Source organism: Metopolophium dirhodum, chromosome 1 (genome assembly GCF_019925205.1).
Source record: "Metopolophium dirhodum isolate CAU chromosome 1, ASM1992520v1, whole genome shotgun sequence".
NCBI lineage: Eukaryota > Metazoa > Arthropoda > Insecta > Hemiptera > Aphididae > Metopolophium > Metopolophium dirhodum.
The window spans coordinates 33,804,834-33,876,922 of record NC_083560.1 but is presented as its reverse complement, the minus strand read 5'-3'; the positions used below and the strand labels follow the sequence as shown (position 1 = coordinate 33,876,922).

General features: G+C 30.9%; 4 protein-coding genes and 1 pseudogene across 4 annotated transcripts in view; 3 read left to right on the top strand and 2 right to left on the bottom strand.

Moving 5' to 3' along the window:
- Positions 1-2,544, top strand: part of LOC132937296 (uncharacterized) — a 3,071-nt gene extending 527 nt beyond the window's left edge. Inside the window, exons 1-3 of the mRNA XM_061004128.1 lie at positions 1-386; positions 1,490-1,974; positions 2,056-2,544. The exon at positions 1-386 is cut by the window's left edge and continues 527 nt beyond it. Of these exons, the coding sequence (XP_060860111.1) occupies positions 1-386; positions 1,490-1,974; positions 2,056-2,457 (1,273 nt within the window). The 3' untranslated portion in view covers positions 2,458-2,544. The remainder of the gene's footprint in view (positions 387-1,489; positions 1,975-2,055) is intronic.
- A 4,820-nt stretch (positions 2,545-7,364) lies between these two features.
- On the bottom strand, positions 7,365-9,026 carry LOC132936939 (uncharacterized). The gene is made up of 2 exons (XM_061003758.1): positions 8,437-9,026; positions 7,365-8,373 (listed from the first exon to the last, which is right to left on the bottom strand). The coding sequence occupies exons 1-2, from the start codon at positions 9,024-9,026 to the stop codon at positions 7,365-7,367; spliced, it is 1,599 nt and encodes a 532-aa protein (XP_060859741.1).
- Positions 9,027-41,316: 32,290 nt separating this feature from the next.
- Positions 41,317-42,027, top strand: LOC132933548 (zinc finger MYM-type protein 1-like; annotated as a pseudogene).
- Positions 42,028-59,186: 17,159 nt separating this feature from the next.
- On the bottom strand, positions 59,187-61,203 carry LOC132936932 (uncharacterized). Its single transcript, XM_061003748.1, has 3 exons — positions 61,161-61,203; positions 60,661-60,865; positions 59,187-60,568 (listed from the first exon to the last, which is right to left on the bottom strand). Exons 1-3 carry the CDS (start codon positions 61,201-61,203, stop codon positions 60,016-60,018), a joined length of 801 nt encoding a protein of 266 aa, XP_060859731.1. The 3' UTR covers positions 59,187-60,015.
- Positions 61,204-61,553: 350 nt separating this feature from the next.
- Positions 61,554-63,097, top strand: LOC132935826 (uncharacterized). Its single transcript, XM_061002454.1, has 2 exons — positions 61,554-61,578; positions 61,995-63,097. Coding segments are annotated over exons 1-2 (933 nt in total). The 5' UTR covers positions 61,554-61,576; the 3' UTR covers positions 62,926-63,097.
- The last annotated feature ends 8,992 nt before the right edge of the window (positions 63,098-72,089 follow it).

The window sequence follows — 72,089 nt, the reverse complement described above, 5'->3', positions numbered from 1 at the left end:
CGTGGTCCCTTCGCTGTACCTATGTTGGATTGATCAATTGGCCCTCAAGGAGAACGTTTTGCATATCAACGAGCAGACTAGCTTAAATATATTCATTGTAGACGACTTGCCAATAGAAGAAGCATTTTTCATCTTCGTAGTAAACCTAATCATTGTCTTGGCAGGGACTTGCTTCGATAAAGCTAGCGGTGTAATTGAAACGTACACGCCAGAGTACCCACTACGATTTAGCATAAGTTGGAAGTATATTTGTCAACTGTTCTCGGCATTCACGACCTCAGAATATAATATGCCACAAATCGTCACGGGAGACATAAAAAAATGTATTGACATTATTACAGTCGCTTCAAAATCATTCACCACTGCCAGTTTTCTTTTTCCAGCCGGTAAGAACATCGTATGCGCCAATAAGTAGAACCAAATGTTTGTATAGGAGGGATGGCTACAGAACCAGAGACTGAAACCTTCAGGATTTTTTCAGTTCTGGTTCCGTTTTAGTTCTTAAAAATAAAAATAATATTCGGTTACAGTTCCGATTCCGGTTTTTAAAATTACAAAATAAGGGTTACGGTTAACTCCGGTACTTACTGGTTCTTAAAAATTCATTTTTTCAAACATTATCTATATTTTATTAGGGAAGAGTTATAAAAAAAATAAATATTGTTATTCGTAGGTATTTTGTAAACATAGGTAAAAAAACACATCATTGTTATTCGATCATTTGAATTATATTGTAAATGAAAAATGTGACTCGCATGCTTGCAAATTAATCATTTTCGGTCGTATAATACGATTAATTAGAGTTAATAATAACAGTTATTAAAAAAAAAAAATGTCGAAATCATTCTAATAAAATCAACTAAATTTTGTTCTAAATTATTATAAATATGTTGAAAATTGTATGCAATATAAATATATCATAAACATAATATATTTAGTAATCTATATAGACTGACTGCCCGTATTCGCACAGAATTGTTTTTCGTAGATTATGCATTGTTTTATCTTTGAATAATTTAAATTTAACACTACATTACTGCAATGTAGTATGTACACAATGTCAAGGTACACTCAATATTACCAATTAGATTACCAATTCTCAGAAAATATGTCAAAATCAAAAATGTAAGAAAGTTTTCAACTATAAAAATTAAAAGTGTCTGATGAAAACAATTTTTTAAAAAAGCAAATACAAAAATTCACGTCATAATTGTAAAATCAATAATTATTATTTCGCCCAGAATCTAAAACTAAATAGACCAACATAATACCTGACTTACAGTAAATAAAGATAAAAATAAATTTATTTTACTTCATAGTGTATTAAAAATATATTTTTTTTAAAATTCATATAACTATATAAGTATAAGTTCAGTTATGTGTATGGCTTGTAAATTGTACCAAATATATTCATATAATTGAGTTTTAAATTATATAAATAGGTATATAAATATAATATTGTTTCTAATGAAAAAAATTTATTATTTAGGGATTCGATTGGATTTAATAATTTTATACTCATTTTGTCGTGTAACGGATGACATGATTGATGACGAGTTGGATGTCGAAAAAAAAAAACGAAAGTTTGAGTTAACTGAACGATTCATCAACGAATTATTTTATGACAGAAAATCAGATTACGATGTACAAACAAAACCACAAGAATTGAAAATTGATTGGACAAAATACGAATCCGAATTGACTGACGGGGAAATTTCATGTTTCCGGGCATTATCTAGAATAGCATTCTATTTGCCTCGTAAACCATTCGATGAGTTACTCACAGGTTACAAATGGGATATTGAGGGTAGGCTAGTCAGAAATGAAGACGATTTATTATTGTATTCCACCTATGTGGCTGGAAGCGTCGGTGCATTATGTGTGTATGTGATGATGTACAGGTGTGATAACGAAAAGTATGACCTCGTCGAGAACTACGATTATGTCATAGAAAAAGCATATCAAATGGGACAAGTGAGTAAATCGTTTTTTTTACTTTATTTTTTTCTGTTACCTTACAATTATTGTATAAATCATCACTTATTTTTTTTTTAGTCTTTACAACTTGTGAACATTGCCCGTGATATCGTCACCGACAGCGAAACATTGGGTCGATGCTATTTACCAACCGAATATATGGACGACGAAGAGGAAGAAGTAAAAATCTTGTGCCACGAAAAGAAACCAAGGTCTCTAGGTGATAAGAAGTTAAAAAAATACTCCACGCGGTTGATCGATCTGGCAAACAAACAACAATCAGAATCTGTGGGTTCCATCAGGTGTTTGCCACACATCGCAAGAGGTTCGGTTTTAGCAACCACTGACATTTATCGAGGGGTTGTTTCTGCTATCCTGTCTAGTCCCACCTATCCGACTAGAGCTTCACTGTCAAAAAGGAAAAAAATGTTGATAGGACTTAATTCCTTATATATTAAAAGTATTCAATACGTTTTATAATTGGATTTATATAAATCTATAGGCCATGTTTTAATCATAAATGCATAAATTATCACGTTGAACAGTGGGGGAACTTTGTTTGTACATTATATAATATGTATAACTATCTTGGCCGGGCAAGTTAGCAAATATGTTTTTACCCATTAATAGTTAAGTTCATATACATAAAAATGTAAGTTAAGTTTAAACTTTAAAGTTACAAGTTACAAATTAATTAGAAACTAAAAGTAACTTAACTTAGTTAATAAAATATATAAACAGGGCCGTGTTAAGGGGGGGGGGGGGGACAAAGGGGTCATTTGCCTCCGGGCGCCACAGCTTGGTAAAATCAAGGGGCGCCTCAAGCTTGATTTATATTTAATAAACATTTTAATGAAAAAATTACGATGATTAATTCCTTAGTTATATATTTAGAAATATATTTTTGTCGTACCGATAATAAAATAAAAATTAATCGAATTCAATTTTATGTAGGTACTAAGGTACTAAAAATAATGATATAATAAACTGGTGAACTGGTCACAAACTTATCGCGAGTTATTTATATTCGCACAGGTTTTCCGATGGGTAACTGCTGCTAACCAACCATAATAGTTAATACATTTGCTAAAGGGAAAGCAGGAAAAAATTGTTATAATTTGTTGATGTAATGCATTTACATAATGTATTAATTGAATAAAACTAAATTAAATTTAGATAAAGTTTTCAACATTATAACTATATGATAGCTTAATAAACTTATTACCCATTAAATCTATGTTAAGGTATTGTAATGCACATTTAAAATTGACCAAATTAGCCATTTCAGTTATATTTGTTTTATGTCGACACAACATCAGGGATCAGGATCATCAGACAATTAAAAATATAGATGATAATCTTTTGGAGTCTCCAAAAAAAATCATCCTATACTTCTTCACATACCTGAAATACTAAATAACTTGCGAGGTAGTCAATAAGTTAATAACAATAAACGATTGAAACATACAATTATTGTTTGAAAAAAAAAAATATTTATAAAATTATAACCATCAGTAAAATATATAATATTATGGTTATTATGGTAATATTTTTTTTTTCATTCACTCTGTTTTGTGTGCAGGAAACAAGCTATATCCATCAGATAATGCTAAATGCTTCATAACGTTTACCTTTTTAAAATGTTTAAACGCTTAAGTTGAATAACATTTAAACGCATAAATTGAATAATGTTTAAATTATATATTACGTTAAACAGTCATTCGACCATAACGTTTAATATACATATTATAACGTTAAACAGTTATTCGATCATAACGTTTAATATGCATATAACGGTAAGCGGTATTATTATTTTTGATTTAAGCCCTGGACTTATATGTAATATTATATGGTTGTTTAAATACAAAATATACAACGCCTATATTTCTAATTTTTGTTAAATATTAGGTACCTATATCTATTTAAGAGACGCTACCCATCACTGAACTAAATACATGGGATGCGTATTATGTATATTTCTCATATATGTAAAATGAGAACATACGAGAGCCGTCATATGGGTTCCTATTTGATTTTTAACATTAATATTATGATAATGATAACAATTTTTATAGATAACATAATATTTTACCATGTTTTCCCTTGACTCGGAATGCATATGGCGACTTCCTATGAGGTTCATATTTTGAACAATGCAAGCGTTCTATGTATTTAGTTCAGTGCCACCCATGTGTTTGTTGTTTCCGACTAACAATAACCGTATGTAGGTCAATTCACTCTTAATATCAAAACTAACAACTCACTATTGAAACTAGTAAACGAAAATTTGGTATGTTGTACAAATATAAAAGTATAGCGTCCTCTTAATTTTTTGGATTCTGAGTGGAGCCATGAAGGCATTGATTTAACAACAAAGTGTGTTTTATTTGTTTAATTTGTGTTTGTCACCACATTTTGGGGCAGTAAAAATGTTTCAATATTATACTTCAGCAGCATATTTTCTGGTAAGGGACTGAATATAGATGATACTTAGGGGAGTCAAAAGTAAAAAATTTCCAGTAGTTTTCAAGTGTCGGGAAAAACCAAAAAAATAATAGCGGATAAGTGAGTATCGCTCTAGGTGAAAATGTCATGAATATACGGTCATTTGTTTTAGAGTTCCACCAAAAACAAAATCGATTTTTTAAAAAATTATATAAAAAATAAACACACATTGTAAAATCAATATATTCTTCGGCTCCGTTCTGAATCTAAAACTAAAAAAATTTAAGATTTATCATGACCGTAAACCCCTCAAAACGAGTTAAAATATTTTGAAAATGTTATCAAGTATAAAATAAAGCGGGTAAGTGGATGTTGCTCTGCTGTACAGTAGGTTACAAGTGGGTCAATGAATAATGGATGGTATTAAATTTGAATTCAATGATATAATATTATTGTATAAGAAAAACGATTCTGAGCGGAGACGGTTTGTCAGTCTGGATTTTTATATTGTTATTATTTATTATAGCCCGTAAGTTGAATTTAATATTATAATATTATAATTTTTTATTCGTTGCTATGGTGATAAACAAAGCGTTAGAAATTAAAATCCTATTTTTAGCGGTTTTTCGCGATTTGTTGGTAGTTTTTCCCGTGGCATTAAATAACAATTGAGAAAATCGAAAAATGACCTCTGTATAAAGTACCATCTTGATCCAATTTGCAAAAAGATAAGGTACTAAATGTTGAAATCAAAGCATTCCTTCTGGTAGACATTTTGTATACAGGATAAAAAAAAAATAAACACCATTGTAAAACCACTAGGTTCTTCGCTCCGCTCATAATCCAAAAATGATAAAATAAACGTATGGTGTAAATATTTTCAAGTATTTAGGGTTTTGAATCACAACAAAATAAGAAAATCACTCCATGAGCAATCGAGTCAAAACGCCGTTGCGATGATAGTACTCCGTTTGCGGGGGCGCTCGGCTATTTCGTTTGCACACAACTATGGCACATTATAATATAGTCACTAGGTACTTTTAAATAACAAAATTGATTATGTTTGCCACTTCAAGGGGCCACATTTAACTGGGAAAAAAAACTGTGGGTCAGCTGACATCCCAAACCCCCTCCCCTTGCATCCGCCCCTGTTCCAACTTACAATAGTAACATTATTTTTATACATTGAAAAACGCAAGTTACCGCAAACAATGTTTATATTTGTTAGTACTTGAGAACTTCCTTTACAATATTTTTGTATTGGGAATTGTGTAATGTTGAGTAATTTTTATTCACAGTCTTTTAATTAGTTTCAAATGAAAATAATATAGCAAATTATAATAAATATAGTAGTTTGAGTATACTAAGTATTTGATCTTCAAAAAAAGGAAAATATATATATATATAAATATTTTACGTATTGGTTTACGTTACAACACCAATTGCCCAAATTAAAAAATCAAATATAAAAGAAAAAAGAATATTATTAGACCAGAAAAATAAAATAAACATCTTTCCTACAAATTCAGAAAAATTACGAATATAATAAAAATTTATCGCATTTCAACGGTTATAAATTTGGTTAAAAACATTTTTATAGATCTCAGAACCTTATGTATCAATTCAGTAAGAATGCAGGATATAGTATAAAAATGTGTGAGAAAAAATGTGAGTTTTCCAAATTTTAAAATAGTAAACTAAGACCGCCTAATGTTCACTTTCAGATCACTGCGTGCCGTCATCGCAGTATGTGAACACAACTCTGTGTTTATTTTTGAATATTTCCACTGTGTTTTTGTGATAATACTGCCAACTGCCGAACGCTCAGTAAATTTGTACTGATTCGTGTTATTGACATAAAATATTTTAATCACATATCTTAAATTGAACATAATATTAATATGTTCTATGGTGCTACCTATTAAGTTCCACTAGTAATAAGCCTGTAGGCATAATTAAATTGATTTTAATATTTATAGTTTTTTTTTACATAACCGTAGCCCGCGGCCCACTGTGCTGTAGAACAGTAGCACAGTGGCCCAGTCTGGCCCTGGACTTATGACTCATGTAATATAGTTATATTAATGTTGGTATCAAAATGTGATGTAAATACCTAATAAGGTAAATTGTGAGCGCATTGGGCTAACCTAGTTGGTTGAAGTTTCTACACAGTGACCTCTCGTAAGTAAAGCAGACCCACAGTTGTAAAATCCTGGGTACGCCACTGCTACTTAGGTACTACAGTTTTAATTACTTGGTTTGCAATCTATTAATGATAAAAATATCTGTGTTGTATTAATATATTATACATTTTGTTTGTAACAATCTTAACAAAATTAAAATTAAATAAAAATTACCATACATGTTTTGTTTTTTTTCTTGCATATTTTGACTTTTTTTAATGCATATTTTATAATTTAAAAAGCATATAAATGCAGTATATATATGAATAGTTAAATATTTGAATATATTATATATAATCTTTAATTTAGTTTTAAGACTTTATTTTTCTATTTGAATATAAAAAAATTTACAACATAATATGTTCATATTTCAAATTCAACTGTTACCTACATATACATTTAGTTTTTAACTCTATACTCACCATATATTAAAACTAAATGTCGGGCGTCAATTACTAAAAAAAATAGTTTTATTTATTCTAAACTATTACATTACTTATGTACTTATGTCTTAAACTATGAGTCATTTTGCACTAGAAAATTTTGTTAGGACAGGCCAAATGATACAAAACAATTCTAATTACAAATTAAGTTTTTTATTTTAATTTTAAATAAATTCTATTAAGATTGAGGTAGTATGTTATCCAGACAGTATAAGGGCAAGCATTACCTGTAACGCCCATACAATGAGTTTAAAGTATTTAAAAATGTATATAAATATGAAAATGTAATTATAATAATTTAATGTTTATTTGTTAATTAAAACGGTTTATACAGCATAAAAGAAATCCAAACAAACAGAAGTGCTAGGAGGCTGATTAAAAATGAAACACTCTTCGACCACAAGCTTAATTTAACTTTACTCTCCAAGAACCTATCACACAACTGATTCTCTAGCAATTTTGCACCACATAAAACTACTGGTACACCAGTACCTGGGTGCGCCGAAGCACCAACAAAGTACAAGTTTTTAAATATGTTACATTTTAAACTAGGTCTGAACCATACAACCTGCAAAAATGTATGAGATAATCCTAGTATAGACCCTTTCCATAAATTGAATTCGTTTTTCCATGTTCTCGGATCATTCACTTTCTCATGATCGATCATACTTCTGAAGTTTGATATCTTCAATCTTTTCTCGATTGTATCGATTACTTGTTCCCTAGCTTTCTTCACAAGTTCATCGAAATCAATATTAGGTACATTCGACATATGTCCAACTGGTACTAAAACTACGATTGAGTCTTTTCCTTCAGGGGCTGCTGTCGGATCGATGCGACTGGGAACGTTAACATAAAACGATGGATCATCGGGCAATGTGTGATCCTTGAATATTTGGTCAAAGCTTTCTTTATATTTTTCAGCCAAAAAAATATTGTGTACATTCAACTGTGACACGATTGTATTCATGGACCAATAAAATGATATCGAAGATGAAGTATGTTCTTTTTTGTCAAGTTTTTCAGCGTATGATGTTTTTGGCAAAAGTTTGTTGTACGCATATGTGAGATCTGCATTACAAATTACAATGTCACTATTTACAACATCACCATTTACCAATTTGATCCCTTTCGCCACTCCTTTGTCATCAATTATTATTTTTTGCACATCGGCATTATAGTTGAACTTTGCCCCATGTTTTACAGCAATGTTTTCAAGAATTTCCAAAACTTTATGGAAGCCTCCTTTCGGATACCAAATCCCTTCTGCTATTTCAGTGTACTGCAGTAAACTATAGAGAGCCAAACCGTCATATGGTGACATTCTATAACATAAAAACAATATTAGTTGTATTTAAAATATAAATAATTAACATTTTTATAACTACCCCAAGTACATAGTCTGGAATGAAAATGCCTTTCTCATGTAGTCGCTCTTGAAATACTTGCACACTTTGTTGTAAACAGTGTCCAATAGATGCAATTGGATTACGTCTGGTATATGTCTTGGATTGAAAAAATCATACCAATGTTGGAAATCGGTCTGGAGTGCCTTTTTAACGCTCTTTTGATAGTACAAATGAGTTTGCTTTAAATAATTTAAAAAATTAATTAATGTTGATTCACCACTGCCTTCGTATTTTTCCAAAGAACGAGATAATTTTGCTATATCTGTGGTAAGTTCGAATGTTTCCCCGTCGTGAAAATGTACATAGTAATTAGAAGGACACTTCAATAACTCTATGTGATTTTTAATGTCCTCCCCCAAATCTTCGAATGTCTCCTCAAATATTTTAGGCATTAGATACAATGATGGACCTTGATCAAATCGATGTCCGTTTTGATAAATGAGTGAACATCTTCCACCATTATATGAATTTTTTTCATAAATTTCTACTTGAAATCCTTTTTTGCTAAGTCTAGCAGCTGCTGCTGTACCACCAACTCCAGCCCCGATGATGATAATTTTAACCACCATTTTGTCAATTATCTATACCACAATAATCATCAATATTAATACTATTTAATTATATATAATATACACAAAGTTACTTTTTAAGCATGGTCAGTGCTCACCCCCATTTTTTCCTTTGAGAACACATTTATTCAAACTCTTATTTTTAGAATTTTTAATTATACATAAACACTATATTTTAAAATTCCTGATACTTTTTGTACTACTTAAGGAATGTCTTGTGATGATACAAACTTATAATTTGTAAACGAAAACTCCCTTTATATCACTAATAGTTTAGCGGACAATTTTATTGAACATTTTTATGTATCTTAATCAAAATTCTAATAAGTAGTTTCTGAGTTGCTTAAAATATTTATACTAAGGATAATAATCCTTGAAACAGTTTTAGAAAAATATAAAATATATATAATATTAGATGTTGGTAGTATTTATTATTTTTGAACCGTTTTTACAAACTATTTATATTATTATTGATAGATCAATAGTAATTAGGAACTTGCATTTTCAAATCATCTAAGCTCCTACATCAACTTTATCTATTACTATAAACAAATCATTCTTAGTAGATACCAACACCATTCACAAAATTATATAACTAAAAAGCAACTCATATTATTTTTGATTTAGATAGGTATATCAAGGTTTTTTAAAAAAAAAATATCTGCTGAATAATTAAAAATAAAAAAGGGTGTTTCCTTTTTGAAAAATAAAATTTTTATTGTCACAGGATCATCCTTAAGTGGAACTGAAAATCTCAAGTATTTGAAAATATGGTCTTCAAGTGTATTTAAAAATTTCAAAATCCTAATATGAATATATGCACAATTTAAGCATGAAAATAAGGGCGAGCAGGAATAAAAAATCTCCCTGTTTATACATATACACTGATTGCTTGATTAAATTATTATACAAATTAAATAATATATTTTATAAATAGTTAGGTGCATAATAGAGATAAGGTAAAATAGAATTTTCAAATTGTAGTTTCAGTATAACGGTATAACCTATAGGTATGTTTAGTTTCAGACTTGTTGTTAGGTACGTATAGTTTGGCGTCGTTAGTATTATTATCTTATATTACTTGGTAACTTTAATATTGGTGGACATTAAGGGGCAGGGGGTTCGAGGGGACTAAGTCTTCAAAAAAGTTAATGGAACAAGTTTTAGCCTCACGGGGGCCTTACAATAAAATTATAAAGTTGTTAATCCACTCACACCGCCCCGGTTTGATGAAAATACGTAATAAATAATAATATACTATTTTTAACTAATCGATAATAATTAACGAAATAACTGTTAAGTATTTGGGTTCTAATATGTATAATATTGTATGTATAGTTTTAGTTATTATTATTATTTATTATACAGCCCTCACTAGTTTAGTTGAACACTACACAATACTGTTTGTAACATTTTCCTTAACTTTTTATTATTTTATAATTTATTTAATACTTATAATTTTATAGTTTTTCAACACAAGTTGAATTGTAGTAATGATATATAGAAATATTTTTACTTTATGATTTTAGAAATTTTAATGAACTTTTAGAGATTGTTATTTTTACGTGAGAATATCCAATTTTGAAATAAAAAAGAAATATAATTTAACGCTTAATTTTGTTTTTGATTTCGAGTCAACAAAACGTGTGAGAAATCTTTTTTTAAATTTTAAAATCTTGAGTATAAAAATGTAAAATTGGAAAGTAGGTAAATTATTTGCTGTACAGTAGGAATCGAATGTATCACGTCATTGAGTAAGTTACCGTTATAAATTGGTTAAATTTGAATTCAATGATAAATCAGAACTAAAAGGCTCTATGTCACAATACTCCAAATTGTTCAAGAAAGCAATTTTTAACTCTGATAGCAAAATAATTTTTTTTCAGGTTATCTTATGAATATAACTAATATAATATTGAGGCATGCATACATATAATTATTATCAGATACGTTATATTTATTAAGCATTAGGCACCCACAAACTTAATAAAAAAGAAAAAACTAAAAAAAATGTGCATAAGGAGGAAAAAGTACATTATATATAGCCATTTAGGTAACGTTTTAACTCGGGTGAAAATTAAACAAATTTATGAAAAAAAAAATGATGTGTAAAAAAGTAGACATAGAACCTTTTCATTCTCAGCCCGCGAAATTACGTAGGTATACTAATTTCTACACGATGGAATAATAATATTGTCAAAATTCTGTTGTTTCTGAATTTTAAAACAAAATGTATATGAGTTCCTATAATGTGTAATAACTTTTTACACTGTTAAAAATATAAAATGTAACATGAAATATTGAAATTTTAAAATAATTTTTATACATATTTTGTTTAAGTTTGGCAACATTTTGAATTTTAATAAGTGCATATGCAATATGATATGTTTTTTTTTTACAATTATTTTAATTTAAGATTTATAAGTATATAAACTTTTTTATAGTTTAGAATAAATATTAATTTCTAGTTTTTTAAGACAATTATTGCACGAGTTTATATCATAAATATTCTAACATCTCAGTATATCACTCAACTAAAAAAAAAATTTAGAAATTTATGGAACTTTAAAATGTAGCCGATTTATTCACAAGTATAGTTTAAGCTTACTAACTAAAGAACCAACACAAATCATTAACTTCACATCCAATATTAAATAATATAAACGTAACATTAAAACATGGCTAGTCAATATAACAAACAAGTATAATAATAATAATATAATAACTAACTGGCCCACGGCCAACGTTTCGCCGTTAAAAAAATCCGTGAATTAGGTGCTCTATAGCTGTAGTGGTCCGTGGGCTAAGACATGTACTTATAACTTTTGGGGGATTTAGTCCCCTCAAGCTCCATGATTTGGGCTTATTGTAGGTCCCCCATGTGAGTAGTGCTATATTTAAGGTGTGTTTTAATCCATGTGACCGAAATTTACCCAATATATGACAAAATAAATTAGTTTAAAACCGACAGACAGACATCTCTGGATCTCCTGCAGGATTACTTGGTAAAAACAACTCTTTTCAGGGCTATCCCGAAGAACGAGTCACCCGCGCGAGCCACAATAAAAATTGAACATATTTGCTTAGCAATGATTTTTGAAATACTTTTATATAATCAAGGCTGGGTATTAAGGAGTAAACAAGTCAACTTAATTTTAACTTTTTAACTTAACTACCTAGTTACTTTCGGTTTTTCATTAAATTATTTATCAATTTAGTAAATTTATTTTTTAATTAACGTGAAATTAACTAATTATTTTTTAATTCAAGAAGTATGTTAAGTAAATTTATTTTGTCTATATTTTTTTTAAATTCCACTGTTTCAACTATTTCGTTTTCATGTCAAAAAATATTTACCGTTGTTTTAAGTTAAAAATGTTATACACCTAAGCTTGTATGTTTGGTTAAAATAAAAAAAAATTTTCACTAAAAATACAATTGTAGGAATAGAAGTTCAATTAGGTAGGTAAAATTATAATTTAAAGGATGTCAAAATGTGTCTAGTTTTAAAGTTTTACCTTTTATACAGCTTGAGTACCTCCGTAGTATTATTAAAAATGATATTGAATTTCCCGAGTGAATGAGACTATAGTTCCACACTTGCCAAAACTTTGAATTGATAGAACCGCCGATCAGCAATTCATTTTATAATACAGGTACACTTATAAATACGTATTTTTCACCACAACTATGGAAATGGTGGGGACGCGCATAAAAAGATAAAGAAAAATATGTCATAAAAAGTGGGAAAGCGGGTACTGGGTAATGCTCTGCCGTATATTAGGTGTTTACAGGGTCACTGTAATGAAATGTGTTGAATTTGAATTCAATGATATAAAATCATTGTATCTGTCAGCCTATAATATTACTAAGTATGTTTTATAATATTATCGTGATTAAAGTAATTTATTTTACTATTAGGCATTAGTATTACAGTAGGTTGAATTTATTTTTGCCGAAATAATGCATTTGAAAATTCCATTGTGTGTATAAAATATACTAATATATTCTCAAAACGTTTCACGTACCTACTCGCAACACGACGCATGACTGCCGCCGCCAACCCCGCCCAGCAATTTGCTCAAGTACCGTCATCCCGAGTTCCATTGCGCCCGCAACTAGGAAAATTTTTCTAAGGGGGAGAGGGGGGAAAGGGGGCTAAAATTGTATCAGCACTCAGAAACAGTGGTGGATTCAGGGGAGGGGCACAGGGGCACGCACCCCCTGTCAATTTTCTATCGACAATCATTAATGTTTAAAAACGTTAGTATATATATGTATTATTAATAAAATTATACAATTCATATCCCCCCCCCTATCAACTTATTGAAGATCCGCCCCTAGTCAGCAGCACAAACTCTAACAATTAATATTTTAAACTAAAATATGATTAAAATCTTGGGGGGGCTTGACCTCCATAGACCCCCCTAATTGTGCCTATGGTGTAGTGTAAATAGTGTAATTTTATCTTAATTATGGTTTTACGATGTACCTGCATAGATCCAGGGCTCGTAGTTCATGCACTAAAAATTTCAAAAATATGCATTTATATGCACTAACAATTTTAATGTATGCACCCAAAATATACATAATGTAATAAGTATTTACAGATCAACACTTGGTTGAAAAAAAAACAGCACAAAATTCCGATACATAATGTTTAAACGTCATGCAACCGTTTGTTTTTCTTTCGGCAATTTTTAAGGCTAAATATGAATAATTTTGTTTATCGTATGATATGGTAAACTATACCTAACACCTACCTAATACAAAAACACGAAATCCAACGGACAAACTTATACGAGTTAAGAGGATTGTACTCCGCATGTGTTGTCTCCGTTTTAGCAATTTAAAACGGGGGGCTATACAAAGTTAGAAAATATATGTAAAGAAAGTATAAATCTTTAATTAAAATAAATTGAAAAGAAAATTTTGGGAAATGGTTTTGTCAAAAACATGTTTCAAGAGAAAAATTTTAGTTTAGAAAATATAAAGTAATACAATTATTGCCATTGGAATTATTGAGTGAAATAATATTAAATATTAAACGTAAATTATCACACAAGTATTACATTCGAAAATATATTAAAATCAAAGTATTCAACCGGAAAAGTTCTTTGTATAATTACTGAAACAAATTTTAGAATAAATATTGTTCATTAGAAAATGTAAAGGTAATTGCCAAAAAATAGATAAGCTTAAAATATAATTTGTTGTTAAAAAATAAAATTTCCGAAAAATATTTAAGCTTATATATAGATTTTCTGATAAAACTTTTATTTAGATTTAACCTAAAACAGAAAAACAGTTGAATCAAAAATAGTTTAGAGTATTTTGCTAGAAAAACTGTTTAGGTATATTGTATTGAATTCCAAAATAAATTTGGTACGTTTAAAAACTGGGTGGGCTACAGGCAAAACTGGGTGGGCTAAGCCTGCCCCCCCCCCTAGTTGTGCCTATGTGCCCAAGTAGTAGTCGCTTGCTTAAGCGCTACCGGTGGGGGACTTCGTGAACCTGACGCCTCCATGAACCTCACTCGCCCCATATATGTAATTAATGTATGTATATACTATATATAAATAAAGAATACGACGTGATACCTACGACTGAGTGATAGGTATTCATTTCTATCCGAGACGGTCGGTAACATAACCTACCGCACCATATCACAATAGTTAAAAATAAATATATTATACACAAAACCAAAAATTGTGTTAAATTAAATAATTAAATTTAAGAAGATGAGACTCCCCCCTTATAGATAATACTGTGTTGATCATTAAAAAGTTACAAATATTATACGTAATAGTTTATATTAAATTAACAACTGTTAATATGTCCATCAAAACCTTATATGTCCATGGTAAAAATATATTATAATTGTCATTCATAACAAGTCCCATTTAAATAATAAATCCCAAATAAATCAGTTGCAACACCGAAAAACAAAAATCTACAACACAAACGTTTTGGTGTAGAATAATTTAAAATCTTAAAACTGCTTTCCTGTAAAATGTAATGTTTGGGACATACAACTTTTGGCCTCTTAGCCATCGTTATACTTCTGTATAGAAAAAATCATTTAGGTAGGAAACTACTCGAAACATAAATTGACAAATTTTCACCAATTAATAATTATTCTAGCTATTAATAACCGACATTATTTATTACACGTGGTAGACAAAATACATCGATTAAAAAATAAGGATGCACGCCGGTAAGTTCGAACACCAATCATTTTATTTTATCGTATTTGAGATTAATTACTAACCTATTTAATACTACGCATGATAATAATACACTATAATAATGTTCTTATCTTACATTTTATTTATTCGAATCTCTTATTTGCTGTTGCTAGCTAATTGGAATTTTATTTTGTGCTTGGCACGATTACTAAATGTTAGCCTATCGGTTACATTGGGGTCATAAGTCGTCAAACGTTATAATTGGGCGGTGAATGGGAATGCAGCATAGTACATGTAATATTATGTAATTGAATATATTATATAATATTTAGCGGCGGCTCGTGGTGTGGTGCACAGGAGCAAGTGAATCGCCCGAAAAAATAAATAATAATTACATTCTTCTACGGTAACGTGTAATTCATTATTATGCACATAGTCTGTAATAAAAAAAAAAAGTTTTTCCAGTTTTTCATGTTGAGAAGTGTGTCTATAAACGATTAAATAAATCGTGGAGCACAAATTGTTTGTGGTCGGGGCGGCCGTGTAAATATTAGTTGGTACCCGCCGTTTTTCCCGAATGGTATTTTGCCCGAAAATCCGAAAACCCGAAATATTTTTTTCCCGAATGTGTTTTTCCCGACGGTTATTGTTCCCGAAATAAAAAATTTCAAAATTGAATTAATAGCATATTATTGTCACGGTTCATTACTGCTGGAGGATACATACCAGGAGCTACAATTTCTGAGTGCGATCGCGCATAATATTGTTTTGTAATTAATAAATATTATATTGTTTATTTTATTTTTTATATTTATTTATTTTTATTATTATAAATAGAGGCCTCAACAACATAGGTAATAAATTGGCCACTTTATACATATTATAAATTATCGATTTTTAAATATGTAATTATCACACTACAACATTTATTATGATATTAATATTATTATTCGATTCGGCTAAAAAGTGTTCGGGAAAAAAGATTTAGGGTATACGGACTTTTGGAAAAAACACCATTCGGGAATTTTGATTTGGGAAAAAGGCGTTCGGGAAAAAAGGTTTCGGGTTTTTGGATTTTTGGGAAAAAGTTCATTCAAGAATTTCGATTCGGGAAAAATACCGGTAACCAGGTACATATAAGCAGGTGCTAGGTAATAGTGGCGAATTTTTAGACGCGAGTTAAACAAACATTTTATAATATTTTTAAATGCGCGTCAATAGCCTATGTAACTCCCAGTTTGGTATAATTTATGAAACCCAGTAGCGTAACCAAGGCTGTATCTGAGGAGGGTCCAGCCCCCCCGCCCCCCCCCCCCCCCCCCCCGAAATTTTCACTATCTTTTTTTAATCAAATATCAAAACGTAAATTCAATAAAATTACAATTTACATGTGGGACATAGATATAGGATCGGTGTGGTATTGGCAATAAAAAAAACCTATTACAAATTAAATTTGTATTGTTTGCACTAGAGACAACTTTTATACTTATTATATGACCAAATATATAATATTAAATAGGTACATATTATTGAAATGAATAACAATTTTAATAATGTGGGGGACGGAGTGGCCGAGCAGACCAAGGTGTCAGTTGTGACGCACACCAGCGCTGGTTCAAACCTCGGTTCACGGGCGGCATTTTTCTTCGAGCAAGTCACTGTGTCCGGAGAACAAGTGTCGCCATCCCCCACCCGGGCATGGCAGATAGTAGGTATCTGCCTTACCCGGGCGGGGGCCCACTTGAAAATCTGCCAACACACGTGTTTACCAACCAACAGTATCCTCCCCTACAAACAAACAGCTAATGGCCATAGTTGCCGGGCTTAATGATCAATTAATAAAAAAAAAAAATTTTTTTAAGCTACCTATAATGATTATAGTATACATTTATCACAAATAACTTACATCTTAATGAGGTAGGTACTAGGTACTACCTACTTATGATATTATATTATTATTGTGTTCAATTGCAATTTAAAATTTTCATTCTTCTAGGAGTTTTTTTTTTATAAAAGAAGTTAATATTTATTTTTCTAATTTAAAAATATTCGGCGAAAATACAGTAATGGGAGGAGGCATGGGCTGTTGCATCTTGCATGTAAACATGTTTCGGTTGAAGTAGTTAATTTAAATTTTTATGATATCATGTGATATATTTAATTAGCACAATAATTAAGACGTCTCTAACTAGGGGTAAGTACCTAAATAATAAATATTATATAGGAGTGTAGGACAAGCGAACATAGATTAGCTAATTTTAGAAATCCAAACAGCGGTCAAGGTATGAGTACAGAAGTAAAGCGAGAATATTCAAGTAAATTTTGCAAATATTGCAAAAAGCCTAATCACGATATTAGCGAATGTCGTAAACTAAAATATAAGGAGGAAAAACAACTGGAGGGAAAAAATAAATAGGACAATCAGAGTAGGTCCATTTACGAAATACAATCGGGAAGTAATATACTATACGTATAGATCATACCCATAGATCAGGAACACATAACGTGTATTTCCGATAAATTTGTAAAAAATCAAATGAAACTCCTAATTGATAACGGTTCAGAAATTAACATCATTAAAATCTCAAGTCTTAAAGGACATAATATAATCGTAAATGAAAGAGATAAGAAAATAATTTAAGACATTCATGCAAGTCCAGTAGAGACAGTAAGATCGGTAGTAATTCCGATTTACATTAACCAGCAACCTTTTGTGGTTACATTTTATATAGTACAAGATGATTTTCCAATACCCGAAGCAGGTTCGGTACAATATTTTTAAATTAAACAAAGTTGTGTTAGATTGGGGAAAATAAGTACTAATAACACCAGGACAAATAAATAATAATGTATTAATTGTGTATTACTTAGAGCCGATGAAGAAATCGAACACGAATTAATAACGGTAGAGAAACACGAAATAAATAAAAACGTAATTATAGCTAATACTATCAGTCCGGTCAAAGGTGATGAAATAGTTAGTAATATCATAAATATATTGGAATAATCGTTTATAATTGAACAAGTGACCATGAGTAATTTGAAATGGGAACCGCACAATGATAACGTTTTTATTGCTACCGAAGATACGCAATCGTTTAAAAAAAAGTTTAAGGAAATTATTAATACGGAGCATCTTAATAAGGTAACATTATAGATCCGAATAAATTGTCTCGTAATTATAAGGATGCAAGTATAACACGCGATTCTTTGTCGACTTGCAATTTTCCGCTGGTAGTAGAAAAAAGAGAAAAAGAACCAGACAGAAAACAAGAAAATGAGAGTATTAAATAAAGTTACAACGAATGAAGAATACGATTATCAAATTATTTACAGAGTTTACCACAACACTCGAACGCTGATTATCTAACCTGTATACATTTTGTTACGAGTGATAAGCCAATTAGTGAGTTCGAGGCATTTAAAAAAGCGGATAAAAAGTCAATTATTAATTCTAAAATAACAGAAATAGAAGCGAGTATAAAACACGCACGAAATAATGAAACTCTAATTTCACCTATTTCCAATAATAAAGTAATAACGCGATAAGACTAAGATATAATGGACTGGAAACGAGCAGCTTATCACGGCCACAAATGTATGTACAAGAGGCAAAGTGTTCCTGTATTCCTGGAGTTCACAGCGCCCTCTGTATTTAACACGGACTAAGATACGAATTTTGTAGCCAAATAAAACCACCGGTAGCGCTGAAAACTTTAAGAACAGTATTCTTATCAGCTAAGTGACACCTTTTCGTGGCCGTCCCCCGACCCCCGCCGAACATGTCGTTTCCAGTTCATTATATCTTAGTCCGTGGAGAAATCATAAACGGTAACAAATTACCACCTCAAGTAACATTTTGATGAGGGTAAAAATTGTGTTATGATTAATCAATTAGACACATTAATAATATTTTATGATCTCAAAAACAACCATTATACAGAAATGAACGCTGTGAGTTATTATAACGCGATAAATGAAATAAAATCATTCTGTATCGATAAACAGATAAAACAATTTTCAATAATCAGGTTAGAAGAGGTTAACAATGCTACGAACGCCTACGTACAAAGTTGTTTGTTACCTATTTCGGAACACCGATATTCAATAGTAACAATTTACAAAGAGGCGCACTCGTTAACCTCCATATTATTATTATTATCTGTATTCATTTTGATTATATAAATTATCACATGATATTTTCTTACTAGGTATTATAAATCGTGGTTATTTATCATAAAACGCTTAAATATTATGTACATTTCATAAATTATAATACTTGTTATTAACTTCACCCATAAGTCAACCCACATTTTATTTACAAGTCGTCGGACTAACCGCTTACCCGGTAGTAGTTCGTCGGTGCAACAATATTATAACTATACTTTATGCATTTTATTTCTTTCTAGAACATGGCAAAAACTAGCTTAGAAAGGGTGAGGGCGTATCGGGAGCGTCAACACACAAAAAATAAGACTAGCCATGTTGATTGTTGACACATCAACATAGAACGTCAGATGCAAATTCTGACACACTATTTTTTTTTTTATTTCAATTTTAGAATCTGAGCGCTGCGATAAATGTATTGATTTTACAATGATGTATGTTTTATTTGTTTTATTTTTTGTGTCTGTCATCACGGTTTGGGGCAGTAAAACTGCTTCGATTTTCTTTAACAGTATCTTGTTTGATAGGGAATTGAATCTAGTTGGTGCAATCGGGAGATCAAATTTTAAAATTCTCAAGTTTTCAAAAGCGCTGGGAAAAACAACATAACAATTAAAGAAAACGTGAATTTTTACGCAAAATCGGTTTTGACAAAAATGATTTTGGTTTTTAGTGTAACTCTAAAACAAAATAACAATTTTCACTGGTTGCTTATATTTGCAATTTCAATACAAGATAAAATTTTCAAAATATTTTGATTTGTTTTGTACTGTTTAGGAACATTTTCAGTTTCCAATTTTATTAGTATTTTTTTCTATGAAAGTCAATAAAATTTTATTTGTTGAGGAAAATTACATGAAAATTCAATACAAGGCTCCTACTATATTGTTACAATGACATTTGAAAATATAAAAAATCTCATCGAACATGATACTGTTAAAAAAATCGAAGCAGTCTTACTGCCCCAAACCGTGATAACAGACACAAAAATAAATAAATAAAAAGGTGGGTAAGTGGATGTCGCTCTGCTGTACAGTAGATTGCTAGTGGGTCACTGTAATGGATGGCGTTAAATTTGAATTCAATGATATAATATCATTGTATAAGAAAAACAATTCTGAGCGAAAACGGTCAGTCAGCCTATGATGCAACTAGGGGGGGGGGGGCTTAGCCTCCCCCTGACAAAGATTTATTCCCCCCAAAAATATCCCTTATTGATTTATATATAAGCCCCCCATGGGTTATTTTAAATAAAAAGTTTTGTTAGCCCCCCCAGAATTTTAACCCTAATTACGCCTATGAGCCTATGATATTACCAAGTATATTTGATGATATTATTGTGAATAAAGTAATTTATATATAGCCTATTTACGTGGAGCCTTGTTTTAAATTTTCAATCCTTAGCTATAAAAGTTGAACATTTTATGAATTTAAAACTAAATTTAATTTAATTTAAAATATTAACTACAAAAAAATTATTAAATTTTAAATTTTATAAATTTTATAAATTTTGTTAAAATTTGAACTTTAAATGCTTATAACAAAAATTTGTGCCTATGTAATTTTAATAGTTTTTAACTGCTATTGTAACAATATACCAGGAGCCTTTCATTAAATTTTCACGCATTTTTACCCAACAAATAAAATTTTATTGATATTAATAGAAAAAAAAACTAAAAAAATTAAAAACAGACAATGTCCGTAAACAACTAAAAAAAATCAAATTATTTTCAAAATTTTATCGTGTATATAAAATACTAATATAAACATTCAGTGACATTTTCAAGTATCTACAGTAATTTGTTTTTTAATTACAATAAAATAAGAAAATCGTTACATGAGAATTCGAGAAAACAAATGTTGTAAAAATATGAATTTCAAACGCTCATAAAAATTCAATTTAATTTGCCTGCAGACATTTTTTTTTGATAAAGGTAAACAAACTTATGAGGAATCTTGTATTACATTTTCAAATCTTAGATTTAAAAAGAAAAAATTTTATGGATTCTCACCTCAAAATAATTTGCTTATTTTCGTGATTTATCCGTATTCTGTCAACATTTGAACTTTAAATGCTTATAAACAAAAACTGTGACTAAGGATTTTTAACATTTTTCAAATATCATTGTAAAAATATAGTAGGAGGCTTGTATACAATTTTCAAGGTCTTTTACCCCACATATAAAGTATTATTGACATTCATAGAAAAAAAGACTAATATAATTTGAAACAGAAAATGTCCGTAAACAGCTCAAAATAAATCAAAATATTTGGAAAATGTTATGGTGTATAGAAAATGCTAATATAAACATTTAGCCAAAATTTCTCGTATCACGGTCATTTGTTTAGAGTTGCACCAAAAACCAAATTCGATTTTCTCAAAAACAGATTTTGCGTAAAAATTCCCGTTTTTCCTTAATTTTTCTTTTGCTTATCATGTCGCTTTTGAAAACTTTTTCTTACTTTTGACCCTTAAAGCACCAACTAGATTCACTTTCCTCTCAGAAAAGATACTGTTGAAGATAATCTAAGCATTTTTACTGTACTAAAAGATTATGACAGACACAAAAATAAAAATTTAAAAATTTAAAAAAAAAAAAACACACATCATTGTAAAATTAATACATTCATCGTTCCACTCAGAATCTAAAATGTAATACTAACAAATTAAAATAAATTATAATATAATTTGATCAAAAATAAAAATACTTAAACAAAATAAATAATAAGTACTTAAATAAATAAAATAAAATAATACCTATTGTGTATTGACGTGGGTTCAAAAGATTTCTAAAATGTACACAGACACTGTAAATACCTAAGCGGCTAAGCTATACATGACGGAATAACAATTACTGCGAACATAATGACTAAATCTTCACGAAAATTAGATTTAGTATTGTCATTTTTTTGTTATATCAAAGTTTGTATTTAAAAAAAAGTATTATAAGTACCTATAGATAATTTTCATAAAAAAAGTTCGTATGTTTATGAAAAAAAGTTCTACTTTTCAATTACTTATTTTCAAAAACACCCCCCAAAACTTGTTTCTACGTACGTCATTGGGTATAAATAGTATATTATATTATACTGCACTCATTATGTTATATACTTAAGTAGTTTGGTCAATATGCCAAGAAAAATTGGAATTATATATGTATAGTAAGACATTTAACTCACTTAAGTATACAATAAGAATATTTAAATAAAATTAAATCGTCAAAAAAAAAACTTTGACTTGTTAACGTCGTATGTTTTGATAGTTCAACGTGTCAGCCACACACGTCGGCCATGTTATATGCATAAGTACTCGTACTTGCTACGGTTGTTGGCGCAGCCAGATCTATAGTATAATGTTATAGTTTAGTACCTACGTAACTCATGATTAGATAACAGATGTACCTATCTCCTGTGAGTGGCTGTGACAGGTGCACCGGTAACGACATAAAACGTCTCCGAACACGATATTAGATAGATGATAGGAAGCGTCTATAAGCAAAGTTAGATATAGGTATAGCTAACGACCGTTTATCGTCCACTGTTGATTTACAACTATATATTTACGACATAACAGACCACACACCACACATACACAAACACATAATATGTGTTTTAAACTTTTAGAAGAACTGTTCTTATCTCCTTTTATATACCCAATATAATATAGTAACACTGTTACAACACAGAGTATTTTATTTTTCCGAGATCGTATATTATGTTATGCCTATTGTTGGTTTCCGTCGATCGAAATACCCAAATGGCCAAACACACCGCTGCCGCCTTGAAACCGCATTATATTATAATGTAATATGTAACAAAGCATATTACAATTTAGGTAATGATAAAGCGCTCTCACGACCCTAACATTCTACATCGTACTGTATACATTTTATTTTGCAGCTGTGGGCGCAACTAGGGGGGTCCAAAAGGGTCTTTAGCAACCCCAAAGCTCTAATTTCGCACCCCTTGTTTTTTTAGGACTAACTATCATTATGAAATATGAAATATTATAGCACCCCGCGTTTTAGAGGTCTAGTTGCGCCTATGACAGGGGGTCATTCGAAGAAATTTAAGACATTGTGTTCCGGTCAGGAACATAAAATTATATTTGACATTACAATATGTACAATGTGTAGATGTCGTTAGAACGTCCTCCGACGTATTTCCCGACCCTAGCTCAATTAAGTTCAGTGGGCGGAGCTTGTACGACTGAAATTAATTTAATTACAAAACCTATGCGCGCTCGGTGCTTCCGCGGAGTGAGGGATCTAGTGGTTTTATAATGGTATGTTTATTTTAATTTTTTTTTATCCTGTATACAAAATTTCTACCAGAAAGAGTGCTTTGATTTCACCATATCGTATCTTATCTTTTTAGCATATTGGATGAATATGGTACTTTAGAGAGATCATTTTTCGATTTTCTCAATAGTTTATTTAATGCCATGGGAAAAACCACCGACAAATTACAAATAACCGCTAAAAATGGGATTTTAATTTCCAACGCTTTGTTTATCACTATAAAAACGAATAAAAATAAAAATAAAGATTTTAGTTATTTTTTTTGTAGTTTATAATATTAATTCAACTTACAAGCTATAGTAAAATATAAAATATCTAGACTGACAAACCGTCTCCGCTCAGAATTGTTTTTCGCATACAATGATATGTATATCGTATATCATTGAATTCAAATTTAATACAATCCATGATATATTGACCCACTTGTAACCTACTGTTCAGTGACATCCACAAACCCGTTTTTTTAAAAATATATTTATTATAATAAATTAATAACTAGATTAAAATTATGAAATATAATAGGTATATTCAATTTTTTTTTAACAATAAATGTTTGAGAGTGTTTACAACTATCAAATGTGTGCGGTTTTGAATTTTTGACCTTCCAAATTTCCATTTTTGACAACAGAAAAAATCTGTGTGCTAATGGTCCGTGTAAAATGTTTGGTTACGATAAGCGTGCGGTTTTGACCGACGCACGTGCCAAATGTCAATTTTTCGGTTGTTTCAATAAAATAGACCTCTACATTATATTCGGTAGGAAAAAAAAATAATAAGATCAATGCCGACACGATTGTTCGCACCGCGACAATGCGATTACGTTTCACGGTCGTCGAACAATAATAATAAAATTTGACAATGGCTCCTTCACGCACATGCGTACAGGAGATGTCTACTGTTCGGTAGTCACGACCCCCCCGCACCGTAATTAAGCAATAAAATGTCATTGTTAAACGTTTGTAATTTGTATGTTTTTTGTCATCGTTTGCTTTTCATCCGTTAAAACGATGTGCCTGATGCAGTGTCCCGCGGCATTCATAACAATAATAATAATAATAATAAAATGCGTTTATAATACCTACAATATTGTGATGTTTATAAACGGGGTGAAAAGTAATCGTAAGGACCGGCTACTTTGGGTGGTGTCAAAATCAGGCACGGTTTCAGAGACTTACCAAGTGGTGGGGGGGGGGGATTGTTTCGTGTTTCTTCGCAATGTCGTTATGCTATATGCCATCGTCATCATACGTCGATATATACGTAAGCCATCTGTCGACAAAAAAAAATATTTATCGTGTTACAAATTACAATGTTATTATGACTAGGGCTAGTCCATTATTAAACAGTCCAATAAATTGCTAAGTAAGACAGAAATTTGTTTCAAGTTGTAATGAATTTAAATATATCAAAGGAAAATTGCACATTTTTGCATATTTCGAGATTTTAATGAAAACATGCATTTTTTCACAATAAACATTTTTTTATGCATATAACATGCTATATTTTAAGGACGACGTATAATATTTCTTATAACAGTTAATAAGAGTTTTCTGTGCACTATCGAAATCAATTATTGTCGATAAACGTAAAATAAAAATAAGATATTTGAGAGAACTTTCTGGTTTTTTATAAAAAATAGTTTTCTATACGGGCTCGTCATTACTCTTGTCCACATATCAGTCTTGTGTCTTGCGGTTTCGTGTGCGCGTCGTACGATCGTAATATTTAATTTTTAATTTTTAATTTTTCAGAGCCAGAGAACTCGGTATAAAACCTTTCCGAAAGAAACTCAAACTGAAACTTTTTGACTATGTATAGTGTATAAACATACAAATACTAATTTTTATTCACATTTGTATTATTTAAATTAAATTACATTTAAAATAAAAATAATAAATGAATTACATATTTCAGTGCATATAACTTTTTTGTGCATATATTTTCGTGCATTTTTGATACTATTTTAATGCATTTTTGCATGCATATTTTCATGATTTTCAATGCAACAACTTTCGAGCCCTAGTTATGACTTATGATTATTGACCGATAACTGTATTTTACACAAATTACTAATTAGTACGCGATCTAGGGTCTGGCGATACGTTCCCACATGATACACATCACATATTAATATCATAATATGTTTTTTTCAGGCAAATTAAATTGTTAGATATCTAATTCAATAATCTAATATAATAATTTAATGTTTACAAGGAGGAATATCAAATATGTATTATAAAAATTAAAAATTTTTGAAAACCTGGGGGGGCATGTCCCCAGGCTATCCCCCCCTGGTCAAAATGTCGTGTCCTAAACGTCAACGGGTCATGCGAAATTGGTTTTTTCCTTCACCTCCTTCGTGTATGACCGTCAACGTCAACGTCGTTGCCTGCAGCTTGCTAAAGACGAATCGTGGAAATGACTACCTGATGTCAGAAATCCTTTAGTTCAACTTTGGGCAGTGGCGTACGCAGGGCTGGGGTTCTAGGGTTCTGACCCCCCTGAAATTTCTTCCTTTTACAAAAAAAAATCTTATTTACCGCCATTTCATAATACACAGAGTCAATCAATTGTTGGTAATTTTTAATAGATATAAAATGAATTGTTATAAATATGACAAAGACGTCGATAACCATAGTTTCAGTTTTTATGGCTGATTGCCAGACAAAGGCGTACCTTTATTGATTTATTTTTCTTAATTAAAAATGGAATCAGCTGCCGGAAGTATACTTTGATTTGTTGAACTTTTTTTGATAAATTTTCTATTTTAGATTCTGAGCGAAGCGATGAATGTATTGATTTTACAATGATGTGTGTTTTTTTTTTTATTTTTTTTATTTTTGTGTCTGTCATTACCTTTTAGGACAGTAAAAGTGCTTGGATTTTCTTCAACAGTAACTTTTCTGATAGGAAAGTGTATCTAGTTGGTACTTTGGGAGGTCAAAAGTAAAAATTTACCAGTAGTTTTCAAAAGCGACGTGAAAAACAAAAGAAAAATTAAGGAAAAACGGGAATTTTTACGCAAAATCTGTTTTCGAGAAAATCGATTTTGGTTTTTGGTGTAACTGCAAAATAAATGATCGTAGAGACATGACATTTTGACCGAATGTTTATTTGAAAATATTTTGACTCTTTTTGAGCTGTTTACGGACATTGTCAGTTTTCAATTTTTTTAGTTTTTTTTCTATAAATATCAATAAAATTTTATTTGTTGGGTATAAAAGCGTGAAAATTTAATGCAAGGCTCCTGATATATTGTTACAATAGCAGTTGAAAAATATTAAAAATACATAGACACAATATATTTTTATAAGCATTTAAAGTTCAAATTTTGACGACATTTATCAAATTTATAATTTATTAATTATTTTGTAGTTAAAAATGTATAAAATGTTTAACTTTTATGGCTAAGGATTGAAAATTTAAAACAAGGCTCCACGTAAATAGGTTATATATAAATTACTTTATTCACAATATATCATCAAATATACTTGGTAATATCATAGGCTGACTAACCGTTTTCACTCAGAATCGTTTTTCTTATACAATGATATTATATCATTGAATTCAAATTTAACACCATCCATTACAGTGACCCACTTGTAACCTACTGTACAGCAGAGCGACATCCACTTATCCACCTTTTTCGTTTAGTAAATTTGTACATAATATTTTGGTTTCTTATTTACAATAAATTCCGTTCTCTGGGTGTCTTAAGTAGTTAGTGAAACACAGCATTTCTATATTATAGGCAGTGGTATCGTGAAATAATATTATATTTGATTTGATATTTTATGTTAATGCATATACTTTGATATTATGCGATGTATAATAATTAATATATGGCGCAACAATCGACATTTATTATTATGAAAACACTTAAACACGTTTTCACGGTATCTATAAATAGTCTAATATCATATTATTTTCGTCGTACTATTCGAGAGGCAACCTATATATTATAATACTTTCGGCAGCGACGGCCGTTGTGGCTATATAGTATAATAGTAAAATTCGTAAAATTGCCTAAAATTAACGATTTAATGTATACGAATAAAATGTGTGTATACATTAAGACTATCAAGTAAATATATTATAGACTTACATTATGTTGGTAGGAAGGGGGTCGTATTATAAAAATAAATCATTTTGGGGGGTCGTGGATCAAAAAAGGTTGCGCACCACTGCTATATACTGTAATAATATAGAGTAGGCATGTGATGATTTCTATCGCTCAATAATTCGTGGGGTCTATTGACTATTTAAAATAATACTATATTTTAATTTTTAATTATTATTATCAACTGGGGGAAAGGGGTTAAGGGCGCCAAAATATGGTTTCGCCCAGGGTGCCAATATTTCTAGCGCCGGCCCTGTCAGCAGGCAGCGAAATCATATTTTCCAATACAACTTGAACATAATATATTTTATTATAGTTAATTTCCAAATGTACTTTGCCTATTCGAGTTTGTGTTGACATTATTTAGCTGTAGAAACTCTTATCGGTGGTAGTAAGTTATAACAATATACGTCTAGAAGCCCACAATCAGAAAAGAAAAAAAATTATAACTACGATGTATTATCATTATTTTGCTGTCCGGCGTGTAGCAATGTTGGTGCTTCTCAACTTTCGCAAGCTGAGTGCCGACGGACTGTCTACGAGCATAATATACTCGCCCTGGAAGTTGCTGACCGTTGGGCGTCGATTTGATATATCACAGGACCCGGTTAGTCGAGCTTAAACGAATTATACAACACCGATATCATAATAATATTATATGTGATTATTCTTATGTTTAAGGAGAATGACGTACAGCGCCGGACTGCAGAGGCCCTGCAGCGACAGGATACGAATTTTTTCCAAGTCGTTAAAATGTGTTATTCTGCCTTGTGAACTATCGCTGACTCGTTTCAAGTATTTTGTCGCAACGATTATAACATCATAATGTTAATGTACGTCGAAGAAATCGGTTTCGCCGTGTTCGGTGCGTAGTGATTTTGGTTTTGCTCAGATTTCGAAAGCTGACCAACGGTTTACGAAAGTGGTACGAAAATATGCTCGCACTGGAAGTTCATGACGCCCGATTCGATCTGGAATGCAGCGACCAGTCGGAGGACACGTTTTGTAATGACGTAATTCGTAACTCGTAATGATGTTATAATAATTTATGTGTGATTATTCTTGTGTTTAAGGCGAACAACATTAGAGCAGAGTGACATCCACTTACCCGCTTTTTTATTTATTTTAATTTAACATTATATAATAAATAATAATTAAATATTATAATATCATGTCTTATTACAAACGCATAACAAATTTACGCTCAGAAATGCACGAATTATGCCGTTAGCTTAAAAATTAGAGTGAATCTATCTATTATGAAATATAATGGTAAGAACATTATCTGTGTTTTGTTGGAAGTTTTTTTCGATTATTCCGTTTTTAAAGTGAGTTGTGCGTGTATTATAAATGTAAATTAAAAATGCTCATAACTCACTTAAAAACTGAACTATCATAAAAAAAAACTTCAAAAACACAGATAATGTTCTTACCAACAAGTTTAATAATAAGTCGATTTACTCTAATTTTTAAGCTAACTGCATAAAACGTGAATTTCTGAGCGTAAATTTGGTATGTCTTGCGTTTGTAAGACAACACATTGTGGATGTGGCGTCCTCTTAACAATTTAGTAATAATTAGGGCTAGGGATTTCTAGGTGTTTGCGTGTATTTAAATAATCATTAAAAACATAGCTAAATAATATAGACATTTGTTTCATAGCAATACGAGATTATATTTAAAATTTATAGTTGCATATTTTGCATATTTGACCATTTTTCATTTATAAGTGCATATTTGACAATTTTTTTATAATATATAGGTGTATAATTATAATTTAGTAAATATAAAACCTAATTTTAAATGTAGATATTAGTATGATGATTTTATTTATAAAAAATAAATATTTTAAAATTAGTGTTTGTTGTCCGCCATTGCACTCGTATATTGTTACTTATTGGTACACCACATGCGCGATTCACAAAAACTCGATGAAAGAAGAAAAAAAATCGGAAAAGAAAATTATCAATTATTTGTTATTATACAAGATTTTTATTATAAATTACAATTTAAAATTTTGAAAATATTATGTAGATATTAAAATAATAATGTTTTATTTAATATAGGTACTATAATTTTTTTTACGCATATTTTAATATGAAAATAAAAACCAATTTTTTACATTTTGTGATTACATGCTATTATTTTATCAGACATTACTGTATAGGACTTGGATATCGATGCATTTGCATTTTCTAGAATACATGACGCCATATTCAAATAAGACCCAATAACTTAGGTCATATTATGACAAACAATAACACTTTTTTCATAGACATTCTTTTCAGTTCAAAAAAACTATTACAACGGAATATGAAAATGTACCTAAATAATTTTCTTTTGTTGTGACCGTGGTTGACGTGCGTCATCAATCACAAATCATGTTGTTTTTTTTTTAATTTTAAATTAAATTAATTATCGTCGACAGTACAAAAAACATTTGTTATAGTCAATACAATGGTAAAATTTATATTGACGTCATCAGCATAAGTGATCAAAGTCACCCATATCTTTCGTACCGGCGCCCCCTCTCGCGAAAACGCAAAAATAGTTATTATTCGGTCACATCACGTCATAAACATACTTGTACAATCATCAAATAAATATATATATCCTGTATAATAACCAATTATTAGTCATGGAGATCATTGTCGATAACAATTTTTTTGATATTTCTACAAGTATGTTTATGACGTAATGTGACCGAATAATAACTATTTTTGCGTTTTCGCGAGAGGCGGCGCCGGTACGCAAGATATGGGTGACTTTTTGGATCAATATAAATTTTAACATTGTATTGTCTATAACAAATAACAGTACTGTCAACAATTATTAATTTAACATAAAATTAAAAAAAAAACATTGAGTTGTGATTTATGACGCACGTCAACCACGGACACAACAAAATAGTTATTATGCGGTCACATCACGCATAAACATACTTGTAGAAATATCATATAAATATACATCGTATAATAAGCAATTATTATATTAATCATGTGGAGCAGATCATTGTCGATAACAATTTTTTTGATCGGAAAAAATAGTTGTAAATATTTAAGGTTCTTCAAAAGTTATTGTTAGTATACTTGGTGAAAATTTAAAAAAAAATCGATCGTAAATCTATAATATTTTTTAATGTGCGTCTGAAGTAAGAATTTTGACTGCGAAATTCGTCGAAATCACGAAAATGTGCATATTATTTTGAGTTAGAATTTCAAAAAAAATTTTCAGTTTGTTTCTAAGATTTTAAAATTGAACAATGGATTTCCCATAAGTTTTTCTACAGTTGACAAAAAAAAGTTCAGCGGTTATAATAAAAGATTCCTCTTAAGTTGTTATAATAGCAGTGGAAACATATTAAAGATACATTAGCACGATTTTTTTTCATGATCATATTTTTAAGTTCAAATGTTGACAAAATGTATCAAAATCTTGACAATGATACAAATTTTTTGGTACTTGAACATTTATAAAATATTCAACTCTTATCGAAAATAATTGAAAATTTAAAACAGAGGTTTTTCATAAGTTAAGTTTATAACTACTGTAGCCAAGACATATAATAAAATATATTATGTAAAGACAGGTTTTTTTATTGAGTTCAAATTTCGACAAAAAAATACAAAGTAATTTTATTAACTTAGACCATAGTACGCTATATAGTATATAATATAATATAATATGAAAGATACAAATTAGACTAAACTACGAATTGTATACATAACAGCAGAAACATTCAAAAACAGGGTATCTAAATATAAAAGTAACTACTAAAATAAATACCAATATAGAACAGGAAATCTGATTTTGAATTACAAAACTACAGAATAACGTCCGAAAAAAAGATGACGATTGTGGTTTATACGCATTAGAATCAATATAACTAAAAAAATGCTGGCATAAAAACTAGCACGATTAATGGATATATTAAATTAATGAATTTAAGAAATTACGTAGCCCCTTTTTGTCTTTCGATGTCACAACTTTTCTAACTTAGCGAGCGTAGTGTATTTGTTGAGATATTCAAACATACAGTACACGTTTTATGTTGAATTTTGCTTCTATCATTAATTATGACGTTAATTAGCTGGTAAGTTGATAATAATTATTTTATACATATTAATTATTTATAATTGTAAGTACTTACTTGATGAAGTGCGATATAATTTTATACAAATAATTTAACTTAGCTTGGAGGTTACTCATAGTATGTACTTGCATTTTGGTATGGCCATATTATAAAAATATAACATTGGGATGTCAATATTCATGTAAGCCAGTGGTTCCCAAAGTGTGCCCTCTTGCTTTTCAGATATTTAGGTTTTAGGTTTTCGGGTTTCTTTTTGGAATATATGTAACAGGAACTTATGTTGTGACCGTGATGCCCGGTGAGCCGCCGCCGACGAAGTGGAAACTGATGAAAGACTACCGTATACCGATTACCGAATAGCAACTAGTCCATACGCCCCTGGTACTCGGGACCTCGTCAAGGCAACAAAAAAATACTTAACGATTGTAGACATTCTGACATTCTGACATTCTGTGACATCGTTAAACGTACGTGTAACCTCTATTTAAAATGTATCGTTTTATATTTCTACAAAAATTTAATAAATTTCAAAATTGGTTAGCAATATTTAATATTTACGGTACATTGAAGAGGATAAACGACGTAAATCGTATTAAAGTACTGAATTAAAACGGTCTAAACAAACGGCATTTATTCAAAAAACTGCTAATATGAAGGCTATTATAAAAGGCATAATATTAAAGTTCCAGTCCATTTTACTATAATAACTTACTATAGTACTCTTAAGAATTTGTGTCTTTTACAAATCTATTCGTAAATCTCTTTACTAATGAGATCGACATTTTTTTTACATAATTTATTATTATAAATCTGATACCCATAAATTATTTTAATCATATTTTATTGTTGTTCGTTGTATTAGGGTCGTTATCGATGTCCGTGGGAGGTCCTACATGACGGCGGATACAACAAATCTCTAAGGTGTAAAAATCATTGCAAATTAACAGTTCATGGGATAGATTACGTTCGAGTGGTTATCAACGTCCGCAAAAGGTCCTATATGGTGACTTCGGACGTAATGGATTTAAAAGAAAACGAGGCTTAACTTCCACAAATAAGGTAATTAAATGATAATCACATTACACTGCGATTTACGAATAAAATTAAGGAATGTACTGTAGAAACTATACGACAATATGAATAATATTGGAATTATATAAATATCATCAAACCAGATATAAATGAAAAGAAAATCACCTAAGCTCATTGGTATAAATTAAAATCACGCGGTACGTACATAGCTTATACAAGTCAAAGTGATATCGATCGTCGACCACCACTCCCGAAGAAATACAATCCAATCGCAGAAGGCAATCATCGCAATCATCAAAGTGATTTGACATATTATATTATATAACAACGTAGACAATATAAATATCATTAGGTAGGTATAAGAACGCGGTAGTAGAAACATCTTACGCGGATAAACGAGCAATATAATAACGTAATTTTACGCTATTTCCAAATACGTAAACACACACACACCCACCCATGCATACCCACACACACACACACACACACACACACACACACACACACACCCATGCATACCCACAATCCCTCTTATTAATAAAAATAAACCTACTACAACACATTGTCTATGAAATATTATTTATAATGATATGCACAGCAGAAGTCCACCCACTTGGACACCTTTTTTTTTTTAATTGGTTGAAAAGACTAGGTAATACATACATATCAACAACAGGTTATACATAATATTAAAAAAACAAGTTTAAAGGCACAAATTGGACAAGGTGTGTCTAGGCATATTAATACGGCGTTCAAATAAATAATCAAAACATATTGTTGCATGGATATCAAAGCAGGACTTTAATACTGTGGCGACGAATGTAAAATAAATTATGTTCGCCACGGTTCCGGGACATTTGCGGTCGGCACCTTTTGCGTGCCATTTGCGGTCAATTCATTTCTATCTACCTGACTATAAGATTTGGGTGCTATATATAATATTTTATATACTATATACTTAATTTATGCTAATAGGTATAATATAATACTTTTTTACTATAATTGATATAGGTAATTATATACTTGTCAATCACAATTCACTGTAATTACATAAAGAACATACCCTAATTTTTTTTTAAATCTAATGACAAACACAAAAATAAAAATTAAATTAAAAAAAAAAAATTAAAAAAAACACACATTGTAAAATTGTAAAATCAATACATTCATCGCTCCGCTCAGAATCTAAAATGCACATAATAATAATATTTTTGTCAATCACAATTCACCTACTTACACGATATACGCCATACTGCCATAGTATGAAAATGTGTTGGCCGTGATATTTATTTATACTGGATAAACCAATTTGTGATACAGCCGTTTGGTTGATTGTGGATATTCGATGTCATTATCATTTATCGAGTTTAAATATGTAATGAATTATAGTAATAAAGTATTATATTATACCTATTAGCATAAATTAAGTATATAGTATATAAAATATTATATTTAGCACCCAAATCTTATAGTCAGGTAGATAGAAATAAATTGACCGCAAATGGCACGCAAAAGGTGCCGACCGCAAATGTCCCGACCGCATCGGTGCCGACACCGTTCGCCACGAGTCGGCCGGCAAGTCAATCAGTTCATTAGTTTGGGCTACAGAGAGGTCGGACCATTTTTGGTAAAATTACACTGGTTAAATACGAGTTGGCTGTCTCGCCGTCCCTAAAATATCCAAATGTTCGTACTACACACATAGCTCCAATAAATCGGTCAAATCTAAATTATTTCTAGATAAACACTAGTATAGTAGTATACTATAAACCGCCGTTCGCTACTAAGCTGATAGTAATGAAAATAGCTACTAACAACGAATAATAATAACTACAATATAGTAGAGTATATAAGACGTAACAACACAAAATATTGTTGACTGTGTGTCTGTGTAGTAGACAATAATCATTAAAATGTGGTTTGGCAAAAAACCGTTAAAATATATATAAAAAAAAAAAACGTGAAGATATAAAATTATACATTATATTATTATAAAGGTTTAATTAGAATAACACACTTTTAAATTTCGTACTACACACTGAACTTTTCGTACTACACACAATTTTAAGGGCTGCCGTCTCGTGTGACATGTACTGCCGTAGTGCCGTTTGACGGTTGAAATTTTCACAGATGATGTATTTTCAGGTTCTAGGTCACTTTGTACGGTCGAGCATTAAAAGTGCGAAACGCGGACACTTTGTACGGTCGGGTAAAAAGGTACATTGAAGAACGCGGACACTTTGTACTATTATATACATAAAGTATATATATCATAAATATAAGTTATATACCTAAGTAGTAAGTATATATAATATTATAAATTATAATGTAAATTATTAAAATAGAAAAACTAAAAATAAAAAGTAAATTGTTTCATCGTATATTAATAATGATCAAAATAATCAAACAAACAATAATATTATTATAAATCTTAATTGTATTATAAAATTAGATATTAGTTTAAAGCAAATTAAAAATGTGTACAGTATAAATATGTCATAACGACAAATAAAATATAATTTTTACCTATAATATGGAAATAATTCGTCAAAATTAACGATCTATAAAATATAAAATTTCCATTCTTTAATATTTAAAGTCTATTGCCACATTCATCCAATTGTATTGCTCGCAAAACCGTCCAAAAACTTAGTAAAATTTGTCATATATAATATATAGTATTATTTACTTGCTAACTTAGGTATATAACTTATATTTATAATATATATACTTTATGTATATAATAGAACAAAGTGTCCGCGTTCTGCAATGTACCTTTTTACCCGACCGTACAAAGTGTCCGCGTTATACATTTTGAACAATGGACCGTACAAAGTGACCGTTTACCGTATTTTCACTATAACAACAAATACTAAAAATCCGTCAGAATATATTACAGATAATGGTACGGAACCCTTCGTGCCCGAGTCCTACTCACACTCGGCCGGTTTTTTTTTTCACGATACGTTTACACGAGACGTGAATCACGAGAGTGAACCGCGCCTCTCGGCCCCACGACCCAGGCGTGATAGTATCAAACAATGTTTGATTTTCAGTCGTGAGACACGAACAAACGCAGTGGCTTCACCAGGGGCGCAATTTTAATGGAAAAACTGGGGGTGCTGAAGCCCTTCTATTTTTTTTTTTTTTTTTGTCATATGTAGACGATGAATACAAGCAAATAGCAGTTTGAAAACATTGGTCACTAGTATAAAAAGTCGAATAGAATTATTTACCATCATTATCAATGATAAAATTATAACAGTGGCAATAGTGGATTGTGGTTTATCCATAGAAACATATATTTTTGTCACACTGCAAAAATGTGTCCAGCGATGCATTTTCGCCGAATTGCTGTACGGACGGGTGTTATCGACACCGCTACGGTATTTACTAATAATCTAAATTTAAAATGTTCATTATGATTTTATGTTTTTATTACCCGCCAAACGTTTCATCAGAATATCACTTGATTAGTTTTTTAAATTATAATATTATTTATAAATATAAACAAATAATAACATAATAAAAACTGTTTTTTTTTTTATACATAATGACTATTAAAATGTAAATTAACATGAACAAATTTGGGGGTGCTAATTCCAAAATTGGGGGTGCTAAGCACACCCAACGCCCCCTCCCCCAAATTGCGCCTATGGGCTTCACTCACAAATTCACTCGATCACACTGAAGCACGGAGAATATTATACCTATGCATTGAAAAATATTATGTGTATTGAATTTATACACAAACGATTAATGAACCCTAAACTTACATTGAACGTTACGAAATGTAGAAATTATAATAATAATATATTTAATAAGAAATTGATTTAAATATTATATAGTAACTATAAAACATATTATATCAATAAATTACACGGTATAGTATTAATTGCACACCGTTAAAGCTAATTGTCCAATTATAATAATTCATAATTATTGTGATCGGTATGCATATAAAATATTATAATTATTTAAGTATGTGTTATGTATTAAACTATGGTTTGACGTATCTTGTAAAACGTTTTGTAATGCGTCGTTTTTATCATTTTTCCGACGCTACAATCGTGCCGATAAATATGAGTACAATATAAATTCAATATAAATATTAATAATTAATAATTATTACAAATCAATACAATATAAATACAATACAGTATAATATATTTTATAAATATAAATATTTCTACCTATATCCAACAATTTGCATCAGTCCATTTTTCTCTAAAAACGTATAGTATTTCCCTCCGACTGAATAATTATTTTATTTTATTTTTTCGCTGACAATCGACACGATTAACAACTTTGGTTAGGATCGAAATTCGTGTGGGGAGGGGGGGGAATGCTGGTAATTTGTATATAATAATATTATACAACGGAATGTTTAAAACCTTGTTCGCGGAGACGGTAAAAACCCGGCGTTGTATAGATTCGGACCGACCGACCGAACGACCGACGTTAGTACGAGATAAAAATAAATTGATATTATTGAAACCTTAACGTTACGATTATAGTAATATTATGGGAGTCGAAAGGTTAAAATATATAATATTAATTATTATCGTGCACACATACGGCGAACAACGACCGTCTTTCCACGGAATATTATATTAACAATATTATTATATAACATATTATGACATGTGCACTGCACGCGCAGCCCGGCAATCTAGTTCGAATAATAATCGATTGTTATTATTAATTATTATTATTAAAGACGGTCGTTGTTCGCCGTATGTGTGCACGATAATAATTAATATTATATATTTTAACCTTTCGACTCCCATAATATTACTATAATCGTAACGTTAAGGTTTCAATAATATCAATTTATTTTTATCTCGTACTAACGTCGGTCGGTCGTTCGGTCCGATTCTATACAACGCCGGGTTTTTACCGTCTCCGCGAACAAGCTTTTAAACATTACGTTGTATAATTATTATACAGTGTGATTCCTTTTAAAGGTAACACTAAATAATTCTGTCCAGTGACATCGGATTAATATGCGGTTTTCGGGAGGGGATAGGCAATACATAAATACACAATTCTTGATGATTTTTACGTTTTTAGATCTTTCCGTGTGCGCATGCGCAATACAACTTGCATTTTTCAACAGGTGTTTTGAATACCAAATTCGGATAGGCCGAATTTTTTTAAGTCGATTTGGTCCTTTTTACCATAGCTCTAAAATCAATATTGACCAAATGGCAACCAGTCAAAGTTTCGATTAAAATTATTGAATTTTTCAACAATCATACTAGAATTTTTTGAATTATTATAAAATATTAAGTATTTTTTTTGTTTCCGTAGGTTTGCAAATATTATTAAATCATTTTAATTTAATTTTGAGGAATTGATTAACCTCAATTAGACGTACATTTTATCATTTATTGTTATTTATTTTTCATGATACAAGTAGTGGGTATTACTTGTAAACTCTAAGATTATTTTATTTCCTAAAAATTAAATTAAAATGATTTAATAATATCTGCAAACCTATGGAAACAAAAAAAATACTTAAAATTTAATAATTATTCAAAAAATTCTAGTATGATTGTTGAAAAATTCAATAATTTTAATCGAAACTTTGACTGGTTGCCATTTGGTCAATTTTGATTTTAGAGCTATGGTAAATAGGACCAAATCGACTTAAAAAAATTCGGCCTATCCGAATTTGGTATTCAAAACACCTGTTGAAAAATGCAAGTTGTATTGCGCATGCGCACGCGGAAAGATCTAAAAATGTAAAAATCATCAAGAATTGTGTATTTATGTATTGCCTATCCCCTCCCGAAAACCGCATATTAATCCGATGTCACTGGACAGAATTATTTAGTGTTACCTTTAAAAGGAATCACACTGTATACAAATTATCATTAGAGGTTAACGCAGCGCACTATTTGTTTTCTCTTTCTGGCCCACACACGCGCAACATAGACAAAGCGCATTTGCGCAGGATCGTTTTTAAGTAATCTCAGAGTAAAATCACCCATTACAAAGAAGATACAGAATAATATTTTTGAAGTAATGACATATCGGTTTGTCTAATAATTATTGTTTCAAAACAATTTAAACACCATTTGAATTTAAAAACATTTTTTTTGTCGAACACCGAGTCAAATAACAAATAAAATATAAAATCGGTATGTCATCCCCTCTAAAATATTACTACTCTCTATCTTTTTTGTAATGGGTGTATTTACTCAAGATTACTTAAAAACATAGATAAAATGATTCTGCGTAAATGCGTCTTGTCTATGCTGCGCGTGGGCCAGAGAGAGACAACAAATAGTGCGCTGGCCGCTGACAATTAAAAATTGTAAAACTTACACCAATATATAAAAAAAAAAATGTCAAATAATATGCCCTTATAAATGAAAAAATGGTGAAATACGCTAAATACGCAACAATACATTTTTAAATATAAACTCGTATTGGTACGAAACAAATTATTTCTATGCAGTGCCGCAATAACCGTGTGTGTTGCGTGTGTCAAACATGCGGGCCCAGTGCCCCAACCCATAATGGGAGGCTCAATGATAAAAATTTAAAAATATATAAAAAGAAAACCATTTTGTTATAATACAAATTATTAATAAAGATTGAACAAGATTTTGTTTTGTCCACAACATTATCATACATCAACGTTTCTTTTGCGGCCCGTATAACCGAAATTGAAAATAGTTTAGTTGCAATTGATTAAAGTGCGTCATGCGAAGGAACGCGCATTTTGACCGGTTTAGTGTTAGTGTGAGTGTGTTTACGCGTTTAAGTTATTGGTGTCTATTTCTGTTATCCGGGAAAAACGAGACCGCGGGCTCGCTTTTGTATTGCACGTTCAAAAGGCGGGTCTCCTATATGGTCGGTGTTTTGCAGTCGGTCAATAAGCTATCCATTTTGATAACGTGTGTGAAAACTTAGTGGCGATATTTATTTGAATAATTAAATTAATTATAAAATAATAAATAAATGATTGCCATAATTTTTTAAAGTGAGTACAGTATTTATTTTTGAGCTTCTAATTGACTGTTAATGTATGGTATGTTCAATTTATTTGTTTTTTGATAATTATTTATATTTAAAATTAATAAAAAAAGGCTACTAATTATTACATTTATTTATTTGTAAATACATAGGTACCTACGCGTTTTAATAATGTTAACCTTATTTTGTATGAGTAAAAACTCAAAATTTCAAAGTATGTTTTCAAATTTGGAAAAATTGATTTTACAATAGTCGATAGATTAATTTTTCAATTTTTATGAGTAAGGGCCAATTTTAAATATAATCTCGTATTGCTATGAAACAAATTTCAAAATTGTATCCTTTATTAAAATTAACATTTTTCTAAAATTCATAATTTTAAAAAGTAAAAAAAACAAATTTAACTATTTTTAAATTAGCCTATCTTCGTCGCAGAGGTCTAATCTTCACACAAACATTAATTTATATAAATATATAATTGAATCCTATTTGCATTACGGCCTTATCGTGAAGTATTTGATCGTCTTGGTCCAGTGCCGCAACAATAGGGGAAGCAGGGTATGCAATGCATTCCCTGGCCAGGTTTTATGTTATGGGGGGGGGGGGGGCATCATCAAAAAGGAAAAATTAAGCAATTTATTATTAAAAAAAAAAAATAGAAAATGTACATTCCATATTTCTATAATAGATTGATATTACAATCATACGCCAAATGATGAATAAATATCCGATAAAATTGAGACCACTGATAACTGATAATCTTTGTTTACATCTACGATGGTAATTCACATTTGAAAATTAAAAATAGATTTATTTATAACTCTCAACATAGTACACACCAGTGGCGTAAATACCGGGTGGGCAAGGTGGGCAAACGCCACGGGCCTCGGGACCGAAGGGGGCCCCAGCCCAACATACAATACCTACACTATTGCCCATTGGTTATTTCTATATTCGTCATTCGATTCAAAATTTCACAAAAATATGTATATTATTTTGATATCTGAAAAAATACTAGGAAATACGGACCTTATATTGGTACTATATGTAGGTATATGGTTTATACGCTAATAAATAATAATATATTATTGGAGTATTAAAAAATGTGTGTGCTACTCGATGGGAAGCAAGACACAACGCCGTGTATTCACTAAAATTAAATTTTATAAATGTTTTAAAATCTTTAACCAATATATTATTAACAAGTGACAAAAGTGATGAAAAAAATAGAGCCAAATCACTGAAAAAAAAAATGGAATCATTTGAATTTGTTATGTTGATGACCATTTGGGAAAATATTTTAAAACCTTTATCAATTGTATCAAAGGTATTACAATCACCACAAACCAATCTTCACAAGGCATGTGATTTATTGCAAGGAACAATTTTATCAATTGAAAAAATGAGATATGGTTATGATGAAGTCGTTGGGTCAGCAACTGAATTATGCCATAAATGGGGTGTATCCACCACAAAACCTGCAACCCGTAGAATATATTCAAAACAATACTGTAGAGAAATTCAAGGAGATAGACGATTAGATGTTTAGATGTGCCCGAAGAAAAATTTCGTATAGCAATTTTTTATCCTCTCATTGATACAGCTTTATTTCAGTTACGAGATCGATTTAAAGGACTTCATTCCGTTTCAAGAAATTTTGAATTTTTACTTCCACAAAATATAGTTACCATGAAAGAGTCAGAAATTGTTAAATCTTGTTATGATTTCATATCATTTTACAATAATGATGTGACATCAGATTTAATAAGACAATTAATTTCATTAAAAGAATTTATTAAAAATACAAAAATTCAAACTATTCAAGAATTGTCATCTTTTATAATTGAATATGATCTTTCATCTCTTTACAGTCAAATTATCACTGCTTGTATTATATATTTAAGTCTCCCAGTTACCGTAGCTACGGCCGAAAGGTCATTTTCCAAATTAAAACTCCTCAAAAACTATCTTCGGAATTCTATTTCGCAAGATAGATTAACTGGCATAAGTATACTTAACATAGAAAAATCAAGGACAAAAGAACTTGATATTGAAAAACTAATACATGACTTTTTCAAACATGAAGGCAAGGAAAAAAAACTTTTTAAAATAAAATATTTGTATAATACCTATAATATTGTTTATTTTTTGTTATTGAAATTTAAATATTATATTATTTAATATTTTAATAAATGAATTGCTTTTTATTAATTTGACTATTTGACTACTGATAACTGATGTATTGTTGGAGATGTATTTAAAAATATGATGAACTTAATATAACCAACATAACTATACTCTTAAAGTGCTTGAAAAGTTTTAAAAATTGGGGGCCATACATTTTATTTTGTATTAGGGGTCTGCTAAAGGTTATCTGTGGCACTAACTTTATTTCATTATACTGTTTAGTACAGGTACAGGGGCCCCATAACATTTTTGGCATCAGGGCCCTACAATACCTAGTTGCGGCACTGTCTTGGTCGTGAAATTTTATTGTTAACTAGCTGATCCCGCCTGGCACTTCGTTGCCCGTTAAATGTACCAATTCTATATGACTCAAACTTTGTTCAATTCGTTATTTAATATTCGGCGTATGGTGTTAAACATATTATATCTTAACTTTTCCGTTGCCCGGAATAAAAATTCTGATTCGAAGCAGTACATTATCAGGTGGCAATCTACCTGCGGTAGATCGCGGACCCCGTGCTGTTTGTATGATAAGTGTATGATTTAACTCTAAAATATAAAAATTGCACAAAGTTTGTCATTTTTACTTAATTCCACCCACGGAGGATTAATATAATCAATTAATACGAAAACCTCACACAACCGTACTGAAATCCGATGAAAAAAAAAACAAATTTAACACTTTTTAAATTAGCCTATCTTCTTCCCAGAGTTCTAATCTACACACAAACATTCATTTTAGATTCTGAGCGAAGCGATGAATGTATTGATTATACAATGATGTGTGTTTTTTTTTTTTTATTTTTTTTTTATTTTTTATTTTTTTTTTTATTTTTGTGTCTGTCATCACCTTTTAGGACAGTAAAAGTGCTTGGATTTTCTTCAATAGTAACTTTTCTGATAGGAAAGTGAATCTAGTTAGTACTTTGGGGGGTCCCAGTAGTTTTCACAAGCGACGTGAAAAACAAAAGAAAAATTAAGGAAAAAACGGGAATTTTTTACGCAAAATCTGTTTTCGAGAAAATCGATTTTGGTTTTTTGGTGTAACTCTAAAATAAATGACCGTAGGGACATGAAATTTTGACTGAATGTTTATATTAGCATTTTCTATACACCATAAAATTTACAAAATATTTTGACTCTTTTTGAGCTGTTTACGGCCATTGTCAGTTTTCAATTTTTTTAGTTTTTTTTTTCTATAAATATCAATGAAATTTTATCTGTTGAGAAAAAAGCTTGAAAATTTAATAGAAGGCTCCTAGGTTATTGTTTCAAAGGCAGATGAAAAAAATTAAAAATCCTTAGTCACAATTTTTATTTATAAGCATTTAAAGTTCAAATTTTGACAAAATACGGAAAAATCACGAAAAATAGCAAATTATTTTGAGTTGGAGAATTCATAAAAATTTTTCTTTTTAAATCTAAGATTTGAAAATGTAATATAAGATTACTCATAAGTTTGTCTACCTTTATCAAAAAAAAAAATGTCTAGAAGAAACTTAAATTAAATTTTTATGAGCGTCTGAAATTTATATTTTTGCATCATTTGATATTTACTCGATTTCTCATGTAACAATTTTTCTTATTTTATTGTAATTAAAAAAACGAATGACTGTAGATACTTGAAAACTTCACTGAATGTTTATATTAGCATTTTCTATACACCATAAAATGTTGAAAATATTTTGACTCTTTTTGAGCTGTTTACGGACATTGTCAGTTTTCAATTTTTTTAGTTTTTTTTTCTATAAATATCAATAAAATTTTATTTGTTGGGTTAGAAAGCGTGAAAATTTAATATAAGGCTCCTGATATATCGTTCTAATAGCAGTTGAAAAATATTAAAAAGACATAGGCACAATTTTTTTTTATAAGCATTTAAAGTTCAAATTTTGACAACATTTATCAAATTTATAATTTATTAATTATTTTGTGGTTAAAAATGTATAAATTTTTTACTTTTATGGCTAAGGATTGAAAATTTAAAACAAGGCTCCACGTAAATAGGTTATATATAAATTAATTTATTCACAATAATATCATCAAATATACTTGGTAAAATCATAGGCTGACTGACCGTTTTCGCTCAGAATCGTTTTTCTTATACAATGATATTATATCATTGAATTCAAATTTAACACCATCAATTACAGTGACCCACTTGTAACCTACTGTACAGCAGAGCGACATCCACTTATCTTTTTTTATTTATCTATACTAATATATAAAATGATTGTGTTTGTTTGTATGTTCGGGAAAAACTCCGAAGCTACTGAACCGATTTCGAAAATTCTTACACCAATACAAAGTCACATTCTTTGTGAGTGTCATAGGCTAATTTAAAAAGGGAAGTGATCACTTCCGGTAGGTGCTCAAACAGGAATTTTGAGATTTACGATAGAAATTTTTGTTTTTTAATGGTTACTATGTGTTATATATATAGATAAAAATAATTGTATATACGTTGTTGTTTTTTTTGGCCATGTCGCCAGGTGTGCACTTAAGAGGCCATAACTCCGGAACCACTTATCCCACAGCGTACAAACTTCATAGAAATCATCTACATGTCAATTTTAATATGCCCTTATCGAAATCGGTTATAAATTTTATTCAAAATGTACACTTATTTTTATATATAATATATGGATAAATAAATGATTGCCACAATATTTTAAAGTGAGTACAGTATTTATTTTTGAGTTTCTAACTGACTGTTAATGCATGGTATGTTCAATTTATTTGTTATTTGATAATTATTTATATTTAAAATGAATAAAAAAGGCAACAAATTATTACATTTATTTATTTATAAACCTACGTAGTACCTACGTGATTTAATTATGTTAACCATATATTGTATGAGTAAAAACTCAAAATTCCAAAGTATGATTTCAAATTTGGAAAAATTAATTTTACAATAGTCGATAGGTTAATTTTTCTATTTTCAAGAGGAAGGGGGAGGGGCATTCATTTTATTTACACACGGGCCCAAATTGGCATAGTTGTGGCACTGTTTCAATATTATTCAGCTATAATATGTAGTCCTAATTGTGATTTGTGTGTGTGTGTGTCAACTTAAACGATTATACCGATCAATGGGAATACAATTCGGAATTTTCGGTAGCTACTTTAGTTTATATTTTTATCGAAATCATGACGTTTAAAACGTCTACAATTATTGGATAATTGATAATAGGTAAATAGGTACAATATATTATCACCCAAAGTTCACTGGTTTTAATAGTTTCGCGTGTCTGTCGGAATACATAATTCATGATCTCAACTCACAAGTATATTATAACAATCCATTCTCCGCTACTAGCTAGGCACTCCGCTATTACTGAAATAATTTAATTGATTTGATAATATACTTTGATACTATCAGCAGGTTGTAGGTACACTCTTTACACGTAGCATTATTCCAATTTCCAGTGGTTACCAAACTAGGCACCACCACTTGCGCCAGCCCATTCCACAGTCACACGAAAACATAAAACATTGATTCCGATTCCTGACATACACTATAGATGTGGTATGGTATTTTCGTGTGTCCCCGTATAAATATAGATACATTATGACCATGTCGATGACTGATGCACAAAGTATTGTCGTATAGGTACCTAAAGTTAATTGTGAATAACAATAAGCTCGTATACATTGTTATGTAAAACATACCACATAACCTACCATTGATTATAAATAGCCAATGGGTGATATGATCTGAAAGAGCTAGTGCCTGAGTAGAGGTGTGCATAAACACTTCAAAACAACAAGTTTTCAAAAACATTTATAATTATATCGTTGTTTTATTTTTTAATATTTATTCTACTTTGATTTGTAATTTGTATAATTTGTATAACTATGTACTTGTTTGTGTACCGTATTATTGATTTGCCGATAAAATACGACGACGGGGTGCTGTATATTAATACTGTTATTTGATATTTAATATGTTGGTATTCTAACGAATAAATCGAAAAAACACTATCCGGCGCATCTCTTTCCTCGTTACAGCTGCGCCGGCGCGGCGTATGAATATCAGCCTATAGCTATAGATATTACTATATATTATGTATGGGGGAACGAAGAAGAGCAGTACCCAAAACTAACAAAATAATACGATACGGTTTTAACGATGAAGTCTCTCTTGCCCGAATATATTTGTCCCTATCCGTCGCGCACTTCCCTCGTTTCATTGCGCCGGCGCGGCGTATGAATATCAGCCTCTATTATAAATATTACTATATATTATGTATGGGGGAACGAAGAGGAGCAGTACTCAAAACTAACAAAATAATACGATACGGTTTTAACGATGAAGTCTCTCTTGCCCGAGTATAATATTTTTCCCTATATAGCGCGCACTTCCCTCGTTTCAGCTGCGCCGGCGCGGCGTATGAATATCAGCCTCTAATCCTCTATTATAAATATTACTATATATTATGTATGGGGGAACGAAGAAGAGCAGTACCCAAAACTAACAAAATAATACAATACGGTTTTAACGATGAAGTCTCTCTTGCCCGAGTATTTTCCCTATCCGGCGCGCTCTTTATTCGTTTCAGTGCGCCGGCGCGGCGTATGAATATCAACCTATAACTATAAATATTACTATATGTTATGTATGGGGGAACGAAGAGGAGCAGTACCCAATACTAACAAAATAATACGATACGGTTTACACGATGAAATCTCTCTTGCCCGAGTATAATATTTTTCCCTATCCGGCGCGCACATTCCTCGTTTCAGCTGCGCCGGCGTGGCGTGTGAATATCAGCCTATAGCTTTAAATATTACTATATACGTATGGGGGAACGAAAAGGAGCAGTACCCAATACTAACAAAATAATACGATACGGTTTACACGATGAAATCTCTCTTGCCCGAGTATAATATTTTTCCCTATCCAGCGCGCACATTCCTCGTTTCAGTGCGCCGGCGCGGCGTATGAATAACAGCCTCTATTATAAATATTACTATATATTATGTATGGGGGAACGAAAAGGAGCAGTACCCAATACTAACAAAATAATACAATACTGTTTACACGATGAAGTCTCTCTTGCTCGAATATATTTGTCCCTATCCGTCGCGCACATTCCTCGTTTCAGCTGCGCCGCCCCGGCGTATGAATATCAGCCTATAGCTTTAAATATTACTATATACATATGGTGGGATGAAAAGGAGCAGTACCCAAAACTAAGAAAATAATAAAACACGGTTTGAACGATGAAATCTTTCTCGCCCGAATGTTTTGTCGAGATCGGTACGCGAAAACTTCGGTCTAGCCGACGGCGAGCAGCTGTTGTAGGGCGTTGTGGTCGCGTCGTGGAACTCGTTTAATATATATTATATAATTGACGTGTTCATCCCGAAACGAAAAGATTAGGTTTATTTTGATTATTTTGAAAAACGATTACCAAGTCAAATAACAATAAAATATAAAATCACATCGTCTCAAAAATATAATTATTAATATTTTTAATCTTTTTTGTAATTGGTGATTTTACTCTAAAATTACGGCATATAAGAACACAGAACAAATGATTCTGCGTTAATGCGTTTTATCACATGTTGCGCTTAGACCAGAGAGAGAAAACAAATAGTGCGTTGATATCCGGGCGATTGTAAACTCGGCACGTGTTTTTTTTTCAAGTGAAAATCATTTAGGTGTTAACTTGGCCCGGGTTTTTTTTTTCAGGTAATAATTATTTACGTGTTAACTCAGCCCGAATAAGAATGGCCAAATGTAAACTCCTACGTGAATAACCTTTTTACCCGAAAATCAAAGATACTGTAATATCCTACAAGGATATTTTAACCTAAAAAAAAAAATAGTGTAATTCACTCCAACATTTTATTTCAATACATGACTTTGGAAATGAAAAGATCAAAAAGCTAAACATTTTAACTTTAAAATAATAAATATAAAAATATATTTTTATAGATAAAATACAAACACTTGGTTAATGATTTATTTTAATATGATTATTATTTGAGTTTTATTTATATTGGTAGCTAAATTGATTTTTACATATTATGTATTAATGTATTGATTTTGCAATGATATGTGTTTTTAATTTTTTTAATTTTTTTTGTGTCTGTCATCACCTTTTAGGAAACTAAAAGTGCTTATAGATTTTTTTCAAAAGTATCTTTTCTGAAAGGAAAGTGAATCTAGTTACGAGGTAAAAGTAAAATTTTTCTAGTACCTAGTTTTCAAAATCGCCGTGAAAAATGAAATAAAAATTAAAGAAAAACGGGAATTGGTACGCAAAATCCGTTTTTGAAAAAATCGATTTTGATTTTTGGTGCAACTCTTAAACAAATAATCGTAGGAACATGAAATATTGACTGAATATTTATATTAGCATTTTCTATACACCATAACATTTTCCAAATATTTTGACTTATTTTGAGCAGTTTACGGATATTGTCAGTTTTCCATTTTTTTAGTTTTTTTTTCTATGAATATCAATAAAATTTTATTAGTTGGGTAAAAAAGCGTGACATTTTATGAAAGGCTCCTGATATATTGTTACAATAGTAGTTAAAAAAATTAAAAATACATAGGCACAGTTTTTTTTATAACCATTTTAAGTTCGAATTTCGACAAAATTTATCAAATTTAAAAATTAAATAATTATTTTGTATAAAATGTTCAACTTTTATAGCTAGCAATTGAAAATTTAAAAGGGTTCACGTAAGTAATTTAAATATATAAATTACTTTATTCACAATAATATATAATCAAATAAAAAAACTAAATACTTGGTAATATCATAAGCTGACTGACCATTTTCGCTCAGAATCGTTTTTCTTATACAATGATATATATCATTGAATTCAAATTTAACACCATCCATTACAGTGACCCACTTGCAACCTACTGTACAGCAGAACGACATCCACTTACCCACCTTTTTAATGTTGAAAATACAAAGACTTGTTTTTTTCTACTGATTTCTTTTTTAACATTATTTTGATTTTTTTACCTATTTATAACTAATTCATTTGGTTTTTAATATTTAATTATGTTTGGTAGTTAATTAATTAAACTATTTAAACTGGAGGAAATTATTAAATTTGATAATTTATATAAGTATACTAGGAGGATACAACAGCGGTACATGAGGTATCCACCTTTTTAAAAATTAATTTAACTGTTTTTTTAAAAAATTACTATTGTTTTGTAGGAGTCGACACTATTAGTCGCGGAAAAATGCGTAAGCTGTTCCCACGGCGTCGTCGGTTAAAACTGGAAAAAAAAAGGAGTTAACACTATGTCTATGTATGACATTACCTACATTTGTATGTAGGAGTTTACCATTCCCCATAAAAATATACGTATAATATTTTTGGGAAACATAATTCAGCATTACCCGGATGACACCATGAGGAAATGATTCTCATTATCCTCCAAAAATTATTTCCATTTTCATGTTATTATTCATAGTAGGAAATACGTTACCTATATAAATGAGGAACATACCGTGCGTGGGACGGTATATCCATACAAATGTGTTTTAATAATATAAAATATTCGTATGCCACGTTGGTTATAAATTACAGGATTTCGAGTATAGGATACGTGTAAAAGTGTCCTTGGAAAATAGAAATCTATAACTTAATATGTATATATATATATATAGAATAGTGGGTACACAGTGGGCCTCGGAACTATTTCAAGTTTCCACCGCTGTGTCACGCTGAAATATTATTCGTGTACACGAATGTAACATATAGGCGTATGTAGATAATATTATGGTAAGACTATATAGACTATAATAGTGTAATGATATGTGCGAGCAATTAAAATTATTATTTGTTATTACACGACACACATTGGATAATATGATTTATTACTGTACTGTCGCTACAAAGTGACTTATGGCAACTGAAATTTCCGAGACTTTAAGTAAAAAAAAACGTTCATTATGCAGCGCCAAATCGAAATCGCGGGTAATTCAATACTCCTCAAGGTGGAACTAATAACTCTATGTGCATATTACGCAATTATCGCAGTATTATATATTATGCACGACTCCTTTTTGAATGTAGGCACAAATCAGATGTTGGCCTTCAAAATAAATTCGATTGTATAATTTATAATTATATTTCACACAACATTATTACGTTCAATATATAGACATAACTGACTCTATTCAACAAGTGTGCTATTACTTTGCAATCCGTCAGCCAATGGCTTATCATTATCGTGATACTATATGTATTTGTATGTATATTATGTATTTTACGAAATAATATAATACTATAAACTATAATATTGTGTTAGGCATATAGCAGCTGTGAGTTTACATACCTAAAACCAAGACAGAGCATTAACGAGTTAAAAGTTAAAATTAAGTTAATTAACTCGTTACTTTTTTTTCAAATTAACTTTTAACTTAATAAGTTACTTTTTTGCAAGATTAACGTGTCAACTTCAAGTTAATTTTATTTCAAAAATATCTAAATTAAGTTAATTTTTTTCCGAAGAATAATTTGAATTTTTAAATGTGTTTTTACTTTGATGTATCATTTTAAATTTCTCCTGTAATTTTCTTGAACGTAAAGCAAAACTATCTAATAAACCATATTATGTGTCTGGAATTTTTTATTTTTGCAAATTAGCAAATTTTAACTTTACACCAAGTTAAATTACTCAAAGTTAACTTTTAACTTAACGAGTTAAAAAAATCGTTAACTTGTCCAGCCTTGCCTACAAGTGTATAGTGGCAGTATCCGACGTAAATTTGAGTGGAGGGTTGCGAACTCTCGTCAAAGTTTCGCTCTCCAATTTCGTCTGGAAGTTTCTTAGGTATACCTATATAATATGAGTACATAATATATATCACGTGTGGCACTCGTGAGTCGTAAAGATTTGTAGTCGAAATCATAGGCACAAATAATATGATGGCTTATAATGTTATATCATAATATGAATATATTATAATATAGTACTCTATTATTATACATACCGTGTTATTTAAAGTATATTTAATTTGCATTCACCGTTTTCGTACAAGTAAAAAAAAAGCTTTGATTTTCGTGTAAACTGTCTGGTTTGTAAAGTGTACCTATCTATTATACATCTACTGATTTAAAACCATTCAACTCACAATAACCACGTAAGCTGGTAAATTGGTAATACAGAAGCCGATGTAGTAGGATGTATCTACGACAGTGTTATGAACGTTCACTAAAAAAATGAATTCGTTCACGTTCAGTGCATAAAAAATCAACACGAGATAATGTATAATACGACATCGCAGCTTAATCAATAAACGTACCCGCACGCACACGATTGCTGCGCCTCACTTATAAGTTATTATATTCATTAACTAATGGACAGCGCTTAGAGAGAGAGAGAGGTGAGGGGTACAATATAGAGTAAAAGAGAAAAGAGAACGAGGGGAATTACAGTGTTAGTTTATAGGTCGTCTACATAGGCGCGCACAGACTTTAATATTGCAGATGCAGCATATACAATTAAGCAGCCCATTTTTGAACAATCGGCCAAATGAACGTTGAACAGTCAAAATTATTGATCACCGCAGGCTGTGTATTGTTACCAAAGTGGCCATAATAGTATGGTAATTTATTTTTTTAACAATTGACAAATGTAAACATACCACTATAGTTATAATGAATTGGTCTGCAACGAGACACTACAACCATTGTAATGTTACGTCTTCATTTCATGGAGATAAGATTAACGTTAAACATTATTGTCGCTTGCCCATTAAATAGAAAATCGATATTCTGATTATTGACGTTATTCAGTCGATTACTTTTATTATTTTTGAAACGCACCAAGGGTTTTCCAGTGGAAGCGGCCGACTCGCCGGCTATAGCTAGTAGAGCAAACCCGCCGACAGTGCTCACCACTACCACCTCCCGGCCAATGACCATTAGACATAACATTGAACACAGACGTAGTATTTGTAGTATACATTTTATTTTTATATTTTGTTTAATGACATATTGACTGATAGCTTTGTCTACACTACACTGTAAAAACAATCATTTATTTTATTGGTTCCCATCAATTGTATTTACTTATAACCAATCAATCGGTCCAAAAAATGTGGCAGACGCAGCACAATATGAACCTTCTGCCGCACCCGTGCGCACGCCTATGGTCGCCTGTGATGATTATATTATTATACGTATTCAGAATATTGCTATAGTACCGACCCGTATATTATAAGAACGCAAATTAAAAAAAATGCATTATGCAATTGCATTATGCCTCGCTAAGTTATTATCACGGATATAATATAATATCTGTATATATAAAAAGACTTGTCCTGGGTGATTAGCCATCGCCTAGCCGGAACTGCTGAAGCTATGGATATGAAATGTTCAGTAAATGTACTCGTTACTATGCACAGGCGCGCTAAGAAAGGATTTTTCGAAATTCGCATTTTAAAGGGTAAAAAGAGCATAAAATAGTTGATTTTCAATTAACGGTGGGTGAGGTTCGCGGTACGGCAGCCGTCGACGCGGCCGACCTGCTTAATACCGAACCGAAAATAAACCGAACGACGAGCAGATATACATAAGGATATGTCTCGGATACTCAACACTTTATCGATAACACATTATATTATTAATTTCGATTTTAAAAAAACACGGGGTGTCATGTGTCATTTATGATTCTATTAAAACGCTTGCCATAATCGACGACGCACGCGGGCTTTTCCAACAGGAGAAGTACTGGGGGTAGGCATGCCGAGAGTTGTTAGCATAGATAAAAATCAATGATTGTGTGTAGATTAGACCTCTGGGAAGAAGATAGGCTAATTTAAAAAGTGTTAAATTTGTTTTTTTTTATTATTCACCAGATTTCAGTACGCGTTAGGCTTTTGTATTAATTGATTATATTAATCCTCCGTGGGTGGAATTAAGTAAAAATGACAAACCTGAAACAAATTTTCATACTTTAGAGTTAAATCTTACACTTACGTACAAACGACACGGGGTCCGCGATCTACCGCAGGTAGATTGCCTCCATGATAGAATACCGCTGCGAATCAGAATTTTTATTCCGGGCAACAGAAAAGTTAGGATAATTTGTGAACACCATACACCGAATATTAAATAACGAATTGAACAAAGTTTGAGAGCTTTATAGAATTGGTACATTTAACGGGCAACGAAGTGCCAGCGGGATCAGCTAGTTATTATAATAATCCAGTGAATATTTCAACTAATAAACAGAAATGTCGCCCAGAGAAAACTTTTTGTCGCCTGGTAGATGATGTATTTAATTACTGGGCGACAACGATTTTTGTAAAAACGTCGATGTTTGAAATTATTATATAATTTCAGTTATTGATTATTTATTATGTTTAATTTCGTTATTTATTTATGACGTATATCATTTCGTTTGACAAATAATTATTGAGAATGAAAAGCCCACGTGACCGCTCACTGTAGCCCGTGCGTATCCGCATAGAATAATACAATGCAAGGAAGCGCGCACGCGACAATGCGACATGTTTCATCTGGTCGTCAGTTGTCCCGGCAAATATCTACAAATCGATTGTTTTTGATTTTATTTTAATACTTGTTCCCACAAGACATTAGCCAAATAATTATTTCACTTTGAACCTTTAAACAGTTCAAACCTTTAAACGTCCAAGGTTTCAAGGTACCTAATACGTCAAACGATACTACGACGACAGGACGACTTTTGTCACTTTCGGTACCTAAGTATAAAATAATTTAAAACCTAATATTTTATACTTGGACTTAAGCTAAATACAGTACCTCTTCTCAATAATAATAATATATTACAAAATACAATAATCCTAAATGGTATTGGTGTAATATTATTAATATTCTGTAAATTTCAACGAATAATGAATATAATAACTATAACCCCCCAAAAAAAAACTCAAAAAAGGGGTGTCCCGTAAAGTTAAAAAGTCCCATGTACGATACACGAACACACCATTATGCATACGTTACGAGTATGTAATATTTTTTTAATCAAATGTCGAATGTCAATAACTTTTCAAGTTTTCAACTATAAGCACGGCTATTATAGTATCTTAAATCGCCTTGCCGTGTTGCCAGATCATACACTCGACGGCCACGACGTCGGCATCTTTCAAGTACCTATATATTATATTGCGTAAATTAATACAGAATGTTAATCTGACAGAAGACTTTCATTATTTTCCGTTGATAACAGTAACATCAAATATCAAAATATTATAATATAATATCGTTAGTTTGTCGTTAGGTTATTACGTATTTTACGACTGGTTTTTAGTAGCACGTAACGACGCACACCTAAATGAAATGCACAATTAATGACGATCATGCACGGCTCGTAAGTCGTAGGCTGGTATAGAAATGATAATAAAAATTATAAAAACGTAAAAATGTAACGGCGATATTTAAAATAAAATCGAAAAATTAAGTTTAAAATCGACTTAAAAGTCGGAAAAGATTACAATATAAATACCTATTGCAATGCAACAGTATGAAATATAATAAAATATAAATATTGTTGTGAAATTTAAATCAGAAAACAAATTATTTTTATAAGCGTAATTTAAATGTCGTATAAATTTCAAGCACTATGACGTCACTATAATATAATATTATAATAATATCAGCGTCGTTGTGTTCGACGGAATAGAATAATAACCATATTATACCTAAGGCACAATGGTCACATTTAAAATTACATAATAATTTGGGTAGATTGCCGGTTCAATATATTATTTTGTTCTTTCACACTGCAACAAACACCACGCTAACGCTCGTCGCTCACATCAAATATCGTATACACGCCCGTTAAGTTATTCAAGCTAACGATAACAATAAATATTGATATTTTTTTAGCGACAATGATGTAATATTAAATTTCCTTAAAATTATAATAATACCTAGATATTATAATAGGTTTTTTCACCGGCTGCTTATGAAATATCAGACGAGCGCACAAAATACGTCGACCATGACCATGACATCACTGGTATAAAATGCGTTATTCAATTATTCGAAATGAATAAGACACAATACATTTTCATAGTATTATATATTATAATGACGTACGTTATTCATCAAACAGGAAACGTCGACGGTCGGCTGCGGTTCAGCCGAGTTCACAAAATCCATATGGTATTCGGTTTTTGTACTATCTACAGGGTGATTCAATATGAATCGCGGTAAAAAAAAAGTCCGGTATATTATATTATATGCATAACAATATTTAAAATAATTGATTAAAAAAAAAAAATCAATGATTATAATTATGTACTTAAGTATCATAATAACCTATATAAAAAATCGAAATAATTATTACACACAAATAAAATTAAAAATATTCATAATATTATATTATAATGATTTCTTAATTAAATTAAGTATCGACTATCGTCATATAAAATATAATATGTTAAAAAAAAAATAATAATTTTGTAAGGTAAACAATTTAGTTACAATTTATATTAATACTAATTGGAAGTTTGATTGTGCATCACTAATTGATATCTATTTTTTCTTTTACCTAATTATATGTACAGGATTTTTTATGTTTCGGACTTTTTCACCGTTGACTTTTTATACCTCGGACTTTTTTACCTCGGACCTTTTGGTAGTATACCATTCAAAATTTATGTTACAGACATTTTATCACATTAATTTTATTCAAAATAGAGAAAAATCGTATTTTACATACGATTTGGTTTAGAATCAAATCAAATTGTCCTTAGATGGTTCTAAAATCGATAAACGTTCGTATTATACATTTTTCTCTATTTCGAATATCAATGTGATAACATGTCTGTAACATAAATTTTGAATCACTCTGTATACGTCTATTACAATAATCCCGCGGCCGTATCCTGTCGTAATATAATACGTATTCGTTGAAACTAAATATTCGGTCCTATTTGTAGTAGTCGCACGGTAAAAGCATTACTTATACGTAATATTCGACCATATTGTAGGCTGTAGCACTAAAAAAAATAAGTCCATCATAAAATATTATAGTAATGTCATGTTAAATTGAAGTTTTTTTTACAATAATTCAGTTTTTAAGTGATTTATGAGCATTAATAATTTACATTTATTATACACGCATAACCCACTTCAAAACTAAATAATTGTCGTAAAAAAAACTCATAACAAAACACGGATAATGTTCTTACCATCAAGTTTCGTGATAGGTCGATTCTTATCTATGGAATAATAATCTATTTTAAATCTATGGATTTCTGAGCGTAAATTTGGTATGTAAGACGGAGACGACACAGGCGGGTGTGGCGTCCTCTTAAATGACAGCTTGACTTGGACATTGGAGGTATTTAAGTACACGAAATAATGTGAATTACTTACAATGAGTAATTGGAAAGATTATAAATACCCAGTCTTTTAGACAGTGATGTGACTAACGGTGGTTAATAACAAATCAATTATTTGGTGATGTACTATTTTTACGTAAAATTAACCATTACTTGCTATAATACAAAAACATACGTAAAATGTCTAAATTAAACAATAACTGATAAAACCGATTATTCGAGTACATAGACTATACGACTCCATAATATTTCCATAATTTACCATAAATTGTGTTATTATGTTCATTGCGTGTACAATTCAATTTGAGAAACGTTAACAATGTACGTTTACTTGTATAAATATATTATTTATAATGCCTAAATAATTATTAAAATATATTATAATATATAAACGTTTTTAGTCGGTTTTATGTCGGGCCATGTGCTGACTGGCCTGACCCGTAGTTTTGCCCATGTGCCTATACCGTTAATAAATATCTATAATATTATTATTTAGCCTGCGACAGACATTTCAAATATAGTCGACGTGTAATATTCAAGTATAAGCGTTGTACCACGGAGTGATCGGCGGCGGCGGCGGCGATATGATGACGTCACCCCTCTTTTTTAAAAATGCTATAGGCCATTGGTTCCCAGACTGCGCACAGCGAGCTCATTTTAGGAGCACCACAGCTCATCCGTGAATGAAAAAAATTATTTCCAATTTATTGAGGTTAAAAGACAAATTAATAATTGTCTTACGTAAGTACAAAATTGCTTAGCACACTCTGTCCAATACACTGTTTCTAATCTATAAATATTAATAGATAAATGACACGCGCCGCATAAATTCAGATAACATTATACACGCACGACTTCCCCGAAATCCACCTTCTTTAGCAGCAATTGTTACGTTGAATTTTGGCTAAATTTGACAAATACAAGTTTTGAAGATTCGAGTCAACAAGCAATAATAATACCCTTTGCTACTGGTCCGCGTGAGACAGAAATTTCGGCCTTTTCAGCAACTAACACTAAATACCGAAACCGTCTTTATGTACCTCCGTATCGAACCAGATATTGACAAACTTTCAAAAATTAAGGAGCCGCAAAAATCTCATTAGTATTTTTCACATTCGTTTTTAACTTTTAAAGCAGTCTCGCAGTGGCGTAGCGTGGGTTTTAAGAAAGTGTAAGCAGAAATACTAATGTATTGGAAATTTATTAGTAATTTTACAGTCAACTACATTTAATTGGTAAAAAATATATACAATTCCTTTCAACTTTATTTTATAACTTATAACAATTTATGTACAAATTGTACGATGCTTTAAATTATGAAAATTGTTCAAATCGTTCCAAACATTGGATTAATGTGAAAATAAAAGACAAGGCATAATTTTTGAGTATTTTGACAGCCAGATAGCCATTTATTTGAATCGTAATATGAATAGTTAAAATACCGGAAATGTTTTTTACTTTTTGTTTTTAAATCTAAAAGTTGTGGAGTTGGTCCACCATCATTTATAATATTCTCTTTTTCGACAATGTATTTACAATAATTATTAATATTTAAATTCGCACATGAAGAACAACGTGAAGGCAGATCCATGTCCATTGTAAAATATTTAAATAAGTGTATACAATATTATTATAGATCTATATTCTATAACATACTAACACGAACATAATAACGCAAACAGATACAAATGCACACAGCCGCCGATTATCGCCTTATCGGACATAAAAATAATGATAAACCGGTTGGTACTGTGGTGTATGCAAAATCATAAGTGCTTACAAATTGTATATAAATACGAGCCCCCCCCCTTCTACGACATTGTACGTAAGTCGTGTCTATTAGCTCACGTGAGCAGTTTCAGAACATGTTACACGACGGCACAACGCGTCAATACCAAGTGTTAATAGAATAAAAATAGATTTTCCAGTTTTCCCACCATCGCGTACGCAACGGCCGACGACGATGACCAAAATATGGCTGTGTTCGTCGAAATTGTTATCTTATATTCTAAACGTATTATTATTTATTATTTTTATTATTGTTGAAACTAAAAAAAAAAAAAAATAATCAGAGTTTTAATTTGAATAAATTGTAATTTGTTATTATAACAACATTAATATTAACCTATTTCCCCCTTTTTTCAAGTGTAAGCGGTGCTTACAGTGCTTACATGCACTCTACGCCCCTGGCAGCTTGTCTATTTTGTAATAATTATTTTACTTTGTTTTCAACTATAATTTTGCAATTTGTTCATAATATTACGTCCAATACGACTATTTAAATCGGTCATTATTAACCGTATAACTTGTGTTTATTTTTATCATGGCCTCTGTGGCATTCACTGCACGGGCACCATCGATAAATTTGTACCAACTTAAGGGCACTGCCGGCTAAAAAGGTCGAGAACCGCGGCCGCTATGGGCCGATTACTATTAGATAAAAGCAGTAGGAGGTATATTATACAATTAGTGGAAACGCATTCGAATAATAATAATAATAATAATAATATTAATAACAACGAACATTATTCGACGACCGCCGAGTTAATTGTATGGCGTACGTGACTAAGACGATGATAATTTGTTTTCGAGAATTGAACAACTAATCTCGCGTTTAATACTTTGTACGTATGTGTATAATATTATTATCTTTGTGTACGTGTGTTGTGAAACCGTTAGGCACTCGATGATGAGGCGGTGGTGGCAGCGGGGTAACCCGTATTTGATTATTTTGTAAAGGTGCGATTCCTTAGAACGCGTCTAGAGACGCGCGACCAGCGCGGCCGACGCGGCGCGACTCTAATTTTAGCCGCGCGGTTGATAGCGGATTCCCTAGAACTACAAATCGCGCCGCGCCGCGCCACAACAAATGGCCGGGCGGCACATATTTTGATATCGGGTTAATACGTCGTTGTTCGTTCTATTGATCACATGTATTTGGTTACAATTTTGTATTTATTATAAATTTGTGTATTATAAATTTTCAAACCAGTGAACAATGTTGCGTCAACAGAAAAAAAAAATATTGATAAATCTATTATTAGAAGAAATAGAAGAAGAAGAAATTATAATTGAAGAAGTTATGACAAAAAGTGTGAACGATTTGTATTTGACCAGAAAAAAGGAGGGTTTTTTTAGTGTATTGATTGAGAAACATTTGTTTAGAGATGAAAAAAAATTCAGGGAATTTTTTAGACTGAGTTGGGAGCAGTTTAATTTTGTTTTAAATCTAATCGAAGATGATTTAAAATTAAATCCGTATAACAGAGTGAAAGAGCCTATTTCACCGGCAGAGAAATTCGCTGTGACGTTAAGGTAAGAATGTTTTTAAAAATATTTATACATATAACATATCATATACTTGATCAATATAAATAAAAAAGAAAAATTATAACGGAAGCATTATGTAAAAGAATAAATAAAATAAATATATCTTATTATATTGATAAAAAATAAAATAAAATCGTCACTTTTTAAAATAAAAAAAAACAAATTAATATTTAAGTAAAAATACTACTGTTCAAAAACATAAAATAGCATAAATAACAAGGTTAAAGTAATTGTAATAATTAAATGCAAATTAGTATTTAAAAATTTTGAAAATGTTCCGACCAATTGGATGCTGATGAGTTTCCATTGAGCTCAGAATGTGATGTGGCGGAATAATTTATCGGGTGTAACTCTTGGAACCTAGAACTTACATTTTCTGCAAACTCGTAATTAGAAGGACTACTTGTCTGATTCGATGGTTTAAGATTCAAAAGTTCCAGTTCATTTATTATTTTTAATACTTCCATTTTTGCTTTAATCTTTAGTTGGGGCGAAAACTGTTTTACTGTTAGGGCTATACTTTTGAAGAAAACGTCGATTGGGTCTTCTGCTTCTTCTGGGTTTGTCAGCTCTTGTAGTAAACGGCTTCTTTCTTCACTTCTTTGGTTCAATATTTCGATGAATGCTTCAGTTTTTTTTTGTCGTTTTGTACCAGTTGTTTCTATTTTTGATTTTTGAACTTCTGTTGTAGACTCTAAAGTTGATGGTAATTGTATGTTTTCATTTTCCGGTTCAATTTGAGAAACACTATTATCCAATGAATTTAAACATTCTTCCTCGTCCTCATCGTTTGTCACATTCGTTAAGCTCCTATTATTATAATTTATAAGTATTAAGATTATATTTTACAAATAAATAATATCAATAAGTAAACAAATGTAAAATATATTATTAGTTATTACTGTCTTTCATATACAGCTGTATCCAAAAATGTCAAAACATCCTCTAGTATCCATTTCGAAGGTTTTTCTCTCGTAGCTGACCCAGTACCCAATTTTCTGCCTCTCCTTTTTTTATTATATGTATCCTTAATATTTTTCCACCGCTTTTTACAATCATCAACTGGATAAATAATTTTATGTTTAAAAATGTAAAAATAAATAAGAGTAAAACATAATTTATTATTCAAATATCAATATTGACATAAAAAATAAGTAGGTAGATATTATTGTCAAATAAATTATTATAAAAATAATTTTAACTTAAATACTATGATTAAAAAAAAAACAATAAACTTGTATTGAAAAATAAAAATAATATTATAATATAAATATAAACATAATAATTATGTCTTCAACCCTTCGATAAATATTGATCATAATTATTACTGTAGTATATTAAAATACCATAATTTATCTAAAAAAATTGCAAATAATTTTAAATTATAAAAAAGAATCCATACAAGAGTTGGATGGATACACGAGATGAATTGATAGGTTAGGCATTTTAGGATAGATTTTGGAATTATTTTATATTATAAAAAAAACGATTCTGAACGAAAATGAATTGTCAGTGTATATGTTTATAATAAATATTAAATAGTTATTTCACGCGTGAATTTTTAATTTTGTAATTTTTATTATTTTTAATTTTTAATTGAACCGATCGCGATATTTCTTATACTTATTATAAGTAAAACTTATGGAGAACCTTGTATTATATTTTCAAGTGTTTTGGCAGAGTCAACAATTTTTCATCAACTTTTATAAAAAAAATCTAAGAAAAATCGAATATTTTAAATGCCTAAATATAGCTTAAAAATAAACGAAATATTTTGAAAATACATTCATGTAAAGAAAACGCTAATTCAAACATTTTATGTAAGTTTCAAGTTTCTACGACGTATACATTTTGAATAAGAACAAATATCAAAAATCGTTGAAGGCTAAATTGTTATTTTACGCAATTATGCAATAATTATAATTTCAAACACTCAACAAAAAACATTCATCATAGTAAAATTAATACATTCTTCACTTCGTTCAGAATCTAAAAGTATAAAAATAAACACAATCAAGTGTTTTTTTATAATTTAAAATTACATTAAAAATAATATAAAAAATATATATATGATATATATATTATATATATAATTTTGGTAAAACTAATAAGTTATTGGCAGATAAATATTTTTCTGTTTTAAATAATAGTTTTTTTATATTTGCATATACTGATATTATATACTTAAATACTTTAATATAATTGTATTATTATTATTATTATTATTATTTAACAGGTTTATGGCAACTGGTGAATCTTTTCATTCCCTTGCTTTTGCCTTTCGTATTTCTCAAAGTTACATTTCACGTATTGTGAAGCTAGTTTTGAAAAGTTTAAGCAATCGATTAACACCTATTTTATTACCTACACCAACAAAAGATGACATGGTAGAAATATCAAAACAGTTTTGGAAAAAGTGGAATTTTCCGAATTGTGTGGGTGCCATTGATGGTAAGCATATTCGTATATTTTCACCAGAGAAAAGTGGATCATTATATTACAATTACAAAGATTTCTTCTCAATCGTTTTGTTGGCAATTGTTGATGCGAACTGCAAGTTCATTTTGGTTGACATAGGATCTTATGGTAAAGAGAGCGATAGTGGTATATTTAACAAATCAAAAATGTCAGAACAAATGAAAAATTGTGAATATTTTCCACCTAATTGCAAAATTCCAAATTCAGAAAAAATATTGCCGTATGTATACATCGGTGATGAAGCATTTCGTTTGGACCCACACATGATGCGACCATACTCTAAAATAGAGTCTAGAAATGATTGCGAAAAAAAAATTTTCAATTATCGTTTGTCACGGGCAAGAAGAACGACTGAAAATAGCTTTGGACTATTAAGCCAGGTTTTTAGAGTGTTTTATACACCGATACCAATAAAACCAGAAACCGTCGACCATCTCATATTATCTGCATGCTGTCTTCATAATCTTTTACGTGACCAATATACTTTAGAGAATACATCAGAACAACACTATTACAATTTTGACCCAAATGATTATCCTGCTAATAATATGGTACAGCTTGAGCATACGGGAGGATATGGAAATTATGAAGGCTTTTTAGTAAGAGATGAATTTAAACAATTTTTCAACTCTCCGCAGGGTACAGTACCATGGCAAAATTATCATACATTAAGAACCGATACTTCGTAAAATGTCATATAATATTTTTAAATATTTTGTATTATAATATTGAAGTACTGATTACATTAATTTTCATTTTTATTTTTAACTTCACTAATTGTTTGTTTATATATCTCAATAATATTATATGTACAGTTTATAATGTTTATAATGTATATATGTTTAATCTGAAATGAGAATACATGAGCATTTTTTTTAACCTTGTATTATTTATATAAATCAATAATACATAATATTCCAGTTTCTGTCTATATTATTATTAAAATTATGAAGAAAGTGTGATGGGCCAAACGTTGTCCCGAAATATTATCCCTTGAGTGAAAAATATAATATAATACATATTTATTATAATATTATATTCGATCAGACCTAACTATATTAGACCAATTTTTGTAAAAAGATATATGATAAATACCGTAACATAACGTAATAAGACCGGACTGAATACTATTGCATTTATAAATAAAAAGTTTTAAAAATTAAAAAATACCTGGTCTGTTCAATTCGTTTGAAATTTGTTTCCATACATTTTCTTTTATTATTTGATTTTTGTATGAAGGGTTTGCCAAGTCAAATAAACATGGATGAAACCCAACGAGTTCAGCCAAGGTTTTATCTTCTTCAGTACTAAATCCCGTTTTCATGATGTTCGAAGACATTTTTATAATATAATATTGATAAATATTATTTAACGTATTATATAATTAATAAATTAATTAAAATAAATATAATAAATTAATAAATATTATAATAATGTAATATTTATTCGTATTAATTATAAAAATTACGAGCACGCGGCCGCGTCATGACTGCCTCTGGCGCGGTCACGGTCGCGCGGCTCTAGACGCGCGCGGCGGTCGCACGCGTCAGCCGCGTTCTAAGGAATCGGCTACATCTAAAAATAGCAAAAGAAGTCCAAGCGCGGCTAAAATTAGAGTCGCGCCGCGTCGGCCGCGCTGGTCGCGCGTCTCTAGACGCGTTCTAAGGAATCGCACCTTAAGTGTTCGTTTCAGGACGAACACGTCATTTATAATAATATATTATAATATGTATAAAATAGGTACCTATATTGTATATATTATATTGAGAGGATGTCAGCGCACCATTTGTTTTCTCTCTCTAGCACACTCGCAACATGGACAAAACGCATTTGCGCAAAATCTGCGTTTTCAAGTAATCTTGGAGTAAAATCACTCATTACGAAAAAAAAAATAGAGAATAATATTTTTGAGGGACTGTATTCGATATCGATTTCTCTAAATATTGTTTCAAGGCAATTTAAACATAGTTTAAATGTACAACATATTTTGTTTATTTTGAAAGTCGAATACAAAGTCAAATAACAATAAAATATGAATTCGATACGTCTTTCCCTCTACAATATTATTCTCTATCTTTGTTGTAATGCGCCTGAAATTACTCGAAAACGTAGAAAAAACGGTTCTGCGCAAACGCGTTTTGTCCGCGTTGCGCGTGGGTCAGAGAGAGAGAAAACAAAATGGTGTGCTGACCTCCTCTTAGACGGGTTACCACCACAACGCCCTACACCAGCTGCTCACCGTCGACAACACCGAGGTTTTCGTGTATCGAACCATCTGCCCTTTGTTAGTTTTGGGTACTGCTCCTCTCCGTTCCCCCGTACAATAATATTTCGATATATATAATAATATTTATGGCTAGAGGCTGGTATTCATACGCCGCTGAAACGACGAAACAGCGCGCCGGATAGAGAAAATATGCGGGCGAGAGAGATTTCATCGTTAAAACCGTATTTTATTATTTTGTTTGTTTTGGGTACTGCTCCTCTTCTTTACAGAAATAATAATAATAATATTAATAACAACGAATATTATTCGACGACCGGCGGAGGACGCGACTAACGATAAATTATTGTTCGTCGAGAAATGAACAAATCTTTTTGTCAGTCCCTAAAATATCCGAATTTTCGTAAGCGCCAAATCGGACAAATCTAAATTATTTCTAGATAAACACTTGCATAGTTTATGCCGCCGTTCACTGCTAAGCTGATAATAATGAAAACAGCTACTCTCAATTATAGCGACGAATAGTTTATAATAATAACTATAATAAGAGTATGAAGACGTAACAACACCAAGATATTGTTTAGTGTGTGCCTGTGTCAGTGGCGGCTCGTGTGTATATGCACAAGTGCACGTGCACTACCTACCCAAACTCAAGAAAAATTTAAAACATACGTCATAATAACACAACAACTAAGTACCTGTAATGTAATAAGGATTATTTTCAAAATATAAAAAATAAATTCAGAATATTACGAAAATAATAATATCATAATACTATTATAATATTTAATATTTGGATTGGGTTATTTCGACTGTCAAACGGTCGTGTATTATTATAGTAGTGCAGTTGTGCTACACAATCGTTAAGCACATTAATATTGTACAGTGTAAAAATTAAAGCAAGTCGATACACGCAGCCCGCGTTGTAATGAATCCCATTTGTTTGTGTGCACGTAACCAATTAAATTGTTTTCAGCGAATTATTTTGTTATTATAGTTTATTTTTACTCTCATTCATTTATTGTGTTCCGATTATCAGCCGATCATATTATATTAGCTAGTCGATCATATTATCGTATCTACTTTGTCATAGTATTTTTACTTGAAAACGTATTATTATTATTATTATTATTATACTTGTAAAAATAGGTATAAGCAAAAGAAAAAGTAATTGGTAAATGACTAAAATTTGAAACAATTATTTAATACAATTTATGATATATATTATATTGGTTATATTTTTTTTGGATGTGCACTACTTTATTAAAAACCCACGAGCCTGTGTAGAATGTAGATAATAATATTAAAATGTGGTTTGGCAAAAACCATTGGGATATAAAAAAAAAAACGTGAAGATATAAAATTATACATAATAATATTATTGTAAAATGTTTAATTAGAATAACACACTTTTAAATTTCGTACTACACAAAGTGAGTCGTAATAAAAAAATTGTTCGTCGAGAAATGAACAAATCTTGTGTTTTTTTTTGTTTTTATAATACTTTGTACATAATAATATGTGTTTTATATTAATATTATCTTCGCGTATGCGTGTGAAACCACCGTCAGGCCCATTTCACACAGGACGGTTTCGTCCGTGCGGATTTTAATCGTACGGATTTTATTTGGCAGTAAACAAATAAAATTAATTGTGGCTTTCACACGGGACGGTGGGCAAATTTTATCCGTACGGTCGCCGTGTCAACGACTGAAAATCATGGCGCCGTGCCGTCGCCGTCTTATCAGTGGCCTACGTGACTAGACACGCGTATTCATACTTAAGGTATTTGGAGAGGCGGCGGCGTCGGCGGCGGCGGCGGCGGCGGCGACGGTTAAACGCGTATTGATTATTTCGTTAGTTTTGGTTACTGCTCCTCTACGTTCCCCCATGCAGTATATACAGGGTGCATCTAATGTCACTGTACGCGGGCTTTTTTCACGATTATGGAACGATGATAATATGGAATTTCGTTAAAACGAAAAAAGACGCGTTTCTTTATTTTTGACAGGCTATATTATACTATAACAATTTCAACATTTCTAAACACGCGGGCGTATCATTAGCAACATCAACTTTAATTTTTTCAAACGGTATCTACTATATTTTTGAACGCATTCTGGTAAAGCATTTTTTTCTGAAAATTTTGACAGTCAAATCATCCACCGTTTTGGTTATAAGAAAAGATTATTTTGCTCTTGTAAATTAAACCTATATCAATTATTTCAATTAAAAGTGTTGATGCATATTTTACTAAGCTTAAGAGGACCATAGTTAATGAACTAGCGAACCAAAATGGATGATTTGACAATCAAAATGTTCAGAAAAAAAAGCTATAAGCATGAACGCGTTCAACAATATAGTAGTTACCATTTGAAAACATAAAGTTGATTTTGCTAACGATACACCTGCACGTTTAAAAATTTTGAAATTGTTATAAAAAAATTGCCCGTCAAAAATAAAGGAGCACGTCCGTTTTCATTTTAGTGAAATTCTGTGTCATCGATCCATTATCGTTAAAACCCCCGCGTACAATGACGTAAGATACACCCTGTCAGGGCCGGAGCTAGAAGTATTTGCGACCTTAACCCCCTCCCCCTCAGTTGATTATACTAATTAAAATATAATATTATTATAAAATATAGTCAATAGACCGTAGGAATTATTGTGCGATAGAAATCATCACATACTCTATATCAGCGTTTCTCAAACTGTGGGTCGCGACCCATTGGTGGGTCGTCAGTCAATTTTTGGTGGGTCGTGAAAAATGTTTTGAATTATATAGATTCCAAGAAATTTATGTTAAATTAATATTAAAAAAATATACATATATTATTATAGTAATATAGAACCAAAAATAACGTGGATAATAAATAATAATTTACCGTATATTTATTTATTACGACGGGTACTAATACGCCTCATTATTAAAAGTACATTATTTTGTAAAAATATATTGATTATAAACCTATAAAATAATAAATACCTAATAAAAGTAATAAACAAATTTTGTTCTTATATAACTACTTCTTGGAAAGTTAAATCACGTTGGTCGTGAAAGATTATTCGGGGGAAATTTGGGTCGAGGTACGAAAATGATTGAGAACCACTGCTCTATATTATAATATATATTTAGCCACCACGACCGTAGGTGCCGAAATTATCATATAGGCTGCCGCCCGGATTGTACGACGAAAATAATAGGATATTACAATATTTATAGATACTGCGAAAACATGTCTAAGTGATTCACCACGTTATGTCCCCCGTTGCGCCATATTACATCAAATTATATCAAAGTATATTCATTGACAAAAAATCTCAAATCAAATATAATATTATTTCACGACACCACTGCCTATAACATAGGAATGCTGTGTTTCACTGACTACTCGTTTTTATTTAAGACAACCCGATAACGGAATTTATTGTAAATGAGAAGTCAAAATATTTTGTAAAATTTTACTAAACAAAATATTATATGAATATCTATTAGCCGTTGGCTCTTGGCTGTCACTTGTTAGTTTATACCAAATGTACAGTACAAATGTCAAATACATTACACAGCAGACCGTACATAGCGAGAGGTCGTCGAAAATAATAAATATTTGTGTGTGGCAGGAAATCGTGCCTTTTTGATTTACGCCACACTGTGGTATTATCCGAACGGGTTTTACCGCCGCCGTGTTCCTAACGAATCTAGGCGTAATCGTCTAGTTATATGAATTTATTTATAAATGGGTAAATATTATCGCGGTATCGATGCACTTCAATTAAAACGACATTACATAATGAATATTTCAAATTGTATGGATTGTCAATGCGTATTAAAAGATTAACTAAATAAAAATAATTTTCAGTTGGTCGCCCATAGCTTTCGCCGGCCCTGTATAATAATACTTAGCTAGAGGCTGATATTCATACGCCGCGCCGGCGCACTGAAACGAGGAATGTGCGCGCCAGATAGGGAAAAATATTATATTCGGGCAAGAGGGATTTCATGGTTAAAACACTATTGTATTCTTTTGTTAGTTTTGGGTACTGCTCCTCTTCGTTCCCCCATACATAATGTATAGTAATAGTTAGAGTTTTAGGCTGATATTCATACGCCGCGCCGGCGCAATGAAACATGGAATGTGCGCACCGGATGATGAAAATACTCGGGCAAGAGAGACTTCATCGTTTAAACCGTATCTTATTATTTTGTTAGTTTTGGGTACTGCTCCTTTTCGTTCCCCTATACATAATATATAGTAATATTTATAGTTATAGGCTGATATTCATACGCCGCGCCGGCGCACTGAACGAGGAATGCGCGCGCCGTATAGGGAAAAATATTATATTCGGGCAAGAGAGACTTCATCGTTAAAACCGTATCGTATTATTTTGTTAGTTTTGGGTACTGCTCTTCTTCGTTCCCCCATACATAATATATAGTAATATTTATAGTTATATGCTGATATTCATACGCCGCGCCGGCGCACTGAAACGAATGAAAAGCGCGCCGGATAGGGAAAATACTCGGGCAAGAGAGATTTCATTGTTAAAACAGTATTGTATTATTTTGTTAGTTTTGGGTACTGCTCCTCTTCGTTCCCCTATACACAATGTATAGTAATATTTATAGTTATAGGCTGATATTCATACGCCGCGCCGGCGCACTGAACGAGGAATGTGCGCGCCGGATAGGGAAAAATATTATATTCGGGCAAGAGAGACTTCATCGTTAAAACCGTATCGTATTATTTTGTTAGTTTTGGGTACTGCTCTTTTTCGTTCCCCCATACATAATATATAGTAATATTTATAGTTATATGCTGATATTCATACGCCGCGCCGGCGCACTGAAACGAATAAAAAGCGCGCCGGATAGGGAAAATACTCGGGCAAGAGAGATTTCATTGTTAAAACAGTATTGTATTATTTTGTTAGTTTTGGGTACTGCTCCTCTTCGTTCCCCCATACATAATATATAGTAATATTTATAATAGAGGCTGATATTCATACGCCGCGCCGGCGCAGCTGAAACGAGGAATGTGCGCGCCGGATAGGGTAAAATATTATATTCGGGCAAGAGAGATTTCATGGTTAAAACACTATTGTATTATTTTGTTAGTTTTGGGTACTGCTCTTTTTCGTTCCCCCATACATAATATATAGTAATATTTATAGTTATATGCTGATATTCATACGCCGCGCCGGCGCACTGAAACGAATAAAAAGCGCGCCGGATAGGGAAAATACTCGGGCAAGAGAGATTTCATGGTTAAAACACTATTGTATTATTTTGTTAGTTTTGGGTACTGCTCTTTTTCGTTCCCCCATACATAATATATAGTAATATTTATAGTTATATGCTGATATTCATACGCCGCGCCGGCGCACTGAAACGAATAAAAAGCGCGCCGGATAGGGAAAATACTCGGGCAAGAGAGATTTCATGGTTAAAACACTATTGTATTATTTTGTTAGTTTTGGGTACTGCTCTTCTTCGTTCCCCTAAACATATTATTATATAATAATACCTATTCATAGCTAGAGACTGATATTCGTACGCCGAGCTGAGCGGCGGTGGTGACGTTTCATTGGACAGCTCGTGTGACAGCCTGAAACATCGCGCCGCCGCCACGACCTCGTCCGAACATTGTCGACGCTTACGTTTCGGAGGTCCTGCGGCCGTCAAACTCGCATACAATATTATATACAGCTTAATATTAGGCACCTATATTGAAAACAACGTAATATTGTTATAGAAAGATACACAAATGTGTTTGAAATTAAAAAAAAAATTAACATAAAATATACTGTGACTTTTATTCGTCTTTAATTTATTAGTTAAATTTATTAATATAAATAAATCAAACATAAAACATGAACATAATTTATAGATAGTATATATAAAATAATATAATATGATTAATATGCACACATAATACATATTACAGTATATAATATATAAATTACTTTTCAATTATAACAAAATAAAAAAAAACTTACAAGCTTATAATAATATATAGATGACTTATGTTCAAACAAAAAGTATATTTCAAAACAATAAACATAATTTGTATATTATATTTAATAATATACTTATGTAGTTATGTAGAACTGATATTACTTTAGAATTAAAATTAAATAAAAAAACACATAAGCTTATAATATATATAATTATAAATTACTTTATGTACAAAACTAAAAATATGTTTTAAAAGAATGAAACTATTATACTACATAATATTATGTATATTATCTTATATAAATATCTTTATAATATTGAAACTAAATAAAAACTTATTAACTTTTACAACTCGTGACTGATTAATATACATTCAATTTTATATAACATCTATTTTATTTTCTGTATACCTATAGAATATAATATACTATATACAGATTGTCATACGTTGCTCGATGTTGTTCCCTTGTGTATATTACGGACAATCCGAATTTTTTTTTTTTCAGAAACAAAATCGTGATAATTGTCGACGCGTATCGTTGGAATTAGAAACAGTAGTTTTTGTCAAAAAAAAGACGTGGTAGTAATTATTATTGTACCTACAGAAAATAATATCAAGAATTTGAAAACATGGTCTTTACGTGAATACGTTCATTATAATAAAGGAAAAAATTACCGTGTAAGGGGGAAGGAAGTCAGGACGCTTTGTGAAATACCCTGTATGGCTGTATATTTAAATGTTCACGTGAACGCGATAATTTCTATCCAGTCATATCCGCCTACTGCTCATAATATGTATTGTGTACGTGTGTGAGTCCGTACACATTATAGGCATAATATTGTACAGACTACCGTTTACCATAGAACATTCAAATTTCAAACGTATACCTATATTCTTACCTATACTATCATATTTTGATATTATATGTTTTTTTTTTTTTAATTGATCATTAAGCCCGGCAACTGTGGCCATTAGCTGTTTGTTTGTTTATTTGTAGGGGAGGATACTGTTGGTTGGTGAACACGTGTGTGTAGTTTTTGGCAGATTTTCAAGTGGGCACCCGTAGGAATCTGCCATGCCCGGGTGGGGGATGGCGGCACTTGTTCTCCGGACACCGTGACTTGTCCGAAAAAAAATGCCACCCATGGCCGAGGAATCGAACTCGGGTCGGCCTTAGTCCGCTCGGCCACTCCGTCCCCCTTAGGATATTATACGATATCAATAGTAATTGTACATAAATGAGAAATTCGTCTCCTTTAACCTTGTACCTGCGAGCGGGAGAAAAGCACAATTTCGGGTCGGGCAACGTCTATCCGAGCATCCGGTTTGCAGCCGCCGGTCGTTATACTATTATTTGGAAAATAATTTCAAAGTCAACAACCTTGACACGTGTGTGTAAAGTGTGACACGTGTCTACAAGGCCATTTTGCGAAGAAATTACAGTTTATGGCTATACGTTTAAATGTTCACGTGAACGCGATAATCTCTATAAAGTCATGACCGCCTACTGCTCATAATATGACGTATTGTGTACGTATGTGAGTTCGTACACATTATAGACACATTGTACAGACTACCGTTTACCATAGAACATTCAAATTTTAAACGTATACCTATTCTTACCCATACTATCACATGATATTATACGATATTAATAGTAATTGTACATAAA

Excerpts from the sequence above, each read along its gene's own strand:
- LOC132936939 (XM_061003758.1), bottom strand. The coding sequence starts at position 9,026 with ATGGTGGTTAAAATTATCATCATCGGGGCTGGAGTTGGTGGTACAGCA. Across the intron at positions 8,374-8,436 it reads TTCCAGACTATGTACTTGGG|AATGTCACCATATGACGGTT; the intron begins GTAGTTATAAAA and ends TTTATGTTATAG.
- LOC132936932 (XM_061003748.1), bottom strand. The coding sequence starts at position 61,203 with ATGCCTAACCTATCAATTCATCTCGTGTATCCATCCAACTCTT. Across the intron at positions 60,866-61,160 it reads CGTGTATCCATCCAACTCTT|CTCTTATTTATTTTTACATT; the intron begins GTATGGATTCTT and ends AATTATGTTTTA. Across the intron at positions 60,569-60,660 it reads ACAGCTGTATATGAAAGACA|GAGCTTAACGAATGTGACAA; the intron begins GTAATAACTAAT and ends TTATAATAATAG.